Raw genomic sequence first — 72089 nt, forward strand, 5'->3', positions numbered from 1 at the left:
AATAATAATAATAATAATTATAATAGTAATAGTAATAATAATAATATGACATGCATATTATATTATTCCATCATGAGTCCCCCACTTACTTAACTGCAAGTATTTGTCAGTATAAGAAAGTAGAAACTAATGTTCACCAAATAAAAATGACACTCGGAGTGCATCCTTAAAGAGCCGTGTAGTCGGACTACATGTTTGTGCGCGGAGCGCCAAAGTATGTTTGTGCACGGAGCACCAAAGTTCTAACCTTCCCTACTCGGAGCATTGAAGACCATATTAGAGTCACACTTAGGTACACGGAGCTCCAAGGAGTTCATGATGGTCATTTCCTGTAATTGACATATATGACAAATGATCAACGGGACATGCCCTTATCTATTTAAATGTGAAATTAAAAATTGAAGATAGGTTCAAAAAATCGAAGATAGGTTCAAAAAATCTCTATCTTCCTTTAATTTATTGTGACCAACACCAAACTTATTCTTCGGAATTGTTGTTGTAAGAGGTAGCGCGGAGCAACCGTGAAATTTAAGAGGTAGCGCTGAGCTTACCGTAAAATTTCGATGGTGGCAGCGCAGGGCTTGCCTCGCAATATAATTGGTAGCACAGAGCTTACCATATTACATTATATAAGTGACAACAGCAATTTTCAAATAAATTGGCAATTGGTCACATTCACAATTCGACTAATAATAATAATAAAAATATAATAGTAATAATAATACTTATCTTTAATATTTGGGAAGAGGGGGGATACACATTATCACGTAAGAACCAGAATAGTTTCACGCAAAGAAACCAGAACAGGTCGTTGTCGTCTTCCCCATGCGTGGCCGGCCGGTGACCATTCCATGCGCAGCCACTACCGAAACTGCACCACCAAAGACAGCAGTCGACTACCAAGACGCAAACCTCGACCCCCCAGGATGCATGATACAGACACGCACAACTGCGGAGTCCGAACTGGAAAATCGAAGCCGCCGTCCCCACCTTGCCTCCTTCGTCTGTTCTCCGACTCGGAACCCACCTCGGGAAAGTTCTCCAGAAGCTCGTCCGGCGAAGCTTTGGTTGCTGCTGCATTCACACAATCAATTTTTGCTTCAAGGTTCAAGATTTGAAAGAAACAGAGAGAGATGGAAGGAGAGGGTGTTTCTTCATAATTGTATTAATTGCATGGATATTGTAGATAATGTATTGGATGGAATGATGAGATTTGCTTATGCATGAGAAAAGATGAACAATATAATTATGAATATTATAAAGATGAATAACATATTTCGTGGTGAGATACGAATGGAAAGCAAATTAAACTTGAGTATTTAATCAGCTAGGGATAAATAGGAGAGAGAGCACGCTTAAGCTTGTACAACCGCTCTCAACAAGAGCACCATTGATGGATTATATGAACCCGGGGGTCCGGATTATATAACCCGTATATATGATTGAATATGACGAACGAATAATAGAATGATAAATATTATATTAATTGAGCATAAAATGCTAATTACAGAGGTTTGGGACGTGTAATAACGTTACAAGTATTGTCTGAAGGTAGAAGATGATTGATTAGGACACCGGGGGGGGGGGGGGGTGTTTATATACCCCCCGGCCGCTTTGGGCCTTAGGTCCGTGAGAGGAGCCGCGGGACTCGCACCATGCGAGGACCCGGTCCTTGGCCGAGCACAGACCTCGGCCAAGGGGCCGACCATGGGCTCGGCAGAGCCCACGTGGCCGAGCCCATGGGGCTGTGGCCGAGCCCGTGGGGGGTCGGCCGACGCCGAGCCGACCCTGGGGCGGTTCGCCACGCGTCGTGGGTGGGTGCTGGGTCCGACCCGGTCCGTATTGCTCCGCTCCGATCCTGCTCCGTGATTATTCCATCATACCTCTAGCAAAGGACGGAAGGCAGCATGATCCTCGTGCATCGCCGCGTTGCGGGTAGCCGGAGGCTGCGCAGAAAGGCCTGCGGAGGGACAACCCCACAAAGTATCGAGGGCGTAGGGGGGAAATGGACAGACCACTCAGTCAAGGCACCTTGGGGGGCGCCGTGGTCATCGGAGCTCGAACAGGGGGGTCGGCCGGCTGACCATCTGACAGGCGGTCCACGTCGGTGACGGACCTCGTCTCACGTTGGCGCGACACCTGGGTACCTGATGGGGCCCAGACACCCGAGGAAGCATGACTAGTCTCGTCGGTCTTGCGGCGCTTGGGGTCCTCGCCGCCACGACTCTGCAGGCTCTCAATGAGGTTCACGATAGCAGAATGACGAGAAGCCATACCTGCACCAAGAAAAGTCGGTAAGCACTTCACACAGAAAACACATAAACGAACATGCACGTCAGTGGGGTGACAAACCAGAGCTGGCGGGGGAGGCGTCAAGTGTCCGGCTCGCAACTCGACGACATCGTAATCCTCTGAATCCTTGCTCGAAGAGTCCTCCTTTGTCTCCACCGCGGAGTCTGGAGGGGGGGTAGCACCACGGGGAGGCGGATGAGGGGGGTCGCGGGAAAAACCCACTGCAACTAAAGCCTCATGATCAACAAGGGCCTGGGAGTCTAACAAATCGCCTGTCTCGCCCAAAAACTCTCGAGCCAGGGCGGTGAGCTCCTCCGTGGACCTCGGATAACGGCACTTACGGAAGTACCCCCCCTCCCAAGGTACCTCAAAAGGGAGTGCCGCACCCGTAGAAAGAACACGAACTGGGGTTTCCAACCATTGTTGAAATCCCGCACCTGTCCCATGATCTTCGCCCCCGGCCGAGCCAAAAACACCATGTAACCCTTACTCTCTTTGGACGAAGAACTGGTCGCGTGGAAGAAGGAGTGGAAAAGGTTTAGGTTGGGGCGGATGCCCACCTCGACGCACCGAACAATGAAAGCCGCCACCACCCGATGAGAGTTGAGGACTAACTAACCCATGGAGACACGGTGGAAGTTCAGGACCTCAATGGTAAACGGGTGGAGAGGGAAGGCCAAACCCATTAGAAGAGACGTGATATGGACACCAAAAAAATGGGGTCTGGGAGGCTCCAGTATACTCGTCCCTGGGGGTGGAATGTGGACCTCGGCGGTCGGTCCGACCAAGGCCTTCGCCAAGGCAATATCATGAGGGGTCATGGAAGACCCGAATCCCCGGGGGATGGCGGAGTCAAGCACGGCGTACCGACTCAAAGGGAAGGGATCCGGAAGAGGTGTAGGAGTCAACATGTAAGGGGGGATGCATAGCTAGTGGGTCTATGTAAGGATACTCAAGATAATAATGCTCAATGTAAGGGGAAGGAAACCGATCTAAGTCAATGGACTCGTCATCACTAGGCGGGAGGTCCGCGTAGTCAATAGAGTCCAGGACGGTCCAATAATCAAGGAACAAGGGTAAATCTACGGGGTGCGCGTCCTCGGCAAGAGGCACTATACACATAAAAACTAGCTTCGGAACTCTAAAGGGGGTTTGCAACGAAACTCATCCGACTCAAGCTAGGAGGAGACGAACAAAGAAGACGCGTGGGGGGACGCGGCGGCGTGAGGTCGGCCTCGGTGGGTCGGGGTCGGCTGAACGGGGCTCGGCCTCGGCTTGGCGGCGGTCGGCGGCAGCTTGTACGACCGGAAAATGGGGGGGAAGGGTGAGAGATTTTTCAGATTTTGGGGGAGCTTTGTTGTGTGTGGGGGGAGTGAGGAGGGGGCTACTTTATATAGAGGAAGGGGTGGGGGGAAAGGGGGAAAAAGGAGTGGGCATTTTTTGGGAAAATGAGGGAAATTTTGGGGAGAGGGAAAGATGTGGCTTTGGGAATGTGGAGTGGGGTTTTGGGAAGATGGAGGGGGTATTTAAGGGGGAAGTTGAAGTGTTATGGTGGGATGAGGATTCTTAAGCTAATAAGGATGAACACAGGTCTAAATTCCAGTCTAGTTGGGAGTCCTATCGCGATAAAAATTCTACCTGGGCCCAGGTAGAATTTTTTGGAACAAGATTTGGGGCCCCGTAATTATTAAATTTGTTTTACTCTCTCGCGCTGACGACTTCTCGCAGCCCCGAAAGTGGGGGACTGATGATGGAATAATCACGGAGCAGGATCGGAGCGGAGCAATACGGATCGGGTCGGACCCGGCACCCACCCGCGATGATGGCGAACCGCCCCGGGGTCGGCCCAGCAGGGGATCGGCTCGGCGTCGGCCGACCCCCCACGGGCTCGGCCACGTGGGCTCGTCCGAGCCCATGGTCGGCCCCTTGGCCGAGCTCCATACTCGGCCAAGGACCGGGTCCTCGCGTGGAGCGAGTCCTGCGGACCCAGGGCCCATAGCGGCCGGGGGGTATATAAACACCCCCTCCCGGTGTCCTAATCAATCATCTTCTACCTTCAGACAATACTTGTAACGTTATTACATGCCCCGAACCTCTGTAATAGCATTTTATGCTCAATTAATATAATATTTATCATTCTATTATTCGTTCGTCATATTCAATCATATATACGGGTTGTATAATCCTGACCCCCGAGTTCATATAATCCATTAGGGCTAATTCTTATCTTACCACCATGATGGGCAATTTATATCCTGCACCACGGCGCGTGTTGCATTGTGCGCCCAGATGCAAAACGACGTCGTTTCAAATTTTTTTTTTTTTTTTTTTTGAAATTTCCCGCCCCAGTGTTTGGCAGTTAATTTTTCTTTTAAAAAAAAAAACCATGTTCAAAAATGTACATAATGTTATACTAGAATACACATAATTGTATACATGAATGTACATAATTATATAAAAAAATATACATACTCTTTTTTAAAAGATAATACACATAATCTAACATAATACATAATAAACATAAACTTTTAACATAATACACATCAACTCTTAACATAATACACAAAAATTTCCTGATTTGGATGTACATAATTGTATAAAAAGAATGTACATAACTTTATAAAAAATGTACATAATTGTATGAACAAATATACATAATCACAGCAACTTCCTACCGCGCCTCCCAAAACGACGTCGTTTTGGGAGGCGCGCGGCGCACAGTGCTACGCGCGCCGTGGTGTAGGGTATAACGATTAACCATGATGTCCTTGGCGCCATGCATCAGAAAATGTAATATCTTCACGATAACCATCTTCGCCATATGGGAACAACAAAGGGTACTGTAGCGGCAAATATGTAGGGTTCAAATGGTTTATTCTTTTCAACTGTCCAATTCTGCTCTCGATCTATATGTTTAGATCACCCATTGATGGGTCTAGGTCCCCAACAATAAATGCAGCCACGTCATTAGCGGTAAGTAAATTGTATGTCCTTCCATCTTTGTTCCGCCTGCCTATTAAATTCATTTTAACCACAACAATTGAATTAGACTGGATTTCAGTTCTTGCCATTCTGAAACATTTGACCAAAACATTATTTAGATCCAGCATGTTCTTTAATTCCTCAATAATATTTTCGTGGATATCCCCTGAGTTAATGTCTCTTCTGCATAGGAAACAAATGAGAGTAAGTAAATAATACTTGTCATTGTTGGTGAAATCTAGACAAAAGTTATAACGTATTTGGATACTTACGTAAAATAATTGATGCAATTTTTAATCTCATTATCTGTGTCGTAAATATATAGCTATGCAAACTTTAGCATACAATATTCTCCTGGAACCAAGCTTCCAATCCAATGATAATTTTGACCACTAATCCTAAAAACAGGAGGAGCATTACCGGTGTTGATTGACCTATTGACTCTACCTCCCATAAACGTGAAGCGGAACATGTTGTTATACCTTCAAATATTATTGAGGAAGTGTCTGCTCTGTTCATTATCGCCAAAGTATATGCTCTGGAGGACAGGAGGAGGATCCTTCATGCGAGGTAATTGGATCTTGCCCTCGTAGCAACATTTTGTGTATTTCGGCAATCCTCGCATAACATTTTGATTTGAGCGCTCGTGGCGCCAAAATAAGGCACCACAATAATTACAGGAATGAGACCATCTCCAAGGTCCAAATAACTAAGATTTGTGAGTTCATAAAATATGACCATATCCGTTATTTTTAGATATGAATTGTTCGAAATCCGTTTTTAAATGCATCGCATTTGTTCTTGACGATGTTGGACTGAAATTTTTCAGAACTGACCGCAAAGCAGGATTAAAATGAGGATGTGTTGCTCTTTGCACTTTAAAAAACATAATTAATTGTTAATTATTGTTGTAATAATTTTAAAAAGTTGGGAAAACAAAATAGGAATACCAAAGATGGAAAAAAATCGGGAACATTATAATCTAAATTACCGTTTGATACATCAGCTAATGGTTGGCGTGATGAAGACGTTGAAGTTGACATATTTGACATATTAAAAGAACGTTGAGTGGACGGTGGACAAATGTTGCGCATATGAATTGTAATTTTTTTTTTATCAAAACATATTTAACATGAGATTAAGAGTATATATATTGTGTTTTAATTCAAACATATATAACCTAAATTTTAGCACATACAACAGATGGAGAAATAGGCAATTAATTAATAGAGAAAAATGTTACCATCTGTTGTGGCAGTGAACGGTGTGCCTGATCGAATATCAGTGATTCAATGCGTATAAATTTGGGTTGCTAGCAACTGCCTTATTTAAAAAAAAAAAAAAACAAACAATAATAGAAACAACAAAACACAAAATAGAGTTAACCCGTAAAAATCAAACAATGACTAATTAAATAAAATGATATTATCAAATTACTTTAGCATTGAAGAATAAAATGATATTTTGAATATAACAACGGAGGGCTGACCGGTCGGCCTAATCTTTTTTTTTTTTATTCAAGCGTAGGCTGGACGGTCGGAGGCTGACCAGTCGGGATGTTTGTTAAAAAAAATTGGTGTTGAGTGGAGGCATACTAGTCGATTGGAGGTACCAAGAACTTAACATTCTCAAAACTTAACAGACTTATAGAGAGGAGTAAATGGATGGAAAGGAGATTCGGTGAGGATTAAACAGATGGAACGAAGATTGGGCGTTAATCATGAAGTTATGGAGATGAGTAAAATGGTGAAAGTTGGCTGACCTCCCACCACCTGGTAATTTATTGCTCTCTCACCACCTCGGTGGTCAACCGCTCATAAGGAAGGTACGCGCCTCATGTGTGTTTTTTTTTTTTTTTTTTTTTTTTTTTTGTAGCTAGTTTTCGAGTTTTGTAGGATGATAAAGTGCTCAATGGTCGGCCTACAACCTCAGTGGTCGGCCTCCGGTCTCAATGGTAGGACCTTAGCCACAGTGGTTAAATTTCAGCTTCAAATGGAAAACATATATCTACTCTTCCACCTCTCGATGGTCGACTCTTTTCTATAACTGCTCGGCGATCGACTCTTTTCTATAACTGCTCGGCAATCGACTCTTTTCTCCCACCTCTCGGTGGTCGGCTTATGTTCCCTCTCTCCTCTAAATGGTCAGATTTCTAAGGGAGGCGATCGAATTTCCTATGAAGGTGGTTAGAATTTTTGCCTTAGCTAAATAATGCGCTTATGGTAGTACTCTTTTTCCCTTAGCTAAGTTTTTCCCACTGGGATTTCTTAGTCTAAGGTTTTTAACAAGGTGAAAATGCTTTTTTGTTACGGTTCTCTTTTATATAGCGTCGTCGAAAGTGTAGGTGTGCAAGGGTCGTGAAGATGAATGAAGGGATGTAAAACGGGAGTGAGAACCACCCCGAGTGTCGTACTCAATGAGTGATAACTTGGAAGTGTTGAGTGAGTGACATGGTGAGGATTTTTGGGCTTATAGATTCTTAGTCAAGGGATTGCATTAACAAGTAGAGGTAGAAAAGGAAACAAAGTAAGAAAGAACTAGTAAAAGTAAATCAAAATAAAGAAGAATGGATTAGGATCGTGTGTGCTAATTGTATTGTGAGATTAGCTAATCCCGCAATACGGGGGTAGTGGTGATTGCATGTTGTGACACAAGTCAAGAGGAATGGCTTGCTAGTGTGTAGCCATTTCGGTCTATACGCCTCCCGTAGGAATTCTCATCCTCTACGAGGCATTTTAACAAACACATTGCCTACATTCCTTTCTGGGCCTTGTCCTCTCGGATCTAAGATGGGAATTGCAAGAGAAAGAGTTCAGGATTATGTCTCAATCTCTTGACAACATAATCCTTACTAAACCTACAATCATGTGGTGCACTCACACACAAGAGTCATTATAAGCATTCCTCTTCCAACAAGACATTCAAGCCAACAATATTCAATCACCATAATATCACAAATCAAATCAAGTTAATCATCACAAATACAATTTACACAACAATCCTAATCTCTAGAAATTTAGCTACTCATATGCATGTTCAATAATCTCAACATACACAAAATATGCATAATCATCATATTAAGCAATTTAAGAATAGATCTAACGAGATTACCCACTTTGTAATGTCAAAACTACAAAACAATCAAGTGAAGATGAAGATCCACAAAGATGAGCTTGGAGATCCCCTCTTTCTTCTTACAAAATGGAGAGTATTTAAGAGCTAATTTCTAGAGAGAAGCTAGAGAGAATTCTAACCTAAACTAACCTAAACACCTAGTGAGAGAAAGTTAAAAGGTGAATGAAGTGAAGAATGAATCAAATCTGAATTTTTCTGCCTTAAAATCTTGCCAACACCGTGTTATTTCTCATTTACGCGCGTGACGCCTCGCGTGACTGGGTCTTCTGACGCGTTCTTCGCTGATTTTGACTGCTTAAATGTCCGAATTGGCCTTCGTGGTCTTCATGAAAATTGTAGATCTTTTCGATGCTGATTCATGGCCACCTGAATCACCTCGATCGGACACTCCTAGATCCAGATATGATTATTCTTCCGAACTGTCATCAAAATGAGCTAAAATTGTCAATATTTTGCTATTTACAACATATGTAATCAAAACTAGTCCTTATGCCTAACTTAAGTCAAATTAAGCTATTCTAAGCACATAATAGGCCTAAAAGACTCTAATTAAGCAAAATATGACTCTCAATTTACCCATAAAAGTGACACATTTTAGCACTTATCACAAGGCAACCAACATAATCTATGCCTCCTATACTCATCTTTGATATAGGAGCTCACCATGGACCACTTGGTTTAACGGTTGCGTCCAAAATGACCACCACCCTTACGGTCACACCCATTCGAGGATGTGTTAGCGAGGAGAAAAAACTGGTCGGAAAGAAATGGGGACATTATATTTTGTCAATAAACTACTGAATGAAGAACAAACTAGTCAGAAGAGGACTTGGCTTTTGGAAGCAGAGAATTGGTCAGATAATATTTTTGAGATACTTTCCCGAGACATCGATTTCGTAAAATCTCAATAAAGTGGGGGATTGGATGATGGATGGTATACTGGGTTGTCCGGACGGACCAGTCAACCAAAAGGGCTTGGGCCACATAGACCGCCCCGAGAAAGAATGAAGGGCTTGGGCCACATAGACCGCCCCGAGAAAGAATGAACAACTTGGGCCTATTCATAGGATTATGAGGCAATCTAGAATTTCTATTTCTTATAAGGCCCCTCATATAGAGCTGTCAAAACAGAACGCCTCCACTGAGGCTCGATCTCATGATCGCCCATATGGGAGAGGTCACTACATACCATCTAAACACAAGGTGCTTGCCATATAAAATATATGTTTAGATAATTAAATTTTTTTATGTTCATATAATTAAATTTTAATTTGTAATATAATTATAATTTATTTAATTTACATTTAAAATTAATATAATTTATATGTAGTATTTTTATTTTATTATAATTTATTTATAATATTATTAAGTTATAAAGTTTATAAAATTTTTTAATGTAATAAATAAACTTTATATATTTATATTTATATAAAGTTACAATTAATCGTATTAATTAATACTTGTAATAAACATAATATGTCTAAGTTATATATATGAATGACTTAAATAAATGAATAATAATACAAGCATGTTCATAAAGTGTTATTAGCATAGTTGGTTTCTATAGTGTTAGAGTAATTGAAAGGTTTGGGGTTTGATTTGGGGTTTGGTGATTGTTGTAGTAAACATTAATTTTAAACACTAAATCAAACTTATACACAAAATAGATTTTTAAAAAATTTGGGGTAGGGTGGAAAGTGGGTTACACGAGCCGAGTTATAAAAATGCTGGCTCGACCTATCAAAATTCCGGGTTAAACGGACACAAGCCACCGGGTTGGGCCCATTTTGACGGCTCTACCCCCATACATGGGAAAAGACGAGCAATTTTTAGCAATACAAAACTTATATTCTCTCCATATTTTCTATATTCTCATATACTTGTTATTTTAACAGTTGTGTTGATCAGTCTTCGACTGCCTAAAAGTCATAAAACCAATAGTATAATTACACGATACGAAAAGTAGGGTTGACAATGAGCAAAGCATGGGCAGGGAGTATACTCATCGTCCTCATCCCGCGAAAAAATTGAAAAAGTTCCTCATCCCCATCTCGTGGGAAATATGCGGAGATGAAGAATCCCAATTCCCGATCAATCATCGTCAGACTGTATAATAAGTACAATTTTAAATAATCAAATAAAAATTGAAAAACTACACACACACACATACATAGGCGGGGCGGTGATAGGTATCCCTACTCGCCCCCATTCCCCTTCCTAATTCTCATCTCCGTTCTTATTGGGATGGGAAAATTTGTCATCCCTAACAAAAAAGTATGTTGTTTTGGAAAATAATAATAAAAGATGATTTTCTTTGTTTTTTTTGGGGGTGGGGGGTGCGGAGGGAGGGGTAAGATGTATATGCAAATTTGCAAAGTATTTTTCCTGAATAAAAATAGGCAAAAGACGACTCCATTTCAGAAGCCTGCCCATTTTTACCTAGCAAATTATATTATGGACCATGAATAAATGTAAATTTTTAATATACTGAAGGTCGTATATTGTTTGGGCAAATTATGCTATGGAGCCGTGTTCACCATGTGCATGGTGGACACGCTGTACATTCATAATTTCTATACTGTACATTCATAATTTTTATAATGTAGATTCATAATTTATAAACTGTAGATCCATAATTTTTATATTGTAGATTTATAAAATCTATACTGTAGATTCATAATTTCTATACTGCACATTCATAATTTCTGTACTGTATGAATCTACATTATAAATTTTATGAATCTACAGTATAGAAATTATGAATCTACAGTACAAAAATTATAAATGTGCAGTATAGAAATTATGAATCTATATTATAAATTTTATGAATCTACAGTATATAAATTATGAATGTACAGCGTGTCCACCATGCACATGGTGGACACGGGTCCACAGCATAACGCTCCCATTATTTGATTGTATACCAAATATAATGTACCTTACAAAATAAATCTTTAATGTATTAAAAATGCACCTTTTTAGTATAATAAAAATGCAATTGTTATACCATGGGTCATGGTCCATCTTGCATTGTGGACCTTGGTAAAAAAATTATGTGCCTTTAGTTGATATATTCTAGACCTGAAGTTAACCGTTTATGTATCTGTAAACAAATTGAAAGTACATAACATATTAATTACAGACACATTAAATGGTAACTACAAACACATAAACTATTAACTGCATGTACATAATATGTTAACTGTAGACACATAATATGTTAACAATATATTATTTGTCTGTAATTAATATATTATGTACCTGCAGATAACAATTAACATGTTTGTAGTTACCATTTTATATGTATGTAGTTAACATGTTATGTGCTTTCAATTTATTTATAAGTACAAAAAATGTTAACTGTATGTACATAATATGTCAACTGTAGATACATAATCTGAAAATTATTTTGGATCAGTGCCCACAATGCAAAGTGGACCCTGAACCATGGAAAATTATCTCGTACACCGCGATTATGCACTGAGCTTCAAAACGACGCCGTTTTGTTTAATGAAAGAAACGACACCCTTTTCGCGTCGTTCCGCAAAAAGTAACTCTGTTATTCAGTTTCATTTTGTATACACTGCAGTGTCAGTTCAACACAACTACAGTTTCATTTCGATATAACTACAGTTTCATTCGATATTTATACACTCAAATATGTGAAAATGCTATTTAATTTTATTTTATATACACTATAGTTTCATTAAAACACAACTACATGATCATTTCGATATAACTATAGCTTCATTGCACAATATACCCTTAAATATGTGAAATGTTATTCAATTTCATTTTATATACACTGCATGCAATTTCATTTTAACACAACTACAATATCATTTTGATATAACTACAGTTTCGCTAGGTAATATACACTCAAATATGTGAAATTGTTATTCGGTTTCATTTTGTATACACTGCAGCTTCGTTTCAACACAACTACACTTTCATTTCATTTCAATTGAAGTTTCACTTGATAATATAAAAATAATACGTGAGTCGTGAGGCAGTGTCAGTTTAGATACACCGTAGTTTCAGTTGGTAATTAATACACAAAAAATGCACGCTCCGTTAACTGTAACGGCGCGTCGTTTCTTTACTTAAAGAAATTGCGATATTTTTTACCGCGGTGCACGTGCACCGTGGTCCATGATATAACGACCCCTGAGCCATGGTATAATTTGCCATAAAAATGTAGCTTATGTCACTGTCAATCATTCTTCCCAAAATGTTGAATCTCCAACCCCAATGGGCCCCCACACCCCGACCCAACATAGCATCTGGGAGGATGTGGCAAATTATGCTGTGGACTCGTGTCCACAATGCATTGTGGACACGAGTCCAAAACGACGTCGTTTTAAGTGAAAACGCAGCCTTCCAGTTAAATTTTTTTTTTTTATTTTTTATTTTGTCTCGCCATTAACGGCGTTATTCGTTTGTGGCATTATGAATGTACAGCAAGGTTGTAAAAATCCCGCCTAGGCACCGAGTAATCGGTGCCTAGGCGCTAGGCGCCCCTAGGCCATGGCGATTTCCCCCCTAGGCTCCCGCCTAGGAGACTGGGCGCCTAGGCGCCCGCCTAGCGCCTAACTCGTCCGATTACGCTGAGTTAACTCTTCAATTTCTGTCGAGTTAGTCGAGTTAACCCGACCGACTCGACCTTGTTAATTTTTTTCATTTATATATATATATATATATATATATATATATATATATATATATATATATATATATATATATATATATATATATATATATATATATATATATATATATATATATATATATATATATATAGGGTTGCATCAAATACAAACCCCCTTAAAATACAAGCTCGTGCACACATTAACATACTTACATGCACACAGCGCATAGGAGAAAAAATCACAATCATCCATCAAAGCTAGTGCACACATTAACATACTTGGATGCACACAGCGCATAGAATGAAAAAATCGCAACCATCTATCAAAGCTTGTGCACACATTAACATACTTACATGCACACTGGTCACACTGCCAACAATAGCTAGGATTAGCTCGTGCAAACATTAACATACTTACGCACACACAGTTTGTATTTTAAGGGAGATTTGTACTTTAAGGGGGGTTTGTATTTGAAAATAATCCTGTATATATATATATATATATATATATATATATATGGTGTGTGTGTGTGTGTGTGTGTAATATGGCATATATGCACTTACACAAGTGCACTATTTTTCTTTTTTTTCACTTGGCCGCCTAGGCGACCGCTGATGTTATCACATCTTTGCTTGTTATTATAGTTATTTTGAATCATCTCAGTATTTAAGTTCTTTAATTTTGCTTATTTAATACATATTTTCCTTGCTATTATCATTTAATTATGGTTCACACTTGTTTTGAATGTTTTACGGTGTTTGTTAGTGTTTTTGAACCATTTTAGGTCAAAGATATGAGCAAGGGAAGTTCAATGATGAGTTTTGAGCAATTTTGGACAAGTTCGGAGCCCAGAGGACTCGACGCGTCGAACCAAAGGCTCGACGCGTCGAAAATTTCCAGTAGCATCAGAAGTCGAGACCATCAGGTCTCGACGCGTCGAGCGAGGCGTGAAGTCGCAGACGTGAAGTTGGCTGCAATGTACCCCAATTCACAATTCAATTTCAATTTCCAAAGCTATTTCAATTTCCAAAGCTTTATTTAAGTTCCCATAATCAAAAAAATTAGAAAATATTCCAATTAAGTGGGACGGCAATTTCTTATTTAATTTATAGGAATTATAATTTGAGTCCAATCTTGTACAAGATTCCTAATTCATCTCAACTTTGTACCCACTATAAAATTCCTCCTTCCTCAACCCTAAGAAGATACCGAGAGATTTTTAGAGTTCTTTGTAGACAAGAAAGAGAGAAATCAAGAGGCTCAAGTCGTCTTTGGAAGCAAGGAGGAAGCTAGGGAGATTTGGGAGAATCGCTTGGATAATTCTTGTACTCTTCTGATGATTTGTAATCCTTTATTCATATTTTCTATGTATAATTTAGCCATGCTCGGCTAAATTCTTTAGGGATTTTTGGGTGAATTCGTTTATGAACCTATGTGCCTAGTTCGTTAATTTCTTAATATATTTATGTTTGGTTTTATGATTTGTGTTGCAATCTTGTTTTAATCAGTTGTTGTTGGTAGTTAAAGGCCTAAATTACTAGCTTCACAGTCATGTTTGTGTCACCAATGGGAGTTGGGGAATAAATTAGGGCACACACGATTGCACCTAATGGTTGGTCCTTGGGAAAGGGGAACTTATTAGGGGAAGTTTATTCTAGATTATTGCTCATCGGGAGATGGTAGTAATTAGGAATAATTGAATGCTGATCTTTGATCTTATTGGGTGTTTAAGCCATGGGAGTGGAAATTCACTAGGAATAGAGATTACGGGAGTAATTCGATTCCACTTTGCATTCCCATACAAATCTTAATTCCAAACCAAATATTACAAACGTTAATTGGCACTAGGTGATTAAACATTGTGATCCCAAGAATCCTATTTTGCTCTATTGTCTACAAAACCTTGCTACTTATTTTATTCTGCTTGTTATTTTATGCAATCAATCAACCTTCAAGTTTTGTTCGGACTAGTTTCATATAGTAACCTAGTAGCTAGTGATTAGTACACCACATCTCTGTGGTTCGACAACCCGAATACTCCGGGTATTATTTGTTTGCCCCAAATTACAGCAATCAAATTGGCGCCGTTGCCGGGGAGGTGGCGTTACGTACTGACATTAGTGAAAGCCTTACTTTAGGAGTCTAGTCCAATTTTTTTTATTTTATTTATTTATTGATTTATTGTATCTGCTAATCCATAACAAGTTCCTTGTTCTTGAGTGTGATTTTGCTTTGAATGTAAGAACTTGGCTTTTTATGCATACACGATCTCGTGGGAAAGAAGGATTATTACCTTTGAATCTTGAGATTGAGAAAAAAGCCAAGTTTCTTAGGAAACAAACTAGGATGGCACAGGTACAAGAAAATCAAGCTGGAGGGAGATCAATGTCTGACTACCTTGCTCTGGATGTTGAGGAGCATGGTAGCATCAATATTCCAAATGTGGAGGCCAATAACTTTGCGATCAATCCGGCCATACTCAGCATGGCTGCGGCAGATCGATTTGGAGGGATGCCCACGGAAGATCCCAATGCTCACGCCACCAAGTTCCTACGACTTTGTGGCACTTTCAAGATAAATGGAGTCACTCAAGATGCTGTCAGACTTAGGCTTTTTCCCTTTACACTGAAGGACAGGGCTGAAGATTGGTTATCCTCACATCCAGATAACCATTTTGACACTTGGGACAAATTACATGGAGAATTTTTGAAGAAGTTCTATCCTATCTCCAAAACTCAACGGATGAGAAGGGCAATTCAAAACTTTAAGCAACTAGCAACTGAGTCCCTCACTGAGTCTTGGGAGAGATTTAAGGAATTGAAGAGGCAATGTCCACACCATGGATTTCAGAGTTGGGATTTGATGATGTCTTTCTATGAAGAATTGCTGGATAATTCTAGGATTTTGGTGGATGCTTCTTCAGGTGGTTCGTTCACGATTCTAGAGCCAACACAAGCCGAGGAACTATTGGAGAAAATTGCTATGAATGGATCTACTTGGTACACGGAGAGGTCTCCACAAAAGCTGGTAGGAGGAATTCATGATGCAGGGCAGTTAGCCGATTTGTCAACAAAGTTGGATAACGTGGTCTCCTTGGTTCAAAAACTTGCCCAAATCACCAGCCAAAATCACAATTCAGGGGATTGTATCGACGAGTTAAACTCCCAGACCTCTATGGAGCAAGTTAATATGTTGGGATATAATAGGCCTCATCAACAGTCTTACCAACCTCAAGGGACCTACCATCCTAATAATTCAAGGAACCATCCCGGCTTTTCATGGAGCAACCCAGTGGGAGCTGCCAACCCTCAACACTTTGTTAATAGAGGTCCTCTGGGTTATCAAGGTACTCAAGTTCAATCTAAATTTCCCGTTTCAGAGGCCCCACCACAATCGAATACGGACGCTTTGTTGGAAAAATTGATTAAATGTCAGTTAGAGATTACAGAAAGGATGGATAAAATGGAAGCTCGCCAAAATCTGGTTGAAAGGCAATTAGCAAATCAACCTTCTATATCAAGTACTAAAGTCACAGGGAAGTTGCCAGCTATGCCTGAAAATCCAAGGGAGCATGTAAATGCAATTGTTACAAGGAGTGGCAAAATACTTGAAGAGCCACCTCTTCCAATCAAAGCATCAATTCCTAAAAAGACAGTTGAGGAGAAGATTGAAGAGATACTTGGTGGTATAGAAGATGAGCCAATTGCTGTGCAAAATAATCCACAAGTTCAAAAGGAAGTAGAGAAACCTGTGAGAAGGTATGTACCCTCATTGCCTTTTCCTCAAAAACTTGAAACAACAAAAGAAAGTAGGTGGAAAAAGTTTTTGGAGATTGTTGAGAGTTTGAAAGTTTCAGTTCCCTTACTTGATTTGCTTTCACAAGTTCCCTCTTATGGAAAAATTTTGAAAGAGATTCTAGCTAAGAAAAAGAAGTATGGGGAACGAGAGATGGTAGCTGGGGCACAAGAGTATCAAGCGTTGACCCCGGGAATTGGGAGGAATATACCTAAGCATAGAGATCCGGGGAAGTTCACAATTCCTTGTGTGATTGGAGGCCGACCTTTAAAGGGATCCCTTTGTGATTTACGAGCTAGTGTGAGTGTTATGCCTCTTACTCTTTGTCAAGGGTTAGGGTTGGGAAAACCAAAACCAATCCAATTCACCTTAGAAATGGCGGACAGATCCATCGTTAAGCCTATTGGAATCCTTGAAGATGTCCCAGTTCGTGTGGACAAGTATTTTGTGCCTTGTGATTTTATTGTGATAGATGTCCAAAGGAACTTAGACGTTCCACTCATTTTGGGGAGACCCTTCCTAGCCACTATTGGAGCAATGATTGATGCAAGGAAAGGGTCCATGATTTTTGACTTTGGGGAGGAAAAGGTGGAATTTAATGTTCTTGATGAGCCAAAAATCATTGAGTGCAAGTCAATATTGCACATCGATCCTACTCTCAAGGTGTCACATGATGAGTATTTGCATTTGAAGAGTTTATGGGGTGATGAGATCAAACTCGCGGATCAACCAGGATGAGCACTCCATAACCAGGTTAGGTCGAGCTAGCGACGTTAAACTTAGCGCTTCATGGGAGGCACCTCATGTTATCTTTTATTTCTTTCATATTTATTGCTTTCTAGTTTAATTTTATTGCTTTCTAGATTCATTTTATTTAGTTTTATTGCTTGCTAGTTCGGGATTATTTTATTGCTTTTTAGTTTTCTCTTTTCTCTTGTTCTACTTTTCTTTTGCATCAGGGATGATGCAAAGTTTTAAGTGTGAGGGGGAGGAATCATTAATTTGGGGATATTTCTAAATTTTAAAAATTTTTGCTTTTGCTTGGATGACTCATATGCTATTTTTGGTGAATAAGTTACTTGTCTTAGCATGCAGTTACAATTACTCTCTCTTGTTGGTTTGTGGTTTGTTTAGTGGTGCTTGCTGCATCTCAATTTGTGATGGATGATTTGAGGTGTAACACATATTTGATCTATTCCCTTGCCAATAGCTTTGTTAACCACTTAATAATTGGATTAATCCTTGATCTTGTGTTTTGCATTGCTAGTGAAGGCTTATGTGAGATTCCGGTCATGGGTGTTTTTGCTAGAACTTGTCTCATTACTCCCTAAGTGATGTCTAAGTTTTGCATGTTTTGAAGTGATTTAGGCCATTATTGTTTAGCCATAGCCTTTAAACCTGTCCCTATATATATATATATATTTTTATCCTTCGTTTCCCCATTGTGCCTTTTGTTTGTTCAAATAAGTGCTAAGCACTTATCCCCTCTTTGTGATTGTTTTTCTTTGATTTACCCCATTATTATAACCCTTAGCCCTTGGCCAAATATTTCCCATCCACCCTTGAGAGAATGAAACTTTTATCTTTATCTTTTCTGTAAGAAGAGTTTTTATGGAGTTGTGCTACAAAAAAAAAGCAGCCAGTGTTACAAATGCTCAAGTGTGGAGGTCATGAAAGTTTGGATTAAAATTATCTTGCTATATCCAAAAGAAGTCCAAAGACAAAGAAAAAAAAAAAAAAAAAAAAAGAGAAAATTTGAAAGTTTTTGAGTTTGGATCCCCACTTTACCAAAGAGTTGCTAAGTTCTTAAAAGAAATTTGCTCCTTGGAATTATGATTATCTCATCTCTTCCAAATTTTGAAAAGTTCAGATAAATTGTGACATTCTCTCTTTTTGATTAATTTTTCCATACCACTTCTTTGTTAGCCATCACCCGTAGCCCCATTACAAGCTAAATAAAGTCCTATTTGATCTTAGCATGCATTCTTAGATTTGATCTAGGGGAGTATGAAAAGCAAGCCTAAGGGATCTCATTCATGAGCCGTGTCTTGCATAATCTCAACTGAGTACTTGTACACAATTGATCCTCACACACTTTAAATTCATGGTGCTTGGTTATTGGATTGGAAATGGGTCTCTTATGTGCCAAACTAATTTGATTCTTGAAGCTTGTTGTTTTGTAGCAAGTGGGTTGGTGGTTTGAAAGGTTGTGCAAGAGAGAGCATGAGTAATTTGTATGTTTTGACTTGTGATTTTATTCCTTAATTTTGCTTGGGGACAAGCAAAAGCTTAAGTGTGAGGGGGTGATGTTATGACATCTTTGCTTGTTATTATAGTTATTTTGAATCATCTCAGTATTTAAGTTCTTTAATTTTGCTTATTTAATACATATTTTCCTTGCTATTATCATTTAATTATGGTTCACACTTGTTTTGAATGTTTTACGGTGTTTGTTAGTGTTTTTGAACCATTTTAGGTCAAAGATATGAGCAAGGGAAGTTCAAGGATGAGTTTTGAGCAATTTTGGACAAGTTCGGGGCCCAGAGGACTCGACGCGTCGAACCAAAGGCTCGACGCGTCGAAAATTTCCAGTAGCATCAGAAGTCGAGACCATCAGGTCTCGACGCGTCGAGCGAGGCGTGAAGTCGCAGACGTGAAGTTGGCTGCAATGTACCCCAATTCACAATTCAATTTCAATTTCCAAAGCTATTTCAATTTCCAAAGCTTTATTTAAGTTCCCATAATCAAAAAAATTAGAAAATATTCCAATTAAGTGGGATGGCAATTTCTTATTTAATTTATAGGAATTATAATTTGAGTCCAATCTTGTACAAGATTCCTAATTCATCTCAACTTTGTACCCACTATAAAATTCCTCCTTCCTCAACCCTAAGAAGATACCGAGAGATTTTTAGAGTTCTTTGTAGACAAGAAAGAGAGAAATCAAGAGGCTCAAGTCGTCTTTGGAAGCAAGGAGGAAGCTAGGGAGATTTGGGAGAATCGCTTGGTTAATTCTTGTACTCTTCTGATGATTTGTAATCCTTTATTCATATTTGCTATGTATAATTTAGCCATGCTCGGCTAAATTCTTTAGGGATTTTTGGGTGAATTCGTTTATGAACCTATGTGCCTAGTTCGTTAATTTCTTAATATATTTATGTTTGGTTTTATGATTTGTGTTGCAATCTTGTTTTAATCAGTTGTTGGTAGTTAAAGGCCTAAATTACTAGCTTCACAGTCATGTTTGTGTCACCAATGGGAGTTGGGGCATAAATTAGGGCACACACGATTGCACCTAATGGTTGGTCCTTGGGAAAGGGGAACTTATTAGGGGAAGTTTATTCTAGATTATTGCTCATCGGGAGATGGTAGTAATTAGGAATAATTGAATACTGATCTTTGATCTTATTGGGTGTTTAAGCCATGGGAGTGGAAATTCACTAGGAATAGAGATTACGGGAGTAATTCGATTCCACTTTGCATTCCCATACAAATCTTAATTCCAAACCAAATATTACAAACGTTAATTGGCACTAGGTGATTAAACATTGTGATCCCAAGAATCCTATTTTGCTCTATTGTCTACAAAACCTTGCTACTTATTTTATTCTGCTTGTTATTTTATGCAATCAATCAACCTTCAAGTTTTGTTCGGACTAGTTTCATATGAGTAACCTAGTAGCTAGTGATTAGTACACCACCTCTCTGTGGTTCGACAACCCGAATACTCCGGGTATTATTTGTTTGCCCCAAATTACAGCAATCAACCGCTTAGGCCCCGCCTAGGCCGTCTAGGCGCTAGGCGCTACTCTACCGCCCGACTAGCGCCTAGCGCCTATTGCAACCATGATGTACAGTTATGCAATTATGAATGTACAAGTATGCAATTATGAATGTAAGTTATGGAATTATGAACACAGAGCTCTGACATTATGAAGTTACAATTATGAATATATAGTGATAAAATTATGAACATAGAGCTCTAAAATTGTGAATATAGAGTTTCGAAAATTATGAATTTACAGTTATTGAATTATGAATGTACAGTTACGGAATTATGAATGTACAGTTATGCAATTATGAATGTACAGTTATGCAATTATGAACACAGAGTTCTGACATTATAAACATATAGTGATAAAATTATGAACATATACTCCTATAATAAAGTGGTCTGAAATTTTTAAAAAAAAAAAAAGTGGAAGAGAACGGTGCCTAACAGCACCGTTACCGTGTCCAGCATGCATGCTGGACACGGGTCCATAGCATAACGATTGGGAGGATGTAATGTCATTGTCAATCATTATTCCATGGACCATGGTCCACACATTTGTGTAAACAATAAATAAAAAATACATTTTAATATACTAAAAGTACATTATTTGTATACATAAAGTACATTATTTGAAAGTACATGATTTTTTATATATTATCAAACAATGTACATTCAGTACACAAATAATGTATTTTTAGTATATTAAAAATGTATATTGAATTCCTGGTCCACATAGTGGACCATGGTCCACGCAATAATTTGCCTGTCATTGTAAGGTGGACCATGATTGTTTTTACCAGCAATTTATATCATTGATCAGCGTCCACATAACATTATGAACCTTGAATCGAAACGATGAGGTACATAATGCATACTCGTATGGTACATAACTTTATAGAGTTAATACCTAATGTAGTCATCGACTATAGTGGGTTTACTCAATTTAGTCCAAAATGACTTTTTGTGCTCAATTTAATCCTCGACTTTGATGATTTTACACAATTTAGTCATTTGTTACAAATTCTGCTAGTTGACTATTAAAAATAGGATCCGAATGGTAATTTCTCATTCTTCATCCCATTTGGAATGATTCCTTCTTCTTCCCCTTATTAAGCTCCACGCATAAATGGAGATCTTCATCCCCAAATTAATTTCAACCATGAATAAATAAATATTTACCTACAATTTTTTTAAATAGCTTTTTTAGTTGGATTTGGGTGCCCAACCCTTAGAGAAGCAATAGAAGCAATGAGTATGTTCACATGTTGCGTGTGCAGATTTTCTTTGACCCGCTTTACTGTGAAGACGGAAGCATTGGTAGCTACTGTGTTGGAGCTTATGCAATTGATCGATGACTCGAAGGACCAAAACTTTCACTCTGACAATTTCCACTAGATGGTTGTTGCAGACTTGCAGCTAGCCTCCACCTTGGTTTTACGAACAGTTTGTGACTAGTGTTTCGTGGAGCGTGTGCCGCGACAAAGATCTAGCGTGTAGGGCCATTTATTTTAGTTAGTTTGGTTTAGCTTCTATTTTTATACATATGGATGACTCTCATGTTGTTTATACAATTATACTAGACTTTGTTCCTTAATCCGAATGTGCTGACTTTTCGGTCAATCAAATAATTTCATTAAATAGTTTCTGAATCATACCCTCTTACTTTGGGTTTGTTAGTGATGGAATTCGTACGCAACACTACTTTGTGCACCTCTGGCCTCTGGCCCCTGGCCCCTGGGATAGAATTTTGTGCATTTTGTGTATTGACATGCATATGTTGTAGCTGACCAGGCACACACTTAACTACGCTCATTACTCAGGTATGCATACCAGTATACTCCTAGAATGCGTCTACAGAGCTACAACGTTAGTAATTTAATCAGAATTCTGTACATGCATCATATATATGTTATATATATAACATACTCATATTATGGTTATTATTTTTTGCAAGTATTAGTTAATATGTTTAATTGTAATTTTATATTAATATTAATATATTAATATAATTATATAGTAAAAACTTCATAACTTAATAATATTATAATCTCTTCTCTCTATATATTAAAGCCATAAGATTTCGGCCAATGAAATGGCTCCATTTTCCCGCTCAAACTATACTACGTCGTTTTGGTTGAATCTCGGTATCAGAAAAAAAAATTAAATAATACAATAAATCATTTCAGTTTGTATCTTAATTGAAGAATAAGTAATCTATATCAATAAATATCTATAAATCTATGATTACAATCAATTTTTTAAAGTCCCAATTATCTTGGAATGTGGTCAGTCGCATTTTATATTAATGCGGCGGCCAACAATTGAATTCCAACCATTATAAACGAATAAATAATAGAAGAAATACAATACGATACAAATACAAATACATACAATGATGATCTACATATAACGGATACAGGATATATATATGAAGGGTAATTGCATTTTCCCAAGTGTCGTTTGTTCTTCCAATGTGCAGTCTCATTTAGGAGGCAACCGAGAAATCACGGCTCATTTGAAACTTCTCTACCACCTTCTATAAAGTCTTGGTATTTAGTTGTTTGCTTTCTACCATTGTTCTCTTGCGTTTTCTACCATTGTTATTTTCTTCAGTCTAACTTGGCCATTCATCTTTTTCTTCATTGCTTTCAAAATTCTGGCCGAAACCTGCAATGGCTCCTGTTTTTATTCTAGGCAAAGACATCAAATTGTCTACTTACAAAGAAGCTATCAGGCTACGGTTGACTCGTACCTATACGGTACCCGAAAGTCGCAACAGTTCGGATAGCATCAAGAGTCAGGAATGTGTCTTTCATGATTCTGAGGTAAGTTCTCTTTCGATTTCAACTGCCTGCAAAAAATGTAAAATTTTACAGTCAATATATATGTTCTTTGTTGATGGGGTACATACATTCATGGAAACATCCCTAAAGAGTGTGTTGAAAAGTATTCTAAACTTTTGAAAGAAGGGAAGGTTTATGCCATCAAAGATTTTGCAGTTATATCCCACTACTACCAATACAAAACTACTGATCATAGCTATATGATCAGATTTAGTCATGAGACTATTGTTGAGAGGCAAAGGCGCAAGGGGTTTCCCTTACTAATGTTTCGGATTAAGTCTTATATTGACTTAATGAGTGGCAATGTATCTGAAAAGCATCTAATTGGTATGATTTCTAATTGCTCTTTTCTCTATATTATATATCATATATCCTATGTTTTAATTTTAATTTGTTTTGTTCTATTCACATTTTAGATGTGATTGGTAGAGTGGTGGAGTACTACACTCCCAAAGAGATTCTTATAGATGGATTTCCCTCCAAATTGGTGGATTTTCTCATAGAAGATGGCCAGTAAGTATGCTTACTTTTCTAAGTTTATTTCCATATAAAACTGCATAAGATTTACAGTTTTTTTCCTAATTCTAATATGCTTAGAAAATGGACATGTGTGTTAAATATTTTTGTCACCAATACAATAAACATAGACCTTAAAACTTACAATCAATAAGCTTTCACTTACCTATTGCATATGTGTAACATTACTTGATGAATTCAAGTTTCTGAGCCGCCACTGTATAGTTGTGGCAATCTCAACCCATTTTTTATGTATTCAATCTGTGGTGAAATAAGAAATCTGCTATCAATTAGTTTCAATTAAATTTTAAAACTGAAATCAGAAACTAATTGAAGTTTCAATAAACTATATTTAACTTAGCTCTTACATATTGTTATTAGGATTGGGACTGATTGAACCCAATTTTCTGCTCTCCCAAGATATATTTCTGCCAAACTCCAACCACTGTATAGTTGTGCCAATCTCACATCATGCTATTATGTATTCAAGCTGTGATTAAATAGGAAATTGCCTATCAAGCAGATTCAAATAAAATTTAAAACTCAAATAAGGAACTAATTCAACTGGCAATCATTGAGCTTTAACTTACAAGCAATTAGCTTTAGCTTACCTCTTACATATCTGTATTATCCCTTTAATGAACCCAAGTTTCTGATCTCCCACTGTATATTTTTGCCCATCTCAAACCATTTTCAACAATCAACTCAATATAAATGTACATCCTGTATCTCAAATAAAGACTGTATGTAAGCAACTCTATGATTGTGGAATAGATTCCTAAAAGTAAATCATGCTAAAGTAAACTGTGCATATGAAGTGATTAAGCTAAAACATATATTATTCAAAAATACTTATCTTGGTCATTTTCTGACTATATTGCTTACAGACTTCTTTATATATCACTCAAACTTATAGTTTAGTTTCACCTGCATTTAATGAACTGTTATATAATAAAAAAGCATTAAACAATCAACTCAATATAAAGTTAATCAGTAGAATATATTCTATCTACTTACAATCTGTTTTACTAATTTTTAGGGGCAATCGTCTGAAGTGTACTGCCTGGGATCAACATGTGGATACAACCATGCATTATTTCAAGACTCATGTGGAAGGTCCTTTGATTGTTTTACTCCAACTCTGTCGAGCAAAGAAAGTGGATAGTAAGTTCATGATAAGATATTCTTTAACATCTGTATTGATTATTTCTAATCAAATTTGTGTTTGTAATATGTAGATGAATTCAGGATTTCAAGCTCATACAACGCTACACAACTATGGTTTAATCACCCTTGCAAGGAAGTCCAGGAATTTAAAGACAGGTAATTCCAAATAATTTGTATTTCTAATCACCTTTCCTAGATCAATGATGAATTAATCTTAATTCTTTACCTTGCAGTTTGAAAGTTGATACCAGGCCACCTCTAAGTGTACAGACTGTGTCTCACATGTCTCATGGCAATGCTGCTGAGAATTCAAAAACTCCTATTATAGTAACTACAATCGATGATCTTTATGAAAGAGCCGAGGTACATTGTAACTTACTTTAACCTTAACATTCTATTTTGATTTTTTTAATCCTAACTTAACAATTTTATTTAATTTGAACTACCAGGAGGGCTACTACTGGGTTCCTGGAAGGATTGTTGCTGTGGAGAGTACTACCAATTGGTTTTACCATTCATGTAGAAGTGAGGGATGCTTCAGGAAATTGCACTTGAAGAATGGGGCTTTGCAATGCCTAAAATGTGGCACAAGCTGGCAAGAGGGAAACCTAAGGTACAGGCTCATTGTGAGGGTAGGTGATAAGACCACGGATGCTCCTTTTCTTTTGTGGGACAAGGAGGGCTGCGAGATAATTGGAAAGACTGCATTCGACCTAAGGAGCAAATACTCAGTGGTATTTTATTAAACCTTGAGTCAAAAAATGGGCTACTAGACATTTTTCTAAATGTTTTTTTTTATGAAATAATTTTCTAACCTTTGAAAGCTGTCTAAACACTTTTGTTTTTTTGTAGGATGGGTCTCCTCTGCCAACCGGTATGGAAGAAGTCCGTAATAAGGCTATGGTCTTCAAGATTTCTGCTAAGATTGATCACTTCAAGAACCTAGCAATAGCGATACCTGTGGTTGGAATAACACACGATGAAGATTTAATTGATCACTACTGTCCTTGTTTAAGTGATGAACAAGATCAGCTATCAAGGATGTTAAATGAAGAAGATCCAGAAGCCGAGTCTGATGTAAGTATTTAATTAATGGTCACTTGATTCAATAAACTAACTACTTCATGGTAAAACTAATTTTTTTTTTCTTATTTGTAACAGGAGTCTGAATCGGGTGATGAGGCAAGCAGTCCCAATGCTATTCAAGCTAAGAAGCAAAAGCTGGATGAACAAGATGAACCATTGGAAGCAGTGTCATCAAAAAGGAATCTACTTGATCAGTTTTCATCAAGTAGAGATGTTAAGAAAGCAAAAGCTGTTTTGGTTAAACAGGAGTAAAATTAAGTTTGTGTTTTGTGGTTCAATGATGGACAATATGATACTGGTGACTTGGGTGCTCATTTGTTTTTGTAATATGGATTTTGATAATATGTACTACTGAGTACATATTATGTTTTATTGTTGATGGATTGACAAGGATACTATGCACTGTCTATTAGTGCTTTCTTTTACAGTCTTATCAATGGTTTTTATATGTTTTTATGCTGTGGTTTGTCTATTTCCTAACTCATTGCAGGTATGAACATGCAGATATCAAGTGGCAGGCACAAGAAACAGATTTGCAAGAAACATGAGTGGCTGAAATTTAAAATGACTTATCTGTGAGGCATAGTATCTCTATTGTTTTGGTCTTGAACTTCCAATACACCTGAAATAGAGGAATTTGTTCATTCATCAGTTGCATTATGTATTTTGATCCAACTATTGAAGTTTTTTAACTGAAGAATAAAGCTATGATTATCATTTGTTTCATTTCTCACCTATTTTACTTCAATGGCACCTTTTTGGTTCTGTTCTATTTTTTTCCATGAGTTCAGTTTTGTCAACATCTAAACTTGGCAACACACTCTTTTCATGACATTCTAAAATACTAAACTACTTTATAGATCATATACAAAGTCAATAAACATTTGAATTTTAACCAAATCAAAAATATCATACAAAACATAAAGAATATCAAATTGAAATATCATGGCTTAATCATATATAAACATTAAGTAGTTTAAATATCTAAAAAACAGCTTAATAGTCGAGTACTTTCAATAAAGGACTACAGCTTAATAGTCAAGTACTTTTAAGAACTAAAAAATAGGTTCTTCTCAATGAATAATTGTAATAAATATTTCAATAACGGACTACAGCTTAAATTAAAGTCCAAGTATATTGAGAAAAACATAGTAAACAATCAAAATAATCATGTACTTTTAAATAAAATCTATATTCAAGTACTTTTAATAGTCATAAAAAACAGTTTAATAGTCAAGTACTTTTAATAAAGGACTACAGCTTAATAGTCAAGTACTTTTAATAGCTAAAATATAGATTCTTCTCAATCAAAATCAGCAAAGTATGTAAATAATACAAATATACTTTCTTATGCCTATTCTTTCTCTATATTAAAGCCATAATGTTTCTTCCAAATAAGGACTACAACAAAATTTCAAATCAAACATTCATTTATCAAAACATTTCTCCCAATCAAAACAGTCATGGAAAGAAATACTTAAGTCTAAACAAAGTCTTAGAACATACAATTTCAATCAAAAACTATGATTTTGATTTTGTATATTGAGACAAACATAGTAAACAATCAAAATAGAATTGTACTTTATAAATAAATCTATAGTCAAGTACTTTTAATAGTTATAAAAAACAGCTTAATAGTCAAGTACTTTCAATAAAGGACTACAGCTTAATAGTCAAGTACTTTTAAAAGCTAAAAAATAGCTTATTCTTAAGCAGATAACAATTTGCAGTAGTTGATCTATATGTATACCTCAATTTAGCTGATAATGAAATTGCGAAATACATAGTAAATGTTGCAAATCTAATTTATTTGCTACGTGTCAGATAGTGTACACATTACATAGCTTACATAAATATACATTTCCAATGGAATTTTGAGCCAAAGTTGTGAAATCTTGAAGACTCGGTGCGCCAGGTAAGTAAGTATAACATGACACCTTCATTTGTTGTATTTGCCAGTAGTGGAATGCAATAGATCACCTTAAATTAAACTTCAAATATAGTAATATGGTATATCGTAACTCTGAAATGTAATGGCATCAGAAATTACTATCATCATGTGTCATTTCCTTGAAAACAAATGTTAGAATCTGAATAAATTAAGACAAACAGAATTGTGAACTATTTTCAAAAACAGAAAATAATAAGCATATTAAACTGGGATTCAAAAACAGTACTGGATCTAAAATTTTGAAACAAAATACACATATACTAATTAGGTGACTGTTGATATCAAAATTAAATTTAATCAGTTATGTTGTAAAGCTAGAAAACATAATATTAGTTTTGACACCAACATATGCCAGGATAAAGAATGGGAATAAATACTACCTTTTCAAGGTGTGTCTTTTCTGCTTCCCAAAAGAAGTAATCATTAATAAATTCCAGCAAAATTCTAGAGAATTTCATTGGGTTTTTATGTTTTAAACTCAGTTACAATCAGATAATCACATTTAAATGCAGAGTACACAATTCATTCTCAACTAAACACACTACTTACAGAGAAACACTTTCCAAACATTGAGCAAATCAAGCAAATGAGGAAGTTAACTAAATCAACTGTCATCGGGTCCAAAAGGAAGGACACAATTTCAAACAAAGGTACATTGAACATTTATCTTAACATCTATTATTCTCATAGCTTCTGCGTCTTTCTTATTTTCTGTCTATAAACCTTCTCCTATGAAATTTGATTTTTTTCTTTCTTGCAATTATCAACTGTATAAACATTTTTTACAAATCTGTTTGTGTTTAAAAAGCATAAATTTTCATAGGAGCGCAAGGATAACACTATAGTATGCCTATATTCAAAAAACAATTTTCTGGGTAATTATAGGAAAGTTAAACGTTAGAGAATGCAAATCAATATAAATCAAGTGCAACATACAACACTCGGTTGCTAAATTCGTCAAGTTCAAACCCTAATTATACAAATATACATTTTAGCAAAGATAGTAAAGATTAAGTAAGAATGAGTACCAAAATTACTTACCTTCGTCAGATTGTTGACATCCATTAGAAGTAACCACCTTGAGTGTTCACGCGGTGGTGAAATAACACTGCTTCGTATGGTTTTGGGCTCTATAATACCGATCTGCGTTCATCTAGATTGTATCCGTACAAACAAACAACCATCTTAGTAGATCTTCCTTCAAATAAAAGAGGATTTAAAACCCCAAACACAAATTTAGGGTTTCCCTAAAATCGGCCTCTTCTATCTATCTCTCGAAGCAAATCGCAGTATAGTCTGCGATTGGATCAAGAATGTCTTTCGTGTATAATGAGCGATACAAAATTCAGACGCCATTAATGCCTAAGACGTCTGGATTACAGAGATAGATGGAGAGCGATAGAAAGAGATAGACGGAGTGAGACATCGTAGGGAGAAGAGGGAAGTAGACAGCGTGAATTAGGATCGGGTAGTGTCCAGAAGTCTCACTTCTGGACACTTCTTTATATATTTTTTTTTTGGTTAAATAAATAAACATATATATATATATATAATACACAGTAGATAACATGTATATATATGTGTATAATATATAGTATGCCTATCTATTATTAGTAGCTATATACTTAAGTGGAATAAATTATTTTAATATGGTTATTTTATTCATTTTTGTTAAATTAGTATTATATATGGTGTTTATTATGATTCATATATTGTATTTAAATTTTGGAACGACATATATGTTTTATTTTTTGTTCAGTCGAATTATTTATTTTATGTAATCGTTGTATTATTTAAATATAAATCATAAATTATATTCATGCTTATTTATCTTATTGGTTATAAAATCTTTATTTTTTTTATGACAGAAAATGATTGTACGGAAAGTGGAACATTCAACACACCGAAACGAACTACGATTGCTGGTAACTCCTTTATTTCTAATTGCAATATAGGTATTATTTTATAGTAAATTTAATTGTGATATTCATATTATATTATAGGGATATTAATGTTAGCTTTTTGTACTTTTTTTGCTTAGAGTGCTCAATCGCAGTCGAAGTGTCAAATGATAGATCTCAGCTTACATTTGTTACTGAAACATCTCAAAATAAGAGGCGTTTTACTGGGACACAGTGTGGGGGTCTTTCTACAAAACCTTTCAACGTATACAATGGTATGAGATGTTATGGTTAATCAGCCATAATTATACATACGCTTATTTATATAGGAACCTTTGCTGTGGTGTTTATTGTATTTTAATTTAGGAATGTTACATATATAGCATTTGTTTATTTGGGGTAAATTTGTTTATTTAATGTGATAATCTATATGGTGCAATATAGATTTATTGTCTTTTATTAGTACATACAACACCATTGTATTATTTCGTAAGATTTATTAGTAATACTTTATTTTATTATCTAATTGTACAGAAAATGCAACATTCAACACACCAAAAGTAACTGTGATGGATGGTTAGTCTTTTTATTTTAATCAATATTGTCGGTACTATGGTATAATAAATTTTATTTTATTTATTTATATTATAGAGATTAATGTTAGATTTTTTGAAATTCTTTGTTTAGAGTGTTCAATTGCACTACAATTGGCAAGTGATAGAGAGAAGATTACACATGTTAATAATAGCCGTTTTTTGGGTGGACAAAGTGGAGGTATTGATAGTCAAATTTCTATTATAAATTATATATCTATATATTTTTTGAATGCTATATATCTATATATAATTACTATATTATTTTTTGATTTTTTTTGGTGTATTAAAATTAATTTTTTTTCCTAATAGTTTTACAAAATATTACTCAATCAATGACATTGCAATCTAACGTGCTCGGAACTACCCCTATGGTGTCCAACAAAAAGCGAGGGCCTTTGACAAATCTAACAAATGGTAAAGTTGCGCAATTAAGTAAATCCTTTTTAAAAATATGAATGTATAGTGTTTAGTTTATGAATAATAACGTTTTTTATCATCTTATAGTTCAAACAACAAGATCGTGCGTTGTGGATGACAATAGCTCAACACCAAAGGCGTCAGTGCAATTTAATTTGTTGTCCGCTTTTGATAGTGTGGTCCATGATACACCGTCAAACTCGGCAAATGTTAATGGTGAGTATAGGTACGAGTAATAACCTTTATTATTTTTGTTTAGGTAAGAGTAATAACATTTGTTTTCTTCTAGATTATTACAGTGATATTGGTGATCAAACGTACTCATGCAATCATTATGGATCTATGTTTTGGTTAGAGGAGCGAGTCAATAAATCTAGCGGTGTTCGGAATCCGAAATATTCACTATGTTGCGGTCATGGAAAGATAAAGTTGCCGCATCCTAATATTCCACCTATGGCAATTAGGCAGTTATTCTTTAACCAAGGTCAAAAGAGTAACCATTTCCTAAAGAACATTCGGTGCTTTAACAATATGTTTTGCTTTACTTCCATGGGTGGAAAAATTGACAGAATGGTCAACAATGGTAGTGCACCACTGACTTTTCGGTTACATGGTCAAAATTTTCACTTGATGGGTAGTTTGCTCCCACAATCTGGCGAGAGACCAAAGTTTGCTCAATTGTATATTTATGACACTCAAAACGAGATCACAAATTGTATAACTGCACTTGGGTGAGTTATGTACGTTTATTTATTTTAAATAGATTAACATCATTTTTGTAACAATATAGATTATAAAATTGTATGGGTTTTTATATTCCAAACAGGGAAGATGAGTTAAACATTACAATCCATCGTGAAATTGTTAAAGACATTAAAGATGCACTGGATGAAAATAATGTTTTGGTTCAGAGTTTTAGAATGGCCAAAACAGAGATGGAAAGTAACCATAGAGCTGATATTAAAATCAAACTCATCGGTAAGAGGACCAAGGATGCAAGGACATATAACTTGCCACAGGTTGGGGAGGTGGCTGCATTGATTGTTGGTGATTTAGACCCAAACATGGGAGAAAGAGATATATTGGTGGAGTCCAAAGTTGGACATTTTCAAAGAATAACTGAATTAAATCCGGCATATCTCCCACTGCAGTACCCATTACTCTTTCCTTATGGTGAAGACGGATACAGAGACGACATACAATTTAATACTCTTGAAGGCAGGAGTTCAAATGCAAGGAGTAAACTTAGTCCCAGGGAGTATTTCTCATTCCGTTTGCAAGATAGGTTCAATGAAATGTCAACTTTGCTTTATGCTAGGCGGTTGTTCCAACAATATTTGGTTGATGCTTATACCATGATAGAATCAGGACGCTTGGTTTATATTAGGTCTCATCAAAAGTCACTTCGATGTGGATCATACAAATGTTTGACAGATGCGTTAACACGTGGCGAAGTAGATCCTACTGCCCAAGGAAAACGCATAATTTTGCCATCGAGTTTTACCGGAGGCGCAAGATATATGGTGCAGAATTACCAAGATGCAATGGCTATTTGTAGATGGATTGGGTATCCAAGTCTATTTATTACATTCACATGTAATCCTAAGTGGCCCGAGATTGAAAGATTTTTACAACCAAGGAAACTCAAAGCTGAAGATAGGCCAGATATAGTATGCCGTGTGTTTAAAATGAAATTAAATGCACTAATTAAAGACATTCAGAAAGAGAAAATTTTTGGAGTGGTAGATGCAGGTAATTTATGTCATTTCATCAATATATTTGATTAATTTTGGTTGTTACATATCTTTTAAATTTTTCAACGATTTTAAAGATCCAAGTGCATATTGTTTGTTTCTTGCAGTAATTTACACCATTGAATTTCAAAAAAGGGGACTGCCACATGCTCACATTTTGATATTCTTGAGCAAGAGTAACCCTTACCCTAATCCTAAAGATATTGACCGGATCATATCTGCCGAGATTCCAAGTCAACTGTGCGAACCTGAGTATTATCAAGCTATAGCAGAATTTATGATTCACGGTCCATGTGGTGCAGTTAGGAAGAATTCACCTTGCATGATAAAAGGTATGTGTTCTAAATTCTTCCCCAAAAAATTTGTGGAAAACTCAACAGTGGATTTTGATGGATATCCAATATATCGGCATAGAGATAATGGTCGTACAGTTCGGAGGAATGAGATTGACCTTGCTAGTAGATATGTTGTTCCACACAATAGACATTTGCTTATGAAGTACAGGGCTCATATTAATGTGGAGTGGTGCAACCAATCTAGGTCAATAAAGTACTTATTCAAGTACGTCAACAAGGGTAATGATAGGGTCACGGCTGAATTTTACAACTGTGGGGTGGAAGAATCTACTGGAAAGATTATAGATGAAATCAAGATGTACTATAACTGTAGATATATTTCACCCCCTGAGGCCGCGTGGAGGATTTTTGCGTTTGACATACAATTCAGGAATCCATCGGTTGAGCGGTTGAGTTTTCATCTCCCCAATGAGCAATCAATAATATTCCATGACGACGATTTGGTCAATGATGTTGTAAATAGACCGACAGTAGCTCAAAGCATGTTTACTGCCTGGTTTGAGGCTAATAAAAAGTACGCTGCAGGGAGGCAGTTGACTTACTCACAGATGCCAACCAAATTTGTTTGGAAAAATGATAAAAGAGAATGGCAACCTAGGCAGAGAAATTGGGCAATTGGTCGAATCTTTTATGTGCCACCAAATACTGGTGAGATTTTTTATCTTAGATGTTTACTTAATATAGTTCGTGGACCGACTTCATTTGATGAGATTAAACAAGTAGATGGTGTTCAATACAATTCATTTAGAGATGCATGTTATGCACGCGGATTAATCAAAGATGATAAAGAGTATGTTGATGCAATCACTGAGGCAGCATCTTGGTTTTTACCCCATTCGCTACGTAAGTTGTTTGTTACACTTCTGACATCCAATTCAATGTCCAAGCCAGAAAATGTTTGGGAGATGGTTTGGCAATACTTATCAGATGATGCTCAATATATTTGTAGAAGGAACCTCTCAGTCTCAGGTAACATTTATTGTTATATTATTAATTATTCATATTCATTCTTTAAAGCATTACATCTTACGTTTCTTTCTTCTTCTATTGTAGATTTAAGTCTAAATGAATCTCAAAAAAAAAAAAATTGCTTTGATTGAAATGGAGAAGTTGTTGAATGCTTGGAACAAATCTCTATCAGATTATCCACCTATGCCAATGCCAGATGAAAACAACGATTTGTTTTCCGGTAACAGGTTGTTGTTCGAGGAGATGTCATATGATAGGGAAGCTCTATTGCATCAACATAATTCGTTGCATCCGAAACTAACCGATGAACAGTTAGTCATATACAATAAGGTGATGGCAGATGTTGAAACAGAGAAAGGTGGAATGTATTTCGTTTATGGTTATGGTGGGACAGGAAAAACATTTTTGTGGAAGACTATTTCAGCAGCTGTACGGTCCAAGGGCGAGATAGTTCTAAATGTAGCATCAAGCGGTATAGCTTCGTTGCTGCTGCCTGGTGGTAGGACTGCACATTCCAGGTTTGCTATACCAATTGCTGTTAATGAGGACTCCACTTGCAACATCAAGCAAGGCAGTGCGCTTGCTGAATTGATAATCAAATGCAAACTAATAATTTGGGATGAAGCTCCGATGATGCACAAACATTGTTTTGAAGCATTGGACCGAACAATGAGAGATTTAATGCGTTTCAAGAACTCAAGGAGCTCATCAATGACATTTGGCGAGAAAACAGTGGTGTTAGGTGGAGACTTTAGACAAATTTTACCCGTTATCCCAAAAGGTACTAGACAAGATATTGTTCAAGCCAGTATTAATTCATCTTACCTGTGGAATAATTGTCAAGTTCTGCGTCTAACCAAGAATTTAAGATTGCAAGGTCTTACTAATGAAGATGATGTTCAAAAGTTAGATAGTTTTGCCAAATGGATTGCGGATTTAGGTGATGGTAATCTTGGTGAAGACAATGGTGTTGATTGCAATATAATGATACCGTCTTCAATTGTATTAGAAAACGAGGTTGATCCTATTAGGCAAATTGTTGAAAGCACATTTTCGGAGTACCGTACTGGGAACATGGATGAAAGTCAACTGGAGAATAGAGCTATATTAGCTCCAACCTTAGATGTAGTTGATGAGGTCAATGAATACATGAATGGTATTAATCAAGCTGCTTCAATGACATACTTGAGTTGTGATTCTGTTTGCAAGGCAGAGTCAAACTTTGATATGTAATCTCAAGTACACACAACAGAATTTTTAAATAGCTTGAGGTGTTCGGGTGTACCAAATCACTCTCTAACGTTGAAAGTTGGAACTCCAGTTATGCTGTTGAGAAATATAGATCACTCTATGGGGTTGTGCAATGGTACAAGGTTAATAGTAACATAGTTGGGAAATCATGTTATCGAGGGAAAAATTATAGCTGGGAATAACGCAGGTACAAAGGTTTTGATACCGAGACTATCTTTGACTCCTTCAGACCCAAGACTTCCATTCAAGTTTCAACGAAAGCAGTTCCCACTGATGTTATCATATGCAATGACGATCAACAAAAGTCAAGGTCAAACGCTTTCACATGTTGGTTTGTTACTGAAAAAATCAGTTTTTAACCATGGACAATTGTATGTTGCAGTTTCTCGGGTCAGTAATCCAGATGGTCTTAAGGTCTTAATATGTGGCGAGTCTAGAGGTCTTTTAAATAAGACTCAAAATGTAGTTTATAAAGAAATCTTTAATAATTTGTAATTGTTGTTTCATTATTTTACAATGAAATATTTTATTTTGTGTATTTGTGACGTCTATAACCTTATTGACCATATAATGAATAAAACAATTTTTTATACATATCGGCATAATAATATGGCCGTGCATCGCACGAGCGCAACTACTAGTTATAAAGTAAAAATAAAAATACATTACATATAAATTATATTAATGTTAAATAAATTATAATTATATTTCAAATTAGTTAATTTACACTAATAAATATAAACTTATACATCATTCAATTAATCTAAACTTTCATTTCTAAATTCTAATTCAAAATAATTAATATATACTTACACTATAATATAATATTTATAATAAGTTTTTAAATTTTCATTATTTATTAATTATTATTATAAAACTAATTTATTTTTGTAATATATTTATTAAAATTTTATTTAAAAATGTAATAAAGAAATACTAAAGATGAACTTACCAATAAACTCCGTGTATGTTATGTTTCATATCACTTCTATAATAAAAATAATAATAATAATAATAATAATAATAATAACTTGTAATAGTTTGAGTTATCGGGCTAGCTCTATCGGGCCATCGAACTTATCGATTTCAGGTTCATTGAGTTAATGTTTTTTTATCGGGATAGCCCATTCGAGCCATCGATTCGTCGGTTTCAGTTTTATTAGGCCAGCCGATCAAGTTTAAGCGAAGATTGACATCCCTATTTTTAGCCGGAGAAAGAATGCGCTGGGCAAATTATGTTGTGCAACCGTGTGCACCATGCATGGTGCACACGTGTCTAGATTCATAATTTCTATACTGTAGATTCATAATTTCTATACTGTAGATTCATAATTTCTATAGATATATGTTCATAATTATAGAGTTATATGTTCATAATTTTTTATGTTCATATTTCCAGTTGTTGAACTCTGTATTCACAAATCACATAACTATATGTCTATAATTTGATAACTATACAGTTTAGAAATTATGAATCTACAGTAAAGAAATTATGAATTTACAGTACAGATATTATGAATCTGCAGTATAGAAAATATGAATCTACTGTATAGAAATTATGAATCTACTGTATTTAAATTATGAATATACGGTTTAGAAATTATGAATCTATAGTATAGATTTTATGAATCTACAGTATAGAAATTATGAATCTACAGTATAGAAATTATGAATCTAGACCCGTGTGCACCATGCATGGTGCACACGGTTACACAGCATAACAATCCAATGGCAAATTATATCGTGCACCATGATGCATAATCGATTATGCACCGCGCGCATCAAACGACGTCGTTTTGTTTTATGAAAAGAAACGGCATCTGTTTCCCGTCGTTCCGCACCCTTTCGCAAAAAGTAACTCTGTTATTCAGTTTCATTTTGTATACATTGCAGTTTCACTTTAATACAACTACAGTTTCATTCGATATTTATAGACTCAAATATGTGAAAATGTTATTTAATTTTATTTTATATACACTATAATTTTATTAAAACATAACTACATGATCCTTTTGATATAATTACAGCTTCATTATACAATATACACTCAACACATGTGAAATATTATTTAGTTTCATTTTATATACACCGCATTTTCATTTCACCACAACTACAATATCATTTTGATATAAGGGTGTGTTTGGAAACCTGGAAAATGAGTTCTGGAAATCATTTTCCAAGTTTCCATTGTTTGGTTGTGCATGGAAAATCAAGTCAACGGAAATTATTTTCCGTTGACTTTGGAAAATAGGCTTATTTTGGAGGAAAATGACTTCCCCTTTTTTTTGGGGGAAGTCATTTTCCAACTTTTACACCAACATCACACCACCACCAACATCATCAACACCATACCACCACCACCTCACTACCACCATCACCACCACTACTGCCGCCGCCACCACACCACCACTACTGTCGCCGCCACACCCGCCACCACACCACCACCACCACTACCACCACCAACACCATACCACCGCAACCACTACCACCACCAACACCATCAACACCATACCACCACCACCATCATACCACCGCAACCACAACCACCGCCACCACACCACCACCACTACCACCACCGCTGCCACCACCGCAACCACCGTCGCCGCCGCCACCACCACCACTACCACCGCCGCCGCCGCCACCACCATCACACCACCACTACCACCATCGCCGCCGTCGCCACCACCACCATACCACTGCAACCACCGTCGCCGCCACCATACCACCGCCACCACCACCACCACCATACCACCGCTACCACCACCACCATCACACCGCCGCTACCGCCGCCGTCACCGCAACCACCGCCACCACCACCACACCACCACCATCACACTGCCGCCGCCACCACCACCACGACCATACCACCGCTACCACCGCCACCACCACCACCACCATACCACCGCCACCACCACTACCACTGCCACCACCGTTATACCACCACCAATTATTATTATTATTATTATTATTATAACTATTACTATTATTATTATATAACAAATAACACCACTACCACTACACCACCACCACCATAATATTTTTGATATATTATTAGTTACTCCGTATTTTTTTATTATATTTAAAATTATTATTATATTATTATATATTATTAGACATGTTATAATATTCTAAATAAAATAATTAAAATGTTTAATTATACAATTCCACTCATTTTCCAGAAAATGAACCAAACACACAAAAACAGTTTTCCAGAATGCAACCAAACACTGGAAAGGAAAATGTTTTCTGGAAAATGACTCATTTTCCGGAAAACATTTTCCAGAAGTTATTTTCCTGCTTTCCAAACGGACCCTAAGTGTAGTTTCATTTGATAATATAAAAATAATATGTGAGGCAGTGTCGGTTTAGATATACTTTAGTGTCAATTGATAATTAAGATACAAAAAAATGTGCGCTCCATTAAAATTAACGGCGCACCGTTTCTTTACTTAAAGAAACGGTGTTGTTTTGACCGCGGTGCATGTGCACTGCGGTACACGATGTAACGAGGATAGTTATGCTGTGGGCTCGTGCCCAGCGTGCTTCATACGCACGGATAACGGTGCCGTCAGGCACCGTTATCTTCCCTTTTTTTTTTTTTTTTTTTTTTTTTTTTTTTTTTTTAATTTAATTTCAGACCGCTTCGTTATAGGAGCATATATTCACAGCTTTGTGTTCATAATTTCATAACTGTACATTCATAATTCCATAACTGTACATTCATAATTCTATAACTGTACATTCATAATGTAACTGTACATTCATAATTCAATAACTGTAAATTCATAATTTTCGAAGCTCTATGTTCATAATTGTAAGTTCATAATGTCAGAGTTCTATGTTCATAATTTCATAACTGTACATTCATAATTCCATAACTGTACCTTCATAATTCCATAACTGTACATTCATAATTCCATACTGTATATTCATAATTCCATACCGAACATTCATAATTTTCGAAGCTCTATGTTCATAATTGTAAGTTCATAATTCCATAACTATACATTCATAATTCTATAACTGTACATTCATAATGTCATAACTGTATATTCATAATGTCATAACGAATATGCCGTTAACGCCGTTAACGACGTTTCGAATAATTTTTTTTTTAATTAAAACAGGCGTCGTTTTCACGGAAAACGACGCCGTTTTAGCGCCGTGCGCACCTTGCAAGGTGCGCACGTGCGCATAGCATAATTTGCCATGTAACGATCCCAATCCAATGCGCTGGGCTTGGGCTCAAGACGGTATGTCCGGGGGCCCATATGCTACAAGTATGTGTTTCCCGCCAAAAAGCACGGTTATGAGGAGGGAGCGACAGTACCAGCAAGGTTTAGTAAGGCTGGAGTGGCCACATCGTGATCTCAGAAATGGCTTCGTCTTCATGCGCTGACAATCTTCCGCCGGAAACCTCCGCCTCCGAGGCCTCAGAAAACAACCTCCAGGTAGCACCTTTAGTTGCAGTTGTCGGTATTCTTCTTGATTTTCTCTGTAACAGTAAAGATCGGGTTCTGATTTTGGTTATAAAATCGTTTATCTATCTCTGTTATGCAAAACGAACACAGCCATTCTTTGTTCTCCATAAAGCTTCACAGCCTCGAAGTTCTACTGCCAAGTCGATTCGGGGGAAGAAGAAGACCAAATCCGCAGCCAATGAATCTGAAACAAGCAGTGATATTCATCGAAAAATGGATGCTTTTCATTCCGTATGGTCAAAAATTGAGTCCAACATCAAGGTTTATCCTTATTTTAAGTATTTGCATTCAGGTTCCCCTTTCAAAACGGACCCTTGCCTGATATTATGTGTTTTTTTTCTCAATGAATTGATTTCAAGGACGTCTTGAGGACTATAAATGCTGATGCCTTTGATGAGATAAGAAACTGGGTTATTGAGTCTTTTGATGCAATACAAGCGAGCCGGACCCCTGAGATTACCGCCAAAACCAGTCTTTCTTACCCAGTTCTATTTAATAATAGTGGGGCCATATCTCAAAGATTATCCACTGGCCTGGTTTTCACCAGTTAGTCCTATACTTTCCTCCACTATTATCAATGCAGCAGCATCCGTTGTATAATAATAATAATTTTTTTTTTATTGTTATTGTGAATATTGTACATTTTTCTTTTGCAAATCCTTATTTATGATTACTTTTTAATCATTGTAATCTGGCAATGACTTGCAGAAAATATGGAGATTGTTGATGATATATTGACTTTTGAAGAGCTCAGTTTGCATTTGACATCTCATGGATGCCATGTGGCTACTGTTTCGTCTTTGGACTTCTGTTCTAAAAATGGCATTGGAGGGTGTCTCAGAAGTTTATTGCAGCAGTTTCTTTTGGTAGACATTGATGTAAGTTGACAATTAGACATCTGAAATGAAGTTGGGCCTTTATATAATCTGTTCATTAGTGCTCATGTCTGTACTGTTCTTGGTTCTTAAGGCAGCAGATATTTCCCTCTTAGCATCATGGCATAGCAAGCATGGAAATTGTGAAAAGCCAGTAGTTGTGATTATTGAAGATCTGGAGAGGTGTTGTGGTACTGTCTTGTCAGATTTCATCATCTTGTTGAGGTAAAATATCTAATTAGTTTCCAACACACCTCTATCAAACATCTATTTAAAAAGCTTGGACAAAATTACATTTCATCTGTAGATTTCATGTCTTCTGATGTATCTTGGAGTTGCCTTTTGTTTCATTCTGACAAAGAAACTATAAATCATATTTTGGACATGAATTCCAATTCCATCGAATGCACAAAAGTTTGGGTGAGTACCAAAATAGGCTACTTGCAATTGAATAAATTGAAAATCCCTTGAAATATGCCTGATGTTGCCCTGATATCCAGAAGAGTGTAGGCACACTACTTTTCTGTTTTGAGCAATATGTTAGTTGTTCATTGGCTTAGGTAGACAAAACTGCTTTATTTTCTTAAAGGACTGCTTAACATCTGTTTATAGTTTATTTCTTGCTATGAATATTGAATAGTTTAGTTGGTTTTCACAAATGTCATGCCAATTTTGCCTGTATGTTCTTATCACTCTTCTACCCGCAGTGAATGGGCAGTTAAGATCCCGACCATCTTAATTGTCGGTGTTTCAACAAATATTGATGCCCCTAGAAACATACTTTCTTCACATGCACTCGAGCATCTGTCCCCATGTACATTTGTGTTGAAATCCCCAGCCGAGAGGTTGGATGCAGTCATTGAGGCTGTTTTCATCAAACATTGGGCTGGCTTCAGCATTGGTCACACAGTGGCAACTTTCTTAAGGAATTATTTCTTAAGACAAGATGGGACACTAACTTCTTTCATTAGAGCTATGAAGGTCAGTAATCAGTCTCCTCTATTTTTCCCCTTGTTTGGATCTCCTTAATTAATATTTGTTGATTACATGCTGCATCAATTGTCTTCCAGATTGCTATTGTTCAACTGATTTTCAAGGAGCCTCTTAGTTTTGTACTGAAGGGATTAGTTGATGGAGAAGAAAATAAGGTGTGAATTGCATTACTTTTTTATTGGATTTTTCTTGAATTTTCATCAGTGTCATTGCATAAACAATTTTATGTTTTTGGCTTTAGATGTTCTTTTTGTGTGATAGAAACATAAACAATCTTATGGTTTTGGCTTTAGATGTTCTTGTTGTGTGATAAAAACGTAGAAAAATGATATCCAGTGGCTAAAGAATAAAAGTAACCATTCTCACGGTATACTGGTCATTTAAATTGTTTTATAAAGTTGAGTTACCCCATTATTTTAAGATTGACATTGTTACTCATACTCCATAACAATGAAACCTGCAGTTACTATTTTTATTTTCTTCCTCCATATTTTAATCTTTTAATATCTTATTAATAATTGTCATTTGTTCACTATTTTGAAAATGCTCTTTTATTATACACTGATGATTGATATTTTGTAGTTCATAATAACAAATACATTCAAGTTATGTTGTAAATGTTCAATGATATATTCTGTGATTTGTTTTGTTGAAACACTGAGGGTTTGAAAGTGTTAGAGTAAAGAAGCAGGAAATTGGAAAATAAGGAGAATAATTTTATTAAATGTGAAAGGAAGAGCAGGGCTGCCACAAAGTCACCCTCCAGCAAGAATTTCAGGTTCTTGCCCTGCTACTATAGCGAAAAAGGAAGTTTTAGAATAGATAATTGGATGCCCTCTAATGTAGAAGTTACAATTTATAATGTACTAAGGTGAATAAAAATAGTAAAAGGAGATGATTGTGGAGCTGATTTATTTCTGTTGAATCCCATGATTTAAGCTCCTTCCCTGATCTGTGCATTTGCTGTTTGATTTGCCTGATTTGTTGTCCAGATTTCTTGATTTCCATTCTTGCATTGATTCCCATTTCTGCATGATTAAACCACCCATTTCTTTGGGTGCGTATCAGAAAACCTGGAGGACAGAAAATAGCCACCACCTGCTAGTGAGTTGGAAGCTAATATATGAAACTAGAGAAAGTAGGAGTATATTGACTATATTAGTAATGTTGTAATGTATATATTCTGATACTGGTACACATGCTTATATAGGTATATCCTAGGCTGTATGATGGGCTAAAGTGCTAAACCTATGGCAGCATAATGGGTTAAACCTAGTACTATGGCTATGATATTCAAAGGTTTCGTGGTAACCTGTTGTGCTTAAGTAGTTGAATATCTAGGAGGTTTAAAATTAATAATTTTTTCAACTTTTCGGAAACTTCATAGACTATATATTATGCATCAATCTAAATCTCTGGTTCTTTTGGAATAGTCCTTTGATTTTACCTTATTCAGTTTCTGTTGCTAAAATTAGTATGGCTAAAATGTCAATATGGCCCCAATGTTTTAACTGAGTTGGTGACTTTGACGTATTTTTTTTTGTCAATTTCATCATGTGTTAACCTAATTCTTTCAATTCCCTTATTTCATAACACCGTTGACATTCCGTCCAAGTGTTCATTTTTTTACCTGACCCACATTCATCCCTCTAAATGACTAGAACCAAACAACCTAATCCAAAAATATAAAGAAACGAAGTACAATGTATTTCCCAGCTGAAGTTCCAAAAGCAAAAGAACATTGAAGCATTGGAAAATCAATGAGCCACAGTTCTAGTGATGATCAACAAACAGGCACACATATCCCATAGTTTGCTGTCTGTATATAAGTTTGGTAGCTCATAGCATAGTAGTGGTACAATAGATGTGAGTGTAGTACCACTGACAGACATCCATATCCTCGAATGGCTTGGCTGTCAGGGTCATTACATGGCTTCCATGCTCCAACATTAACTATTGGGGGGCGTTTGGTTCACGGAATCTTGGATTACCCCAGGTAATAGGATTACCTCCAGGAAGGTAATGTGAGATGTTGGGAATGTAAGATTACCTTGTGTGTTTGGTTTGGATAGTGTAATATAATATTACCTTGTTTGGTTCAAGGTTATATTTTAGGTTATATGGATCAATTTACAATAATGTCCTCAATAATATATATATATATATATGTGTGTGTGTGTGTGTGTGTGTGTATTTATTTATAAGTATGAATGTATATCGATGCTTAAATATTAAAAAAATTAAATATATAAATATACACATATATATTTGATTATATAAACATATATTAATTTCATTATTATTATTATTATTATTATTATTATTATTATTATTATTATTATTATATAAGGGTTAGTTAACAAGGGCAAAGTTGGAATAATTCAAGGTAATCTAAGATTACCTAAAAAATTGAGGGTAATCACATTACCTTGAAACATTACCGCCACATCAGCTTTCAGGTAATATAACATTACCAGGTAATCTTATAACTTGAACCAAACAAGGTAATATAACATTACCAGACTCAGATTACCTAGGTAATCTAAGATGACCTGAACCAAACGCCCCCTTGGTGTAATGGCAGCGGTTTTCTGCAAGGCTTTGATGATGCTGTCGTGTTTTAGATTTGGCAGTTGATGGAGGTTGCAACCTGGTGATGGTAATTGCTATGGTGGCAAGCTAGGCTTTCTGCTCTTTTTTTTGTGAAAAGAGCTTAATCACTAAAGGATTGAAATATGATTTTTGTCTCTATTTAGACGGATGAAATGTGAGAAATGAATGAAATTAGATAAATGTAGGACAAATTGACAAAAAGTGACAGGACATTGAGGACAAGATTACTCACTTAAAACATATATGTCAATTTGACATTCTATCTAAATTAGTATAGTTCAAAAGTTTCTGGGATAGGCTTCATAGGTTATTTATTAGGTGTCAATCTAGATTAACATATGTGTTTTAACACTTATCTGGCCCTTGCAAGTCCTTTTGGTTCTGCTTATTTAAGTTTTGTTTGCAAAAATTAGTGTTCATCATAAGTTTCAGACTTTCAGGAGCAAGCTTCATAGATTATATATTAGGAATCAATCTAAATCTGCATCTGTGTTTCAAAACGTCCTTTGATGCTTGCAGCAATTCTTTTTGTGTTATTCAATTGTTTGTTTCATGAGAAGAATTAAACATGACATTGAGATTCTCCATCTCAAGTGTTTCTCAATTGTGGCAGGGGTCATACAGTGTGGATCTTGCTAATCTCTCAAAAGCATTGATCAAGCAGGCTTTTGACCTACCATCTTACTGCAAACATGCAGGAAATCGGTTAGTTTTGCAACTTACGTACCAGTATAAATGGATGCTTTCTAGGTATATGTTCTAAATAGTTTGTAATTTTCCAGAAATAATCAGGAAGAATCAAATGTTAATTGTCTATCAAATGGGTTGTTGGAATTGCGGAGACTAAATGAGTTATGGGGATCTGTGGTTATGGTGAGGTCTTAATTAGCTTTAATTTTATTTATTTTTAAAAATCATGGTCAATTTCTTTTTAAGATGAAGTCTGCAGAACTGTTGTTTCCATATTCCCATTGCTATTTACTTCATTTTACATAAAAGTTCAATTTTCTTGAGATTAGTTGGATCTGGAAAAGAAAATTGCATTATTTCTTCTCACTTAGGGGTCGTTTACTTCAATTCTCTATTTTTCCTTTTTCAGTTTTCCATTTCTCCAGTTTTTCAATTTTCATTCTCCATTTCTCCAGTTTTTCAATTTTCATTCTCCATTTCTCCAGTTTTCTATTTCTCCAATTTTCTGATTTCATTTTACAAATTCAATTTTAAATAAAAATAAATTCAATACAGTAATACTAAATGTGTAAAATGTAACAAAAGTCAATAAAAACATATTACTAAATAAATTATATCTAATTCATTAATGTTAGAGCTTAGTTTGATTACGAACAAAATACGCAAAACCTCATTGATTACAATCTCTCATATAGTTTTTGTACATTTCTACAACAAAGATGATGATGATAATGATAATGATAATAATAATAATAATAATAATAATAATAATAATAATAATAATAATAATAATAATAAATTAATAATTAATAATAATAATAAGGAGCTAGCTTTGAGATCAGGAACGCAAACAAGAGAGAAAGAGGGGAGCGTCTTGTTGCTGTGCGCAGGATTCGATCCTGCGACCTCAAAGTAGTGCACTGTTCACGCGTGTCTTTCCATTTCTCCACTTAGAGAATTTTGTTTATGAATTCTCCAAAATCCTTAAGAAAAGTGGAGAATGGAGATGAAATAGGAATTTGGAGGAGTAAATTTAGTAAACAAGTTTTCCATTTTTCTTTTTTCTACCTCTCCAATTTTCTGTTTTTCCAGAAAATCCTCCATTTTTCCACTTTGGTAAACAACCCCTTAATTTCTTGAGAACTCTAAACAGCTTTTTGTTTGACAGCAGTGCTATTTATGTGTATGTGTATTAACAATTTTTATATGTTGTCTATAATATCATTGCTACACTTTCTTAGTCACTAAAGTTCAATTGAAGAATAAATTAATGAATGATTAATTTTTCTTTGTAAATTGGACATGCCAACCATTCTGAAGCTACTGCCATTATGTGAATGAATCAGTGAATTACGTCTGATGATGCTAATTCCTTATTTTGAGTCATAAAACCGCTGATATTGCTAAAAGCTGGCAAACAAACCTCTGTCTTTTGAATAATGAAGTGAACAGCAAAGTATCAATATAATTTTTACTGCTTTTTGGTTTTCTCTAGGGAATGAAAAATGAAGCCCAAGGCTTTTATATTCTGATTAGATATGCATACATATAACTATATTTTTAAGGTAACCATCTGTTCTAATGTTTTCAAGGCATTGTCTCTTTTACTATTAAACATCCTCTTACAATGCTGCTGATGCATCATGGTTTGGTTCTTGCTCACATCATTTCTGGTTTAGCTTTTCAACTATTGAATGAAAAGCTGGCTAGTTGACATGTTATAAAAGGCAATTCTATCTCCTGACCGTTACTCTGGTACGTCTTGCAGTGTCTGTATGAAGCTGGAAAGCATTGTAAAGTTACACTTCTAGATTTGTACTGGGAGTTGCTCAGTCCTGAGTTATGCAAAACCATGCTTTCTGTCCATCACCCAGAAAGGGCAAATAACATGCTGGCAAGTAATCACAGTTTATCGGGATTATTTCAAGCTTCAGAAAAGGGCACTTTCATCGGCCAGGTCATCCTTAAAGTGAGGTAGTCAACTGATGATGGACTTATCGAAGAATCTTAAAAGCAATTCATTTTCTTTGAATATTCTTTGATTGAATCCTATTGCATGTTTATGTTTCTTATCATTTGGTTATTTGGTAATGTTTGACACTGCATTTGTTATGCTGTTTATGTGCATTCTTTTAGAAGAAGCGAGAGGTGAATAATTAGGTGGCTAAAGCATAGTATTTGCTTAATATATTTTATTTATTTTATTGTGCCATAAATTCGGTTTGGCCAAGATGATACAACTGTGATTAATGATACATGATTTATAGAAAAAATATATATCTTATGGATGAATAGTTAGAGTGTTAATCATACAGGTAAAAGGGTGAATTAGTTTGCATCTGAACTCTTCAATTCTGATTGCTAAGGTTTGAGCAAAAGGCTACTGCAAAACTTAGAGTTTCTTTTCTCTTCTTTTTAATATGAGCCCTCTGTTAATTAGGGATTTACCAGTTGCAAAGTTGAGCCAGTTGCTTAAAACTTGGGAAAAGCTTGCTCAAGGTGGCAATGAGGTATTGTCATAAGTTATTCTTTTTTAGCTGAGAGCCCACTTTAAGTTCTCCTTTGCCCTTTTATATGCCTTTGTGAAGCAATATTTAGCAATTATTATGTTAGGGAGACAGACTACCTAATATAATAGAATGACTTTTTCTACCACATATAAAGGAACAATTGTATCATTTTCAGAAGTCACTTATATATAGCAGTAAGTGCTTACACCATAGATATACAAATATTATCTTATACTTGGATGTCAACTTCAAAAAGCTCTTGCTTTTTCAAACTTGGTGACCCTCCCACCCCCCCCCCCCCCCCCTATCTTTCAATATAAACATGGTTTCAGCAGAATAGTTTATGTTTTGACAGTAAAGCTTCCTAGATATAAGGTTTCTATTCATTTTTTTCTTGGTTTCACTCTTCCAGGTTCACAAGAAAATATTGGAACTACAGTCTATGGTGCAAAATGCAGATAACAGGCATTCAAAGGGAGAGTTAACAGATTTATCAAAGTATGTATGAATGTATGAATTATTTATATTTTCTTCATGGGACATTATTGAATAGCTGTCCCACTTTTCTGTCTAATTTGACCAACTTTTTTGAAGGAATTGTATAACTTGTAGCAGCACCATTTATCAACTGCACTTGGATATTAGAGGAAGAGACTTATATATTGAATTATTAATTGCGTCATTTAGTTAATCCTGCTAGATGTCATTCGTAACTGCTGACCTCTTATGCAGTTTATTCATATGATTTGGTGAATATTTTTCTATATTTGTTTAGTTGAGCTAGATACTTTACCTTTTAACTTGTCAAAACATAAACCTTTTGAGACATCATCTCTATTTTAAAACTCAATTAATTAAAATTTTCTGATGAATTTGGAATGGATTTGTCTTTCTAGATATGGAAACGTGCTAGTATGGCTGGGTACAATGTACTTTTTTTGGATACAAGTTTGTAAAATCTCCCAACATTAATTGACAATTTTGCTAATATTTTGAAATAGTTTGCTCCATTATCTATCCAGAGCCTGCCTAGGGCATTTATATATCAGGAAACATGCATGCTGTTAACCACTGAATACTTGTTTGATTCTTAGAAATGGCAAATACTATTCTACTGGCAATGCTTTTGAATCCCCAAAAAAATGAGTTTTTGATCTTGATTATTCTTGTATCTCTTGTTTATGTGACAGGAGGCATTTATCACGAGGCAGAGCAAAATGTGCAAATGATGAGGACATATTTAATGAGAAAGCTGCTAATTTGGTTTATGACATGATGAGGTAAGGGGACCATATTTTACTGTCCTCAAACTTCTACCATTTAACAGTATTACTCTGCCCAAAATTGGGATTCACTTTTCTACATTTAAGTATGTTATTAGCCTGGCATGTAATCACCCTACAAATTTGTTCTTGGTCTAACCAAGGTATGAAGTTGGATGCAAAGTGAAAATTCAAAATCCTAGCGGTATATTATTTCCTGTCTTCAAAAGAATTTGTATAGCTACCTGTTTTCATTCGCTCAGTCACAGCTTGGTTTGCCAAACTAAATTTCATATAAATGCATATGTTTGTCTGTACCTTTTAACTGTATTAATGGGAATGTGTGTGCTTGCACAATTTGTTAAATGAAAAGTGTTAAGAAATACTCCCTCCATGCCAAAATATGAGGGCTAATTGTGTTTGACACGAGTTTTAAGGCAACAAATAAAATGAGATTTACTTTCGAAGGTTGTCCAGCTATTTTTTGTATTTATAAGTCTAAATCAAATGTGACTCACCTTGTCAAATCATTCTACAAAGCTAAAGGCATAAAGGGTAAATTGGAAAAAATAAATAGTTAGTGATGTTTAAAAGAAACATGTAAAGGCTTATTGCTTTCACACAGTAAATTGATCAGAGGAATTACAATATTGTTACAAAGGACCATTATAATCACTAATAACTGGAATATTCTTTTTAAGGACAATTGTTGTTTACTTGTTCTCCATGTTTAAAACAGTCAATAGATTTAATATTTGCCTGTGGAACAGGGAATGCATGCAGCCAATTGAGTCTATACCATTTCATGAAATTGTTTGCTTCAAGGATGTTGATAAGCTTCAATCAGTTAAGTATCATCGCAAAACTTTGATTACTTGACTGTTCAGGTTACTGCAGAAATAGCAGAGTAATTTCTTTCCTGTCTGGCAGTATTTGTTCTATAGGAAAAAGTGTAGTATTGTCAGTCTCTGTAGCTTGTAAACTTCATTTGTTCTTTCACCCCTCTATGATATTGGTGAAGGTTAAGTTGAATAAAGTTGTTCAAGCAAGGACTTAGGCTTTAAAAATTCAGATTTCAGTAGCTCTCAATGAATTTTGTTTAATCTTTAGGCCAGTCATTGCATTTTGCATTGCAATTTCTGTTTTAGCACAAACGGTGTTGTAGTTTACAACTATTTGAAAACTGAATACACCTTTTTCACTTAGATGACCGAGAGTTTGATTCAATTTTAAATTAGGCTCTGACAGGTGACCCCAGGAGAAGAATCCAAAGTGACCTTCTGGAGTTCCAAAAAATACTCAAGTGTAGTTGCTGCAGCAAGGGTGGTGTTTTGCTGTCACCATCCATGCATGATACCTCAATCATGTAAGATATAGATAAACATGGTCTCCCAAAAGAATTAAAATAAAATTGCTCTACATGCCATAGTCTACTGCTGTATGATTTGAAATCATCATATTTTTCTTAAAAAAACTGTTTTCTCTAGCTGTTCAACTATAACAGCCTCATCTTAACTTGGCTGCCCATTTAGTCAGTGATAATGATGTTATGCTTTTAACTCAACTGGCATTTCTTTTGAAGATTTAAATCCTTTCCTGTCATAGGTATACCCTGGCGCAAGAGCATGGTGATCTCATCAACCTTCATGATTGGTTTCAGTCTTTTAATGCAACTGTTTCTTGCCTGAAACGATCAAAGCAGCTGTGTTCACCCAAAAAGAGAAAAGTTACTAATGTTCTTCAAAACAAATCTGATGCATCAATACAGTATCCTTTTGGTCTTGGACTTGAGAAGAAATACTGAGTAGCAGTTTTGAAGCTTAAGATAATTGCTGTTGGAAATAGCATTTAGTTGTGGATCTAATTATGATTGGAATTGACACTTGGAAACATTCCCTAATTAACATTTTACATCCTTGACTTTAATATAGAGCAAGGTTTTGCAGGGCCATAATTGAGCTGCAGATAGCAGGTTTGCTTCGGGCACCCAGCAAAAGGCGCCCAGATTATGTGCAGAGGGTAGCCTTTGGATTGTAACTTGGAATTTAGGTAAAAAGGGTTCATTTTTTGTTTATTGGCATGTGTTATTAGATGCCATGTCAGTGTGATTTCTCCAACATATAGGCCCTGTTTGGTAACATAGTTAGTTTATCAGCCAGTTTTGACTTGTTTGACCACTATTAGCTGTCTGACTTGGTTAAATAGCCAATATAAGTGTTTGGTTAATCAGCTTTTGTAACAACTTATTGTTCCAAAACGCTAAAATTCAAAAAGTTGCTCAAAGTAGCTTTTTGCGATAAGCTTTTTGAGAAAAATAAATTATACCCTTAAGAGTCATTTTGCATGTAATTAACTATCAGCTAATAGTTATTTGCCAAACACCCCCATAACGTGACTGGTCTCTTGTTGTAATAAACGGTCAGCATGATTCCAAAGCAAAAAACTAGAATGCTGGTTAAAGTTCTGTTGTGACTTGTGAGGCACATCAGAACTGGAATTCACTGTGGCTAGAGGCCTAGAGCATATATATATTGCAATGATGAATGTGGATGTGGTCAAGGACCAGTATATGCAACTATCTACGTTGGTTCTAATATCTAATTTTAATAAATATCTTAAAATGATTAAGGTGATGGAGATCAACTCGATTGATATATTGTGCAGTTGAAGAACTTTACCAGGAATCCATGCTTGCATAATTGCTACCTCTACCTGCTAAGAAAAGCACAAGACTGACTGCATGGTGGAGTGTTTCAATCCCAACACATTTCTGTCAGGTGATGACTAGAAACTAACATTTGTTAAGCTGTGTATGTAGAGTTTTAACATTCCAACTCTAGGTTTTACTGTAATTCTCCCTCTGAAACCTTTTGCCTCTTCCATAGTCACCCTTCTTCTGCATTGTGAGTTCATAGTTTTCTCTTGCGCCGAGCAAAACCTGTTGTATTAGTAGTAGTGTTCCTTTAAGATCCGGGCTATAGCTTGAACCTTTGCTTTGTTATATCTTCTAACATGTTTATATCCGTTTCATCATTATATAATGTTTTGAAACACTATTACCTTGTTTGGGAGAGAGGGTGAACAATGAACATGCTGAAAATGGAATGGATTTGCCTTCTTTTATACCGTCACAAATTGGAAAAATGGTGATTTTAGTTCATTAATTATACTCATATTTTAGACTCGATTCATAAATTATTATCATACATAATTTTTTTTTCCCTTTAATTATGTGTAAAGTAGCATTTTTAGTCCACTATTAACAAATTATGTTAATATTAATAATGCATTTTAACAAATTATTGTGGGACACTTTGGTCATTTTTATTCATATCAATTTATATTAAATAATTAATTAATTGTGGACACATTTTCTTTTGTCATTCGAGTGTAGTTAAAACTTTAAAATTGTTTTGGTTTCTAAGTTTACTAAATATTATTAGTTGAAATAAATATTAAGAATTTAAGTATGTTGTCGTTTTCATGTTAATAAGTTGGAGGGAGTCTTCAATCTATAAGCACTTTCAATAAATAAATAAATATAAAAAAAAAGTTATGGAATAGTTAGCTCACATAAAGAAATGTTAATATAAAAATTTGATATGAATATACATATTATAATTTAATTAAAAAAATCCCTGCATGTTATTTGAGCATCCATTTTGCTTCAATGCCCTCCAAAAATCTATGCAAGAAACAAAAACATTACAATTAAGACATACTTGTCATATATTATACTACTATATAAATATGAAACCAAGCATATAAATATTATCTTGATTATTTAGAAAGATAAGAGTTAATTATTTTGGTCCTAGATTTATCGGTGACAGTCCATTTTTAGTTATTTTTATCAGAACATTCACATTTGGTCCTAGTATTATTTTGGCATGACCATTTTTTGTTCTCTATCAACAAAACATTTTTAATGAAGCTAAATATAAATGTATTTTGGTCTTCAATTACAGATTTTTTTTTAAAAAAAAAAAACATAAAAAATATAGTAGGGTCAACTCACTTTGTATAAAAATGATCGAAATGTCTTTGTATTTAACGACATTTTAACGATTTTGTTGACGAAAGACCAAAAATGGTCATGACACGACAATACTATTACCAAATGTGGATGTTTTGATAAAAAATGACTAAAAGTAGACTGCCACCGATAAATCTATGACCAAAAATGGAATTAACTTGAAAGATAAATTCATTTTCTGACCAGTAAATTGACATTTAACTTTGAAGCTAAAAATAAGTAGATACATGTTAAATCTTAGAAAACTAGCAATTCCTCATTACAAATGAAGAGAATCGATATATATATATATATATATATATATATATATATATATATATATATGAAGATTTAGTTGATGGAATTTTAAAAAACTCTATGAAACGACTAATATGTCTTTCAATAATTTGACAATGTGAAGTGCAATGTTAATTTTAATAGAATTTGTTAGTAATGAATTAAAACTGTCACTATACACATAATTAAAGTGGAAAATATGTATATGGTAATAATTAATGGAGCATATCTACAATATATGTATAATTAATGGACTAAAATCGTCATTTTATAGCAGTTCGACTTAACACAACATACTCCACTCTTCTCCTATATAACTTTTGGGAGGATTGTACTATCTCCTTAGTACAATAGAGAGCACTTGTGCCTTGATCACAAAGCTGGCCACAAGTCTTAGGTTTTTACAAGACAACTCTTGTTACTCTGCCTCTATTTACTTTACATAGTATAACACAAGATTGTTCACTCCAACTATTTTGAGTCTTTTCTCTCTCACTGGTCTGCTTTTGAATTGCTTGAACACTTGTAAACTTTTCTCGAAATTGACCAGCACCTCATTCAGATTTGAATAGAGGTATTATAGACACATGAATTTGTTCACGGGAAGGAACAAAATTCAAATAGTCTTTTATCCTTCGTGCAATGACTAATGGTTCTTCAAATAGTGGTTGCTTTTGTCATATTTTTGGTCGTTGTTTTTGTCTTTCTCCTAAAAATGTGGCTTTCAGCGTTGTCCACTTTGTTTTGACTTTTTATTAAAATTTATATTGGAATATGTACCTAAGACTTGAACTTCCTGGGCAACATTCTTCTTGATAAATGTTCAGTTGAAGTTGTTCACTATCTTGCTATTGATCATTCTTATTATCATACATAGTGTCATTTTACTTTTCGAAGATGTCACTTTTCGCTTCAACCGTGAGCAACCTTTTGGATGTAACTTTGCGAAAAGTCAATCCTATTACTTTTGGGTGTAGATTAACTATTCAATAATCTTAACTTTCTGGTCTATTGTAGCTTTCTGGTCAATGCTGACCCATCCACTTTTCGACTATTTAACCTTCTGGTCTTCAACTCTTCGAATTTTCAAGTTTTTTACTCTTCAGTTTTCCGATTTCCGGTCTTAAACTTTTCGAAACTTCAAACTTTTGAAATGAGACTTTTCGAAGATGATTTTGCAAAGATTACTATTTGCAACCTTTTTGAACCTAACTATCCTAAGGTGGTTTACTTTTCGGATTAAGTTTTATTTTTCGATTGGTAAAGTTCGTTCTTAAAGTTGACATTTCGGATTTACATAAAAAATTTCCTAAGTCTAGAAAAATAAAAATGTTGGGGACTTCAATTTTTTAACTGAGTTTGATATAATCAAAATCTAGCTAACACTTGTTCCTAACAATTTCTCCATTTTTTGTAATGCCAAAACATATATTCATTTTTATGGCTAATTTGAAAATTTAACTTAATCAATTTTGATTTTCAGCACATAATTTGAGTTTGACAAATATCAAAATTCCTAATACAGTTAAATAATTAAATTGTATGTAAAAAGATAAGTAATTTTCACTACCATCACAAAATATTATAATTACATCATTCATTCAATAATTAAGAAAGCAAAGAATTAAATAAACATTACACTTTACTAAAATTTACGCTCGTCTTCTGCTTTCTTCTTGTTTTCTTCCAATTACCTCCTCACAACTTATTGAGCTCTATCCAATTCTTCATTAACGTTTTGCTTTGTTGTTCGGATAGTGTCACCAATGAACCTTTGAAAATGAGAAGTTAGGGTAAATTGAATGTTTGTCTCGGTAGGAAGGGGGTTACAAGTCTAGAGGAAGGGGGAGGGGATGAATAGACATGTATAAGTTTTGAAAATTTTAACTAATTGATTAAGCAGATCTGAAGGGTTACTTCTTCACAGATAACCTTTTTCTTGAGTACGCACAACGGAAAATTGTTTTTATTCCTTCAGATAATTTTACACGTAATGTTTGCTCTTTTGAAATATTAATAGTTTTGAGCGAGGATATGAATGCAGTAAAGTAAAAAAATAGAGAGAGACAGTTTTTATAGTGGTTCGGTCAACTTAGCCTACTCTACTCTTCTCCTTTAAACTCTTAAGGAGGTTTGCACTAATACCTAAAGAACACCAAGCCGGCCTTGAGTTTCTTAAGTTTTTCAACTCCATACGAGTTTACTCCGCCTCTTTCTACTTCTACCGAGTAGTGATACAAGTTGGCAAAGAAAACATTTCTTTGATTCTCCAACTAAAAGACTTGGCTCTTTGATGTTGAACTTGATCTTCACTAGAGCAACACAAGCTTTTATTCTGGATTATTTTGTTTAAGATTTAACTCTCTCACACGGGTCACAGAAATGGAACTTGAAAGCTTTTGAATCACTTGAATATTTTCTCTTAATTGACTAGCTCCTTCTTCAGTTTTGAATGAAGGTATTTATAGGCGTTTTGAAATGAATCCGTTGGAGCATTTTAATTTGAAATGAATCGGTTGGAGGGAAACTCATTCCAAATGTCTTTTAACCATCAAGTAATGACCATCAAATATTTCGAAAGGATACTTTATGTGTCTGATTTTCCAACTATTAGATCACTTTTTTAGTTGAACTTTACTTATGTTCTGCACCTCTTGTCTAGGCTTTTTAAGGAAAATCTTCCTAGAGATGTGTAATTAGGACTCCTTTTGTCTTGATCACATTTTCTCATAAAACACTTGTGTTTTAAGGTTTCGAACTATTTGCTCAAAAAATGTCTCGAGCAGTCCTTTCAAACAGTTAACTCTTACCATTCAAGTTAATCCTTCGAACCTTAACACTCATAACCTTTCGGTTTCGAATAGTTGTCTTTACTACTCGAACTCCTTCTTATAATCCTCTTCTACTAGAAAGGCAAAGCCTTCCACTATTCGGCCTTTGCAACCTTTAGGTCTTGAACTCTTCGATTTTCAAACTCTTATGGTCTTAAACTCTTCGAAGCTTTGTCTTCTAACTATCTGAGATGTAACTGCTCGTGTTACTATTCAAATTATTCAAAGCGAATGAAAGAGATCCTAAGTCTAAGAAATAAAACAAGTTTAGGGACTAAAATTTTCTAAATTTTGGTATCATCAAAATCTAAATTACATTTGTTCCTAATATTGAAGATAATTTTGGAATTCTTTGTACATATTTTCTCAATCAATTACCCCACATTTCTACTAAGTGATACATTCTCCTAAGTTTCTCCCATCAGTCAGATTTATATCACTATCTTTAATGATGTTGAATAATATCTTGCTAAGATGTTGGTCAGTGTCTTATGTCTTTCTTAGAGCCTTGAGCTCTCTTTGAAGTTTGAACATCTCTGGCAACCTTTTCAACTTTAGCTTGCTCTTCTCTTTTATGTTGGTCTCTTATCTGCTGGTTCATCCAGTTTATTCAGTATCTTTTTCTCTTAAGAGTACCTTTAACATTGGGAGGAAAATTATCCGTTGTATAGCCCTTAGGATGAATCCACTTGTCTTCCTTATAATTACCAAATTGTCTGAATTCATTCTTAGACTTGTTCTCAATGAACTTTCCATATCTTGACTGAGACGTTGACCTAAATGACGTTCTTGAATAAGACACAGTGGCCTGTGAACTTGAAGCTCCAGCAATTGGGGTCCTAATTCTTTCCCCTTTTTTGCATCATCTAGCAAGTTGATCTTCTCATGCAAACGCACTATACCTTTAGCCAATTATCTAATTTCGCAACTACTTCTAGGATTTGACTTGGATCTTCTTTCAATCTTTTTTTATTGGCTCCTAAAATTAGTTGACTTTCATGCATAGTGTCCATTTGTTGTTGACTATGATCAAATTTCTTTTCAAGGTCTTCAACCTTGACAACAAGGTGAGTCACCAAATTCCACATCTTATCCATCATTTGCTCAGTCCACTGAAGAGTGGTGGTGGCATTTTCCTTGTATTCCTCATCTCCTTCCTTTAATTCTTCCACTGTATTTCTTTACATGTTGATCAATCTTCTTGTTGCAATGGATTCTGCAGTTTGAGCTTTTAGAGACTTTTTCACTTTCTTGAAGGAGTGTTGCTCTTTTGATATCTTTTTCATCTCTTTAGTAAATGAGTCATGTTGGGCTGGCCTTGGAGATGAACATGAATTGTAGATGCCCAACACCAACTTGTAGACTTGTTTGCACATTTAGTGCTTCCCGGTTTTCACAAAAAAAATGTGCACATCATCAACTATAAAACCTTATTTTTCCTTAGAGAGAGTGTCAATAAGTGTTTCATTGTTTCCACTTTACTTGAGCCTCTAGAAAAGAAGATGGGTCTTCAACCAATTCTGGACTTTTCGCATTTGGAGACGCTTGAAGGTCCCTAGGAGCATATGAGATGATTGAGACTTGACCTTTCGTGTTCAAGACTTGAACACTGCCTAGTTATACAACCTCTCGGGCAATCTCCATCTCTTTGTTACCTCCCGAAAGTTCACTCTTTAGATCTAGATGACTTTTCACTGGTGAACTTTCTGGATGAACTGATTCACTTTCTAGAACCTGACTTTCCGGGTCCTTTGATTGACCTTCCAAAACTGGACTTTTCTAACTTTCTAGAACCTTTTTTGTTTGACTTTCCAAAGCTTGTTCATGTTGACTCTCTAGAACCACTTCTTCACTCTCAAAATGATTTTGGTAGTCATTTTTTTCTTCATTTTTTTTTTTTTTTTTTTTTTTTGTGTTTTGGTATTCAAAGAAAATAAAGTAAAAGGAAATTTTTTATTATGCTAAACAGAAAAATGGCTCAATTTGACAGAAAATGTCTTTCATAGTTTTTAGTTTTAAGATATTTTCTAGATTTTTTTTCTCCGTATCTCTTATCTCTCATTTCTCTTCATGCTAGTTTTGAATTATTATTACCAACACGATCACTACCACCACGACCACGACCACCAGACCACTTATTATTATTATTATTATTATTATTATTATTATTATTATTATTATTATTATTATTATTATTTTGATACGATTAATTACCCTATGTATGTGGAGTGTATACCGTATGTATGAACAATTGAGTAGTCGTGAGAAGATGAAGAATGACTAGTTTTATTCATCTTTTAGGGAGAGTTGAGACTGTTTAGAGATAGACACTAGTGAAGAGGGGAAGGAACCCTTAAAATGGAGGGTTAAGGTCTTTTTTATATGCCCAAGCGTTGGCGGGTTTGGCTTTGACCCGTTGATCCGAACCGTTTGACCTCGACCCGACTACAAAGCGAGAGCATGAATGATACAGTTAATTGCCCTACGTATGTAGAGTGTATATCGTATGTATGAACAATAATGTATGTACGAACAATAGAATAGTCGTGAGAAGATGAAGAATGGCTAGTTTTATTCATCTTTTAGAGAGAGTTGAGAGTGTTTAGAGAGAGAGACTAGTGAAGAGGGGAAGGAACCATTAAAATGGAGGGTTAAGGTTTTTTTTATAGGCCCAAGCGTGGGCGGGTTTGACTTTGACTCGTTACCCGAACAGTTTGACACCGACCTGACTACAAAGCGAGAACGTGAACGTATAGGGAGGTCATACCTCTAGTCCGTGCCCTGACGATGAGTTAATGAGGAAGGGTTCGAGCTGGAAAACCTGACTATACGTTCCGTGACTTATGCCAGTTGCCTAGTTAAAAAACCTTAGACTGGAAAACAACCCAGTGGAAAAAAATTCTAGCTAAGGGAAAAAGAGTACAACTATAAGCACAGTCTTTTGGACTATAAGGGGTCGTTTGAGTTCTGCTGATCTAGGGATCGGATTTGCAACACGATTCGAGAGGTCGAATTTTACCAATCTAGCGACCGGGAAGCTAGCTATGACCAGGAGGTCGAATTAACTTGCGATCTAGGGATCTCCGTTTTACCAATTAAAAGATTGGGTTTACTCACGATCTAAGGATTGAAACCGACCAATCAAGAGATTGGGTTTACAAGGAGACCTAATGATTGAGTCTTACCAATCAAGAGATTGGATTTTGTTCACGATCTAGGGACCTCAACTGATCGTATGGATCACAAGCGGGAACCATTTCCCAATGCCCTTCACTCGGGCTAACTGGTCGCAACCGGTTTGAGCTTGGTCAAACCCTGACTTAAATACTTGACTCTGGATTTCTGGAGTACCTAATCATGCATTGACTTTGAAAATTGGGTCACCGGTTATGCTCTTGAGAAATATTGATCACACTCTTGGCTTATGCAACGGTACAAGGTTGATTGTAACAAGGTTAGCTAATCACGTGTTGGAAGCAAAGATAATGGGCGGTACAAATGCAGGTACTACAATTTTGATTCCAAGAATGTCACTTACACCGTCAGATCCAAGATTGCCTTTCAAATTCCAATGAAAGCAATTTCCTTTGATGCTATCCTATGCCATGACAATAAACAAAAGTCAAGGACAAACGCTCTCAAAAGTGGGATTGTTTTTAAAAAAAACCAGTCTTTAACCATGGCCAAATGTATGTAGCTGTTTCAAGAGTCAGTAACTCGAGGGGTTTAAAAATATTAATTTGCGGAGAAGATGTAACATGTCTTAGTAAGACAACAAATGTTGTGTACAAAGAATTCTTCAACAATATTTAATCAATTTTCAATTTTGTGGGGATTTTTAATTTATTACATTTCTTAAGTTTTAGTACATACTGTATATTACATAAACTATACATATGGCCGTGCATCCATCGCACGGGTGCAACTACTAGTACAAGTATATAGACACAACATATATATCTGCCAAATCCTTAGCAATCAGAATGCTCCGAGCTAGATGTGCTCGGTAAATCTCTAAACGACAAAATCGGGGCAAAGTTGGAGCTCACATGTTGTGGTGCTGCTCGGTGAGGCTGAACGGCAAGAAATTGGCCATTGGATAAGCTGGGGAAGCTCAGATAATTAAATCTGACCAGGAACAAACAATAAGGTTGAGACCCGACAGTGTTAGGAAGAAATGACATGTACGTGTTGTCGAATCCGACCACATATATAATCATCCGTAGTGCGAGCTGCGTACGAACCCCAGAAACTCATAATAGACGGGCATTTGCAATTCCAATCTCAAAGTCAGAGTCCCCGAGCGTAGCAATTATCCGACGGGAACCACCACCGAGATCAATCTTCATACGTGGGCTGGTCTTCTTTGAAGTAACACGTGTTTCTTCATGTAAATTCATATACGCATACCCCCTTCCTTAATTATCATATGGTGGTAGACCATAAGGGACAAAGATGAACGATGACGCTTCAAGATTAAATTTCCAAACGCTGTAGTTGCTTGGTGATGGGAACATTGATCAAAAGTAGTGCAGGGAGTTTGACCATCGTTATCTATCTGGTGGTGGTCGGGAGGTCGACCGGAAGGAGGAGGGGACATTGCATGAGCTTTATAAACGACGAGATGCCGGTCATACTACGGTTGGCATGCGATGGTTTTGGAGATATGTTCGAAAATATGCTCGGGGGAAATCATCTCAGGCCCGGTTGCACGAAGTTTAGATCGGGAAACAATCGTTAGAGCTCGGTGATCAACCATCAGTGGAGTGCATGGAATCCTCAATGTTAATCTAACCGGCCGAGTAAAGGCATTGATCATTGGATCGGTTGATCGTGGTCGTGATATTCGGGGAAAGTCAATTTACACCACCTATTTTACTATTTGCACTACCTATTTAATAGGTCAAACCACTTTATAGGTGGTGCTAATTAAAAAGTGTTATTTGCACCACCATCATTTAATGTGGTCAAAGACTAATATTTATTATATATATATTTTTTTACAATCAAATTATTAATTTTTTTTTTTAAAAAAAAAGTTAAACCCCTCGCCTTCTCCGGTGAGAAGGCAACCCAGTGGGTTGGTTACTGTAACACCCCGTGTTACGGCCTCTAACCCAAACCAATTATTTAATTATTTACCCTTAAAAGAGAATTAAATTCCCTTAATTAATTAGGAAGGGTCCACCATAGACCATGGACCCTTATCCCTAAACCAAACCCTTAGTCCTATAAGAAATAGAATTAGTAAGCCCATACCATTCAGACCCTAATTAGGACTCTTAGATATATATAAGGACATAGGAGGCACATAGAATTCACACCACAATAGATTCCACCACACAAGAATTCCCAAGAATTCCCCTATCACCAAACGTAAGAGAAATCAAGAATGACGTGACCTGTCACTGCTTGATGTGCTAGTCACGTCAGTCATATTTTTTGTTCTTTTTTTATCAAGCAATGACCGACTGACGCGACCCGTCAGTAGCAAATCCGCATTTGGAAAATGCATTTTTTTCGTATAATACGAGAAACGCATTTCCCAAATGCGGATTTGCTTTATACTACAACCGCATTTGGGAAATGCGGTTGTGGTATATTATACTACAGTCGCATTTGGAAAATGCAGTTGTAGTTGACGTTGGCATTAGATAAAACCGAGTTTGGGAAATGCGGTTTTCAGCCCAACCGCGTTTCCCAAACTCGATTTTTCCCTTTTTGTCAAAAAAAAAAAAATTCATTCCTATTCTTGTCAATCACCCTAGCCCCATTCCTATTTCAGTCAAAAACCCCTATGAGGAGGAGGAGTTACATTTCTGGGCTTCTTTATAATTTTCCCCATTTTTATGGCGTTTGGTGACGGCGCTTCCCCGACGGCTGATTGATGAAGCAACAACGAGGCTGCCCCTTTTGGCGAACTAAATCAACGACGCGGGGGATGGGATCTCCGGTCACTTCTGCTTCTCTCCATATCCACTGCATTGCGGACGACGACGATGCTGGCGTCCCGGTCAGTAGAGGCGGCGGCGAGGAGTGGAATAAACAGAGAAAGTGAGCCAACTAATAGGGTGGTGCAGTGGACCAGTGGTCGCGGCACTGGCCTGGCAGTTTGAGCACCTTGGTTCAAGCCCACCTCAATTTCTAGAACCTCTATGATCTATAGCTTTCTCTTTGATTGTAGGAACATAAAAATGATACGGTTAATTACCGTATGCATGAACAATAGAGCAGTCGTGAGAAAATGAAGAATGGCAAGTTTTATTCATCTTTTAGGGAGAGTTGAGAGTGTTTAGAGAGAGACAAGTGAAGAGGGGAATGAACCCTTAAATAGAGGGTTAAGGTCCATTTTATAGGCCCAAGCATGGACGAGTTTACTTTGACCGATTGACAGAATCGTTTGACACCGACCCGACTACAAATATAGCCGTATAGGGAGGTCAAACAAGGAAATATTCCTCATCAATTATTATTATTATTATTATTATTATTATTATTATTATTATTATTATTATTATTATTATTATTATATAACAAATGATATGTTCATTTATTATATAACAAATAATATGTTCATTTTTAGGAAAATGAACCAAATAAAAAAATATAAATTTTATTAACTTTCATCCAAACAAAATAAGATAATTTTATGACCTTTCGCTAAACACTAGAAAACTAAAAAATGAGTCATTTTCTAGAAATAGTTTCACCGTTATAACTTCTTATTATCTTGGAAAAAGTGTCAAATTGGCTCCCTAAGTCGAGTGGATAGTGCAATTGGGCCCCCTAAGTGAAAAAAACTCCATTCAGGTCCCCTAAACCTGTAAAATTGTTCAATTAAGTCCAAGTTGACTTGTTTATCAAGTTAAATGCATACGGTGTTGACACGTGTCTTTATTTTATTTTTTTATTAAAAATATTATTTATTATAAATGAATTAAAATAATAATAATTAAAAATAATTATAAAAAAAAAAAAAAAAAAAAAAAAAAAAAACAGACGTGGCCGTCCAGCCACAACCGTCTAAGGAAGACGGCCGTTCCAGTCCCCTCCGTCTAGAACGAGGGCGGCGACGAAGGCCGTAGTCCTCGCCTAGATCTAGAAGACAACCATAGCCGTCTTCCTTAAACAGTCGTGGCCAGACGGCCACGACTGTCCTTAAAGAAGGAAGACAGCCACCAGTTGTCCGGTGTGGACAACCAGTGGTTGTTTTTTTTTTTTTAATTTTTTTAATTTTTTTAATTTTTTAGTTATTATTATTATTATTATTATTTTAATTAATTTATAATAAATAATATTTTTAATAAAAAAATAAAATAAGGACACGTGTCAACACCGTATGCATTTAACCTGATAAACAAGTCAACTTGGACTTAATTGAACAATTTTACAGGTTTAGGGGACTTGAATGAAGCTTTTTTCACTTAAGGGACCCAATTGCACTATCCATTCGACTTAGGGGGGCAATTTGACACTTTTTCCTATTATCTTTAGGTAAGAGTTGTACTATACAATTTTTTTGGATAAAAATAATTTCACCTTTATAACTTCCTATTATCTTTTTCCATTATTATTGTCATGCACATGCATACACAATATCTTTTCTTATATTTTTCAATGGTAATAATATATGTATATATTATATATATTGGAATAATATAAGAAATAAGTTTGTGCTAAAAAAAAAAAGAAATAAATTTGATTTCATTTAGATTTTAATTAAATGTTGCCATAATTATATTTAGTAATTTATCATATATAAAAATCTTACTTCAATACTATCAATCATACCATAATTATTATTCAAATTATCAATTATACTTTTAATATGATATAAATTTTACAACTATAATTTTTTTTTTAAAAAATATTTTAATATACTTAAGATTTTAATAGTGTTTGTCCAACTAGAGAGTAGACTAGTAGAGACCACCCTAAATATCATTTTTTTTATATAAGAAAAAGAACCTACATATACAAGCTACTACATCAAATGTCATTATAATAACCTCCGATTTAAACTCACCACTTTTTATATAAGAAAATAACTTTGTACCCATGAACTACAAAGTCTTTGGTTTCAAATTACTAAGGTACAGAGTATAACAAAAGTAAAAGCACGTTCTTATTATTATTATTTTTTTTTTTGAAACCTGCACGTTCTTATTTATTTATTTATTCTTTTAAAACATTTCATTGTTGTCAGTTTTGCCCCTTCCCACTTGTTCACGTAATCACGTCTTGCGAGTTGCTACCATCCGATCATCTCCCGCCAGTTTCGTTTGGTATACACACTTGTATCTATATTTATACATTCTGTAGAGGCAACCGCAAAAGAGTTGTGCCCTGAGAGACGGATTAAAGAGCATTTTCGGCGACAGTGTTTCTGGACGGGGATTGTTTGATTGAGCAACCAACATATTACGTATACAACACAACTACTTCTACTGTATTCACTACCAATCCTCTCTTACCTTCTTTATTTTCCTTACTAGTTAATTTCTAAGCGTCGCGCGAATTCATTGTGTATACGTATGCTTTATCTGCAATATCTAGACTTGCGTGTTTATACATATGAGCATTTTTCATGTGAAGAAGAATTGCGTATGCTTTATTCACAGGGTTTAGGGTTTAAAGGTTTTTTTTTTTTTTTTTTTTTTTTTTTTGAGGGGTGGGGGAATTATAGAGCAGTAAATACTGTGAAGTTTCTTCTGTTACTATTTTAAATGGGTGGGTGGTCAGAGGATCGAATCCGGTGGTAGGGGCGGACATTGATTCTTTAGGTTGAAAAAGATTGAGAAAGTATAGAATAGATACTATCCTGTAAAAAATCATGGATTTAGGTTGAAAAAGGTTGAGAAAGTATAGAACAGATAATACATTGTAAAGAATCATGAATTTAGGTTGAAAAAGATTGAGAAAGTATAGAACAGATACTACCTTGTAAAGAATCATGAATTTCTTATTTAGATGATGAAGAATATTAATGTCCATAGATTTGTTAACCTCCTTTTATTTGGGTTGACTGGTTGTGAATTGTGATGACTCTAGGAATGCTTGATTTTTGTACTATCTTCGGATATTTTAATAGTTTAATAATTTGCATTAACTATCCCTCTATAAGGGGACCTTAATTACAACAGAGTGATTAGCACTTGTAAATGGTTTAATTTTAATGCCAAGTGGCTGATGAGGCTTTACATGCAATGTTTGTTTTTATTGTGAACAATATTGCTATTTGTTTTGTTGCACACTTTCAAAAGCCTTATCACATTTGCTTTTCTGGAGAATGAGACTTTTTCCTTAGTTTCAACTTTCAACCAGTGAGGACAATCATTTCCAAAGAGTTTACCTAAAGAAATGCATTTATCTACCACTTCTGTTTGTGATTACTATCTTCACAGATGGAAGTGGATAACATAATCTAATTTGAATTTTTGCTTTATTTTTCAGTTATGGGGACCGTTAAATTTAGTTTGAACCTGCTTGTTGACCCCAAGTGCCATAGAGTTCTGTTTGCTGAAGCTGAGAATGACTTTGTAGATTTCCTCTTGAGCCTACTCTCTATGCCACTTGGCACTATTACTAATCTCCTTTCTAGTGAAGCTATGATTGGTTCCATTGGGAACATATACCACAGTATTGAGAACATAGATGGAGCTTATATGCTGTCAAATGAAAGCAAGATCCAAGTCCTGACAACAAGGAAAGATAAAATATCAGCTAGAAATTTCTATACTTGCCAGAGTCACCGAATTGTGTCTATTAAGTATGGGGAAAATTGCCCACGTTACAGTTTCTGTGGGACGTCAATGACTAAGGAAATCACATATGTTGGTTATGGTAATGTCTGTGCAAGAGGATATGTTCAAGGCTTAGTGACCTACATGGTCACTGATGATCTTTCTACCACACCAATGTCAGCAATCACAGGAATCTCAGTGCTGAAAAAGTTCAAGGCCTCAAAGTTTGATGCCCTTGAAGAGAGGGTGGTTGAGTTTACGATTCCTGATGTGGTAAGGAAATCTGCTTTTACTTTAGCCTTTAGTAGAGAGCGATTGAGTCAATCTAGTGTTATGTTGTGTTATTCCTCTTCCTGTTGTGGTTCACTGACTGAATCATTGAGGAGGCTGTAACCATTGTGAATGAATTGTACTGTTATCTTGTTTTGGGCTTGAGCTAGAATATAAGTCTGTCAAGCTATGTCATTGCAGTAAGCATATATGAAGCAAAACAAAATATGCAATTAGATGTAACATAAAATAAGGGCAGGTGTTTCTCATTGCTCTAGCCACCTATTCAGAGTAATAACTATTTAATTTTCTCATCATGTGATCTTAAGAAAGTGTAAAATTTTCCTTTTCTTATGAATTAGGAGCTGGAATTTTTGGAGGCATCTCTGAAGTCAAAGGAAGTTCTCACTGATGTGTTTCTGCGGAAGCAATGGCCATTTACTGTAGGTGGAACACCTGCAACGGGTAAGAGAGGCTGTTTGCATATAATATCTGGAAGTCGATGTTTTTAATAGTCTTGATCCAAGCAGCATGAATGATGTTAATATTGCTCACATACAAGTGCAATAGATCTTTGTAGATGTTATATCCACTGATGTTAACATCAAAACTACTACTCATACTAATTCTTCTTATTGGGATACAATAATGTGTAGCCACTGCCTCATTTTATCCATGGACTAGTAAATTTAACTCAAGAAATTAAATAATTCAGAATAGCTTAACAGTGTTGAACAAATTGGGAACTCTTTATTAGGTATTCTTGGATTTTTCAATATTTCACAACCTTTCTTTACTACTGAATCTTTGACAGGAAAGGGTATTGCTCTGAAGCTTCTTGTTGATACCAGAGCTGATAAAGTTCTCTTTGCTGAAGCCAGAAAAGACTTTGTTGATTTCCTTTGCCATCTCCTTTTACTCCCACTTGGAAATGTTATTAAGAAGCTTACCACTAGTGTCCCAGAGAAATCCATGGTGGGCTGTATTGGAAATGTATACCAGAGTTATAAAAATCTTGCTAAAGATTATATGCTGCCTAATAAAATAAAGGACACATTGTTGAACCCTGATGTGGCAAAGGTGGTTTGTAGTGTTCCACTTTTGTGGTCCAATAATTCTGGTTCTGCTTACCCCAAAAAGTTATATGGTTGTACAAACAGCTATGACCGTTATTTTACAGATGAGTGTGGCTATCCTTGTCCTTCTTGCCGCAACCCAATGAAGGAAAGTGTGGAATCTTGTATTTCAGATGATGAAAAAAGTTATGTTAAGGGATTGGCACGGTATATGGTAACTGATGATTTGTGTATTACACCGTTGTCTATGGTATCCTGCATCCCTGTGTTGAATATGTGGAGTGCTGAACATCCTGCTAAGCTCAACGGAAAAGTTGTCGAGTTTGGTGTTGAAGAGGTAAGGAAGTGTATTTATTTTTCAAAGCCACCTACATACTTTTAACTCATTTACCCATCCATCTACTATGAAAAGAGTGAAAAAGCAGGTATATAGTTTCCTTCCTTGCCATATATTGTGTAGAGATGACATAACTACTAGAGTATCCGGCCAATTAGTTCACCAAAATCTTATTCTTGAGTCGTGATGTCTTTCATTGTTAACATGCATCATTATTGGATAGAAGTAAAATTTCTCTAGCCGTTTAAGACGGAAGGGAAGCATCCGTCAATACATAGATTTTCACTTCATTCCCCACAATAAAGTTAATAGAGTGAGTTTAAAGTCATGGATGCCTTCCTTCCATACATTGCATGATCTAGGAGTAGAGTTTAATTGATGCAGTGGTGTTTTTTCTATTGATTTCAGGCTTTGAAATTATTGAAGGCTTGCCTGCGGGGCAAGATGGCCCTCAGTGATGTGTTTCTTGTTAAGGATGAGGTCAACAATTTAAGAAATCATCAGTAGGCCGGCCGGGCCGGCCTTATTGTGATTGATTCTGGTCTTCTGGCATGGATTCCACTTTCTTCTTCTTTTCTTTCTTTATTTTGTGTGCATTTTAGAACTTTGAGGTGCTCCCTATGTAATCGAATCATTTCCTACATACACTAATTTCATTATAATAACATTAAAGTATCTTTTTAATTTTACTACAGTTTCATTCGACGATCATGGTCCACTGTATAACAACTGTGCTTTGGCTTTTCTTTTGGGATAACGTTTTGATCGGGAAAAACTCAAATAAGTCCTAAACTTTATTTGAAAAGTTAACTTGCCCTCTAAACTTTTTTTTTTTTTTTTTTTTGAAAATTATCCTCTAAACTTTTAAAAAGTTCAATTACACCATTTAATATGCTATATTGAGGCAATGAAGTCTAAAAATCGATAATAACCTACTATTACAGGTCATTAGGGTTTCGACATAAATTCTATCATCTCCGGTGACGGTTCAGCCATCGTCGGCTATCGGATTATCGTCGAAGATGATAAAATTGACGTCGGAACCTTAATGACATGTAATAGCAGGTCATTTACCGGTTTTTAAACTTCATTGCCTTAATATAACATATTAAAAGATGAAGTTCAATCACTTAATTGAATTTTCAGATAAAATTTAAGGGTTTATTTGACCATTTTCTCTCATTATTATTATATATATTGTTCTTTTGTCATTGAAACTTATAATACTGAAGTAGATAGGAAAATTATAATTTAATGAATTCAAGCTTAATATTTTGTATTACACATTAGGCATCTGGTGGTTGTGAATGAATTGAACATCCCCCACCCATCTGGCCATCTCGATCTTTTGCCTCTGATCCATCCATCTTATATATGAGCAAATACCAATTTTAGTCCCACGAATATTAGCAAAATGACAATTTTGGTCTACATATTTAATTCCTACCAATTTTCATCCATGACTATTGTTTTAGTACCAATTTTCATCCACGACTATTATTTTAGTGCTAAAATTCATCATGTTAGTAACCCTTCCGTTTAAGACATGTCGAAATTTAAAAATTTTAAGGGTATTTTCATCCTTTTTTAACTTAAGATTCCAATTTGAGTATTAATAAAGGGATTTAAGCTCTAAGATCGATCATAATTCACAATTCTTCTCCTCATCCTACCTTAATTTGAGGAAGAGAATTGCGAATTGATATTAATCTTAGGGCTTAAATCCATTTATTCATGTTCAAATTGTGATCTTAATTTGAAAATAACGAAAATATCTTTAATAATTTCATATTTTGGCATATCTTAAACGAATGAGTGATCGACGTGATGAATTTTGGCACTAAAACAATAGTTGTGGATGAAAATTGGTACTAAAATAATAATTGTGAATGAAAATTGATAGAAATTAAACATGTGGACCAAAATTGTTATTTTGTTAATACTCATGAGACCAAAATTGGTATTTGCTCTTATATATATATATATATATATATATATATATATATATATATATATATATATATATATATATATAAAGAACTTTATACAAGCTAGCTTTTTTTTTTTTTTTTACATCAGGTAGGAGGGTTGAGCTCGTAAGATTACATGCGCCTGGGAAACGTTGTTGGACAATTTTAATATAATGTCCTCGCAAGTGCATGAATCACTGTAGTAATATGGTGCAATAGCAAGGGTCGAACCCAAGAGGAATTGATAATATGCAATTTATAATCTTAAAAGTTAATTAACTCGATAATTTAACGTGCTAGAAACAAAAATCAATCGTACGAATCAATTCAAGTGCAAAACAATTCAAGTGCAAAACAATTAAAATCAATGCTTCAAGAGCTAAGAGTTGGAAAATGCAGTATTAAAAGCAGTACTCACAATTTGAAATTTGGTAAAGTAATACGAAGAGAGACTATGAATTAAAGAGAAGGAAAAACTAAACAATTAAATAATAAATCAAGATAAAGCAGTTAAATTAGAACTCATTCCAGACAAATATTTATGTTATTCTCAAGAACTTAAAAGAAAATAAATAATCGAAAACTGAGGAACAAAAAGAAATGGCATGCAACTTGAATCAACTACAAGTCCCTTTTAACCTATTTTAGACTTGGCAAAAACACAATCAAAGCTACCAGCTAGGCGTTATAATTGATCATTGCAATTAACAAGCATACTTAATCTTTAAGCTCTGTAATAAGCAACTTAAATAAACAGTACTTAGCAACAAGCCTAATTCAACATAATTGTCATTAAAGGAAGTCTAATCTTCTTTGTGATTAACAAACACCAATTGAAAATCAGGAAGCAAGGCAATTAAGGAAAAGGGGAAATAAAACCAGAAGCTGCCAAGTTGAAACAACCTCACTATTCCCTAGGTAGACAACTCCAAATTGTAAATCTTAATCTCATAAAATAAAATAACAAGAGCCAATGAATTCTAGAACCTGGATATTGCAAAATGCTAAAATCAATTGCTGCTGCCAAAACCAATTTACGATGCACAGGACCGCCGACTGGACACTCGCGCAGAAGACTAAGTTCCGTGAGCAGAAATTATAGCCGACCGGAAATCTACGAACGGCTTTTTGATATAGAGTTTGATGTGAGATTGGTTATATATTTCGGTGATGAAAAATGATGATCCCCTCTCTTCGATTTTGCCCCCTTTTATACTGTTCCGGACCTTCGATTCTTTCACGAGATTTCGCTCCAAGTTGTGGTACGAGCTTCCGCAGAATGCTTTGAATCAAGAACTACCATTGAAGCTTCCGAACAATCGGACGTTCACAAGACCAGCGCCTCTACCGTTTGTGTTGTCCGCGTCGTTCTCGGTGTTCCATCTTTCGCGGTATTGTTGTGGTGTTCGCGTCTGAGTCTGGAGTGCTGCTATTCTCGGCTTTTATTTGGGGATGGAAGCAAACAACGTATAACATACATAATGATGATGATGATGATGATGATGATGATGATGATGATGATGATGATGATGATGATGATGATGATGATGATGATAATAAAACACAAACTTTAATCTAACAATGCTTATTAAAATAAGAGAAAATACAAAATTAAGTAAATATTTTCTTACTAATTCTAACAAAGTTTATTAAAAATAATAACATAAATATTGTTCATCATGCTCCCAGTTTATCTTGCCTAACTAAGGTATCAACACTCGGAGGCGCTTCATCGATGACTCGAAAACCAATATGATGGTCAAGCGCCGCCTTGGCCAGATGGTCTGCTACTTGGTTACCTTCTCTTAACACATGCACAAACTCAACCTTCTGGAAGATGGTGATCAAATTTAAGCATCTCCAGATAACATTGCACTCGGCTTCGTCGCCTCCATTAGCCCTGCCTAGCTTGTCGATCAGGCTTTTAGAGTCGCATTCAACCACGAGGTTGGACACCCCACATTCTTTTGCAACGTGAATCTCATGGTATATCCCCCAAGCCTCTGCCTCCAACGGTTGGCACCGACCAATGTTTGCCGTAAAGCCCCGCTGCCAGTTTCCATGCTCGTCTCTGATCAGACCTCCGCAGCCTGCCATGCCAATCTTATTGCAACTGCCATCCACATTAAGCTTCAGCCATTTGCTCGCCGGCTTCGTCCAGCCTATATGTGCGATCGTTGGCAGCGCCCGCCCAATCTCAGGATTTAAACGTTTCTCGAACGCGGCCTTTACCTCCACGTCGTACTTCGCGAGCCATTCTAGCTTGCTGGCCATCGGCATGTGCTTTTGGTTAAAAACTCCTTCGTTTCTCAAGCGCCAAATCCACCAAAGGCGAGCGCAGAACATCGGCGGCCAGTTGTTGTTGAATCCTAGTCTTGCTTCTCCTTTGATGTTCACTAAGAGCCATTGCCTCCAAGTCAAAGTAGATAGGTGATCGAGAGTTCGTCTGGGTAACGTGGAATCCCAAACTGCCTTCGCCGCTGGGAAATCTCTGAAGAGGTGGTCTAAGTTCTCCACCTGACCTGCACAAACAAAACAGAAAGGATCAGTAGTTAGATGTCGCTTGGCTCGCTCTCCGTTCGTGAGAATTTTTTCGTGTCGGACTAGCCAGAGGAACATGCAGAGCCTAGCCGGCACGCGTATCCGCCAAATCGTGTGCCAGTCTGTATCTTCACTACTGTTAGAACCATT

General features: G+C 35.8%; 4 protein-coding genes and 1 long non-coding RNA gene across 7 annotated transcripts; 4 read left to right on the forward strand and 1 right to left on the reverse strand.

Moving 5' to 3' along the window:
* Nucleotides 1-23411: 23411 nt before the first annotated feature.
* Nucleotides 23412-24419, reverse strand: LOC109179076. The gene is made up of 3 exons (XR_002053819.1): nucleotides 24356-24419; nucleotides 24154-24248; nucleotides 23412-23479 (listed from the first exon to the last, which is right to left on the reverse strand). It is a non-coding gene; the product is annotated as an uncharacterized LOC109179076 (long non-coding RNA).
* A 7235-nt stretch (nucleotides 24420-31654) lies between these two features.
* Nucleotides 31655-34274, forward strand: LOC109179049. Its single transcript, XM_019328620.1, has 5 exons — nucleotides 31655-31836; nucleotides 31932-32857; nucleotides 32967-34058; nucleotides 34165-34184; nucleotides 34269-34274. The coding sequence occupies exons 1-5, from the start codon at nucleotides 31655-31657 to the stop codon at nucleotides 34272-34274; spliced, it is 2226 nt and encodes a 741-aa protein (XP_019184165.1).
* Nucleotides 34275-34316: 42 nt separating this feature from the next.
* LOC109179050 (ATP-dependent DNA helicase PIF2-like) lies at nucleotides 34317-35417 on the forward strand. Its single transcript, XM_019328621.1, has one exon. It carries the CDS (start codon nucleotides 34317-34319, stop codon nucleotides 35415-35417), a length of 1101 nt encoding a protein of 366 aa, XP_019184166.1.
* A 4338-nt stretch (nucleotides 35418-39755) lies between these two features.
* Nucleotides 39756-51982, forward strand: LOC109179026 (origin of replication complex subunit 3). 3 transcript variants are annotated; one of them, XR_002053808.1, is made up of 18 exons: nucleotides 39756-39886; nucleotides 40007-40177; nucleotides 40276-40462; nucleotides 40625-40794; nucleotides 40886-41016; nucleotides 41499-41772; nucleotides 41862-41939; nucleotides 45011-45102; nucleotides 45180-45270; nucleotides 46856-47061; nucleotides 47528-47597; nucleotides 48010-48095; nucleotides 48788-48877; nucleotides 49630-49705; nucleotides 50108-50225; nucleotides 50465-50626; nucleotides 50791-50908; nucleotides 51489-51982. XR_002053808.1 is itself a non-coding variant. In XM_019328592.1 (18 exons), the coding sequence occupies exons 1-17, from the start codon at nucleotides 39812-39814 to the stop codon at nucleotides 50894-50896; spliced, it is 2193 nt and encodes a 730-aa protein (XP_019184137.1). In that variant the 5' UTR covers nucleotides 39756-39811; the 3' UTR covers nucleotides 50897-50908; nucleotides 51489-51982. The 3 variants fall into 3 exon arrangements, 2 of the variants coding, with proteins under 2 accessions (XP_019184137.1, XP_019184136.1); XM_019328592.1 differs by having other exon boundaries at nucleotides 50098-50225; XM_019328591.1 differs by having other exon boundaries at nucleotides 50098-50225; nucleotides 51524-51982.
* Nucleotides 51983-64479: 12497 nt separating this feature from the next.
* Nucleotides 64480-68117, forward strand: LOC109179025. The gene is made up of 5 exons (XM_019328590.1): nucleotides 64480-64496; nucleotides 65456-66018; nucleotides 66378-66480; nucleotides 66830-67428; nucleotides 67837-68117. Exons 2-5 carry the CDS (start codon nucleotides 65458-65460, stop codon nucleotides 67933-67935), a joined length of 1362 nt encoding a protein of 453 aa, XP_019184135.1. The 5' UTR covers nucleotides 64480-64496; nucleotides 65456-65457; the 3' UTR covers nucleotides 67936-68117.
* The last annotated feature ends 3972 nt before the right edge of the window (nucleotides 68118-72089 follow it).

The sequence above is a fragment of the Ipomoea nil genome, unplaced genomic scaffold, assembly GCF_001879475.1.
Source record: "Ipomoea nil cultivar Tokyo-kokei standard unplaced genomic scaffold, Asagao_1.1 scaffold0876, whole genome shotgun sequence".
In the NCBI taxonomy this organism is placed as follows: domain Eukaryota; kingdom Viridiplantae; phylum Streptophyta; class Magnoliopsida; order Solanales; family Convolvulaceae; genus Ipomoea; species Ipomoea nil.

Coding starts and splice junctions, on each gene's coding strand:
- LOC109179050 (XM_019328621.1), top strand. CDS start 34,317: ATGGAGAAGTTGTTGAATGCTTGGAACAAATCTCTATCAGATTATCCA.
- LOC109179049 (XM_019328620.1), top strand. CDS start 31,655: ATGGGTGGAAAAATTGACAGAATGGTCAACAATGGTAGTGCACCACTG. Junction 31,837..31,931: donor AATTGTATAACTGCACTTGG/GTGAGTTATGTA, acceptor TATTCCAAACAG/GGAAGATGAGTTAAACATTA. Junction 32,858..32,966: donor TTTTGGAGTGGTAGATGCAG/GTAATTTATGTC, acceptor TGTTTCTTGCAG/TAATTTACACCATTGAATTT.
- LOC109179025 (XM_019328590.1), top strand. CDS start 65,458: ATGGGGACCGTTAAATTTAGTTTGAACCTGCTTGTTGACCCCAAGTGC. Junction 66,019..66,377: donor AGTTTACGATTCCTGATGTG/GTAAGGAAATCT, acceptor CTTATGAATTAG/GAGCTGGAATTTTTGGAGGC. Junction 66,481..66,829: donor AGGTGGAACACCTGCAACGG/GTAAGAGAGGCT, acceptor AATCTTTGACAG/GAAAGGGTATTGCTCTGAAG.
- LOC109179026 (XM_019328592.1), top strand. CDS start 39,812: ATGGCTTCGTCTTCATGCGCTGACAATCTTCCGCCGGAAACCTCCGCC. Junction 45,103..45,179: donor TGCAAACATGCAGGAAATCG/GTTAGTTTTGCA, acceptor GTAATTTTCCAG/AAATAATCAGGAAGAATCAA. Junction 48,878..49,629: donor TTGGTTTATGACATGATGAG/GTAAGGGGACCA, acceptor CCTGTGGAACAG/GGAATGCATGCAGCCAATTG.